This window comes from Cetorhinus maximus, chromosome 2, assembly GCF_964194155.1.
Source record: "Cetorhinus maximus chromosome 2, sCetMax3.hap1.1, whole genome shotgun sequence".
NCBI lineage: Eukaryota > Metazoa > Chordata > Chondrichthyes > Lamniformes > Cetorhinidae > Cetorhinus > Cetorhinus maximus.
Genome location: NC_135880.1, coordinates 138,921,506 through 138,993,594, shown reverse-complemented (window position 1 = coordinate 138,993,594; position 72,089 = coordinate 138,921,506). Strand labels below are relative to the sequence as shown.

The 72,089-nt window shown below is 45.0% G+C and overlaps 1 protein-coding gene across 1 annotated transcript; it reads left to right on the top strand.

Annotated features, from left to right (window-relative positions):
- Positions 1-46,720: 46,720 nt before the first annotated feature.
- Positions 46,721-70,352, top strand: dusp4 (dual specificity phosphatase 4). The gene is made up of 4 exons (XM_078570069.1): positions 46,721-47,178; positions 56,271-56,407; positions 62,570-62,789; positions 66,929-70,352. Exons 1-4 carry the CDS (start codon positions 46,818-46,820, stop codon positions 67,312-67,314), a joined length of 1,104 nt encoding a protein of 367 aa, XP_078426195.1. The 5' UTR covers positions 46,721-46,817; the 3' UTR covers positions 67,315-70,352.
- The last annotated feature ends 1,737 nt before the right edge of the window (positions 70,353-72,089 follow it).

The following is a 72,089-nucleotide window of genomic DNA, read 5'->3' as shown; positions in this document are numbered from 1 at the left end:
GCTGGATGCTGGAGCTAATTTTGCTGTCAGTATTTATAGGCCATTGAACTTGGACCATGAAAAACACAATCTTAAAATTTGCTGATAGCACAAAAGTTGGATGTTTGCCTAACCGTGAGGAGGACTGTAAAGAATTCAGGAAGACATAGGCAGGTTAACAGACCCGGCAGAAAGGTGCCAAATGCATTTTAATGTGGATAAGTATGATAAATACATTCTGAGAGGAAAACACAAGCAATGGGTGTAGACAGTTAATGAAAAGACACTAAAGGGTGGGAATGAATAGAGAGACCTAGGGATTGAAATACATCATTGTCTCTGAAAATGTGAGTACAGGTAGATAAAACCATAGAAAAGGTTAACAGTATTTTCAGTCTTGTACCTAGAGGCAGAATCTTGTACCTAGAGGCGGGCCCTACACGTCAACGCGTAAAATGACACGCGGTGATGTCAGGCGAGAGTCCTGACATCACTGCGCGCTATTGTGATATTTCACGATCACAATGTAGATCGACACACACCCACCATTAATTAACGGGCTAGTTAAGGCCCTTAAATCAGCCATCGACATCGATTTTTAGGCGCCCGTGCAATCTTCGGCTCAGCCCACGGGCGCTACGGGCAGGCGGGTAAGAGACTTTTTAATCAAACTCATCCAAGGGCGGGACAAGAGGGCTCAGTGGGGTTGTCAATCTGGTTTGTGAGTATTTATTGCAGAAAGTTTTTTAAAATTACCTGTGTGATCTGTAGCAGTTCAGAACAAATTCCAGCAGCTTTCTGTGTAATTTGAACCTTCAGCTCAGCATCCTGCGGTCAGTAATATTTACCGGGCCTGCAGCTTTCCGGAGGCCTCCCTTTAGTCTGGGTATGGGTTCTGACATGTCCACTGGAGGAGGAAGGGAGGGATAGAATAAGGAGGAGGCCAGGAGCGCACAATCAGCCTCCGGGGAGCCACCTTTGGGAGGCCAGGCGCAGGCACAAGGGGTGCAGGCTGGGCCAAGGGGTAGTCCAAGGCGGAAGGGGCCGCAGAAGACGCCACTATCCTGCTGCCAGGGTATACAGGCGGTGAAGCAGCTACCTCAATATGACTGAGGTGCAGTGCCGAAGGAGGCTCCGACTATCAAGGGAGACAGTCACCTATATCTGTCAGATGATTGGCCCTGAGATCTCCCCTAACTGTGTGGGTGGACACCCCATGCCAGCGGCTCTGAAGGTCACAATGGCCCTCAACTTCTATGCATCTGGCTCCTTCCAGAGCTTGGTGGGTGATCTTTGCGGTGTCTCCCAATCAGCTGTCCACACTTGTGTCAAGCAGGTTACAGACGCTCATTCAGACGGGCATTGAAATTCATCCACTTCCGCTGCGACCAGGCAAGTCAGGCACAGCGGGCCAGAGGCTTCGCAGCAATTGCTGGCTTCCCCTGCGTCCAGGGTGCTATAGACTGCACACATGTGGCCATCAAGGCGCCAGCAGGTGAGCCCGGTGCCTTCGTCAACAGGAAGGGCTTCCACTCCATGAACGTGCAGATAGTGTGTGATCACAGGATGCAGATTCTACAAGACTGTGCAAGGTACCCAGGCAGCTCCCATGACGTCTACATCCTCAGACACTCCCAGGTGCCGGGGCTCTTCAGTGCTCCAGCCCGGCTGGATGGATGGCTGCTGGGTGACAAGGGCTATCCCCTCAGAAGGTGGCTCATAACGCCTCTCCACCACCCAAGAACAGAAGCTGAGCAGCGGTACAATAGGAGCCGCGGCTCCACAAGGGCTGTGGTGGACAGACCATCGGTCTTCTCAAGATGCGCTTCCAATGCCTGGACCGCTCAGGGGGCGCACTCCAGTACCCCCCCAGATCGTGTCTCTGTGATAGTGGTTGCATGCTGTGCTCTCCACAATCTTGCGCTGGAAAGGGGAGACGCAGTGGACGATGAAGAAGTTGACGCAGTGGATGCGGCTGCACACGATGAGTCCAGCACTGATCCTGAGGATGAGGAAGCACAGGGGAATGATGAGGGGCTAAATGCTGACCCGGGACTACACCAAGGAGGCAGGGACACCCAGGAGACTTTAATCCAATGAACCTTCAGCTAGCTCCACACAAATGGATTAGGAGGACCAGCCTTGCCTGGAGCTTCCATACTCAGCACTTAAGTGCTAAATCTGCCACTTCATCAGCTGCAACTGAGGGCTTTGGACATAAACCTCAATGTCCACTCAAACACTCATGACAATGTATGTAAAACATACAAATGCAGAACAAAGGAGCCACCCTCAGCCATGGTAACACACCTGGTTTTAATTTTCACCATCATAAGGTCGCACAAAATCAAACGAAAAAGTTTTTCCAGCAGAAGCAAATAATAATTCCCTAATCTAGGGCCAACACAAAAGCACCAGTGAGAAACCCGTGGTGTGCCTAAGATGCCTTATGCTTACATTTTACGGGTGCTACGTCTTGGTGCTGCCCCATTGCTCGGAGTGGCATCTGAGACAGCCTGCTGACTCTGCTGTCCTGCTGGCCTCGATGACCTTGGCGGCCGTCCTCTGGCCCATGGAGCCTGTGCTGACCCCGGCTGGGAGGGATCTGCCAGTTCCACAGCTGGCATCTCCCCAGTCATCGCAGCCTCACCAGATGAAGAGGTCACTGGGAGAGGGGCAGAGCAGCTGGTTCCCTCATCCAGAGCGCCCTGAGAGGAGCCCGCAGAGACGACAGGCAGCTGCTCCGCCGATGTGAGGTCACATTGGACCTCCCTGATCACCGTCGATGAATGGTCAATGAGCTGGGAAGCTTGAAGCCCACACCATCTTCCACGTTGGCAATGATCAGCTGTGGCCACTGGCGCTGTGAGGGCTTTGCAGGTCCGAGCGTAACCCCTGGAGGACCTGATTGTTCTCCTGGAGGCCCCTCTCCACGAGAGTCACCATTCTCTCCATGGAGGAAGCATGACGCTCTGCCATGAGGCTCAGTGCATCAGTGATGCTTTGCATGGACTCCTCCACCACGGACACCAAGCGAAGCATAGCCTCACGCAACTCTCCCAGATGCTTCCGCACACCCGGCCACATTTCCTGCAGCTGCAGCGTCGTGGACGACTCCAGAGGCACATCATCAGGCCCCGACTCAGCATGTGCCTGGTCCCCTGCAGTCCTCCGGCTGCTGGCTCCATCGGCACTCTCTGTCTCTGCCAGCCCCTCCAGCGATTGCGGAGTGCCCTCTCCACTGTGCCCCGGGACACTAGCCGATGTTCCAATGCCCACTGAGGTACTGGTATCTGTGCTGGTGCCTACCTGGCAGAGATGGTGTGACGCTGGTGACAGTTGAGGACAGGTGTGAGAGGGGGCATCTGGAATTGCTCCTGGTGGACAGGCTCTGATGATGCTGAAATGAACAACAAGGACAGTGGATCAGTTAGCGTCCACACAGTGACACACTTCATCCCTTTCCCCCTGGCTCATTATGTGCTCAACCTTCCAGAACCTATGGAGGCGAATATTGGTGGTGTAGCAAATAGTCATGTAGATACCCTTACATTACAGGCGGATACAGATGGGCTGGTCAGATGGGCTAAGGAATGCCAAATGGAATGTTATGTGGATAAGTGTGAGGTGATGCACTTGGACAGGAGAAACAAGGTACAGGAATACATGAGGAATGGTAGGACTGTGGAAAGTAAGGAGGATCAGAGGGACCTTGCTGTGCATGTTGACAGGCCTGTTAAGGTAGTGGGACAGGTACATAAGGTGTTTAAGAAGGTAAATACCATAATTGCCTTTATTAGCCGAGGAATAGAATATAGGAACAGGGAGGTCATGTTCCAAGTGCAGAAAACGCTGACTAGGCCACAGCTATAGTTCTGCGTGCAGTTGTGAAATGTGCTTCACAGAAGGGATGTGAATGGAGTAGAGAGAGTGCAGAGGTCGCTGACCAGGATGCTGGCTGGGCTGGAGAGTTTGACTTATGAGGAGACATAGCATAGACTGGGGATATTTCTCCTGGAGCAGAGGAGAGTGAGGGGTGACATTAATGAGCTTTATAACATTGAAGGGCATAGATCGGGTTGACAGAAAGGAACTTTTCCCCTTGGCAGAGGGATCAGTAACCTGGTGGCATTGATTGAAGGTAAGGGGCATGAGGTTGACAGGTGAGGTGATGAGGAGCTTTTGCACACAGTAATGTGGGATGCACTGCCTGAAAAGGTGGTGGACGCAGAAACCCTCCTAACATGTAATAAGTATTTGGATGTGCAGTTGCAATGCCATGGCATACAAGGCCGTGGGGATAGTCCTGGGAAATGAGACAAGGCGACTTTGGAAGGTGCTTGACACGCGCATCTTCGAAGGGCTGAGGGCCGTTTGTCTATGACCCACACGTCTGACTCTATCAGTCTGTGAGTGAGCAATGTTTCTACAATAACAAATCAAACAATCATCAGTGCTATGGATGGTGGGAAGACAGAGCGGATCTCACTGTTGGCCTCAAATTCCTGGCCGTTCCACCCCAGCCTCACCGACACCAGTGGACCTGGGTGCATGGCGCCTCTCAAGCTCCAGGGCCTCCTGCTCAAATCAGCTTAAAATCATCAGCTGGTCCTGACTGCCTCCAGTCTGCGAAAGCTCACAGTCATTATGTGCATTCTTCTCCTGAAAAACAGAGACCATTCATTGCGGCTAATCGCACATGGACTGTGCATGCGCATGCCACACCCTAACCACAGTGACCCATATCAGCCCTCCAGTGCCTCCTCTTCCCACTACTGCTGATCAGTCACACAAACATAGTACGTCTGCTCCCAAACCCCTCCCAACAGCCACCTTGGACACATTCTGCATCCATCACATTAGGAAATACACGGTCTTAGCTCCCATTGCAAGGAGGCACAACTACATGCAGCGTCGAGGGCAGCAGATGGTTCTTGGCCACGACACCGTGAGGCTCCCCTTCCACAATCTCATCACCGTGAATAGGACATGTGGTGGAGTTCTGAGTATGTGCCAAGCTGCATCTCCTGCAGGTTGCCCCCAGACTAGTCATGTGCGACTAAGAGCAACACATGGTGTGGGGGAGAACTCATCTCCTCATGAACCACTCAGGCTGATGTAAGCATGGGCACTATCTGCTTGCCTATCCAGTGTATGAGAAATGCCCAACATGATTCAATGCAGTCACGACAGTAAGACTTGCGGGGGTAGGGGGTTGTGGGGGAGGGGGGGGGTGGTGCTCAAAGGCTAAGGCTACCTACTGGGTTAAAAGCCCAATGCCAACATGGTACTCACCCTTCCAGAGCGCAACAAATTGTTGAAGTGCTTATGGCACTGGATCCAGGTGCACCGCACCACATCTCGGGAGCTCACCACCTCTGCCACCTCCTCCCAGGCACATTTGGTCATGTTGGGGGGCCTCCTCCTCTCATCCTGAGGAACCAACACCTCCTGCCATGCTGCCACCTCCTCGAGGAGGACAGCAAGGCAGACATCTGAAAAGCGAGGGGAACATTGCCCGCCCCCCCCCACCCCCCCCCACCCCCCACCCCCTTGCTGGCCTACCCTGCTCCTGTGGATGACCCTCCAGCCTGCCCTGCTCCTCTGCCCTTCCCTCCAGCCTGCCCTGCTCAGCCAACCCCCTGCTGTGTGACCTGGAAGTGGCCATTGTGAGCAGCCTACAGGGGGCTGCCAGGCAATTCCTTTAAACAGACTGCCGGGTCGCCTTTGAACCTAACGGTCTGTGCATGCCCGCCACAGCCCACACACTCCCGCTATTCACGGGAGTCAGAAATGCGCTGGGTGGGCCTTAATTGGCCTGCCCACGTAAAATGGCGGCACGGACCCAATCGCGGGCGCCAATCAGGTCCGCGCCTGCTCTTGCTCCGCCCGCCCGACAGGCAGTAAATTCTGCTCTAGGGATAGAGGGTACAAGGAAAATAAATGTCATGAAAAGTTTGTACAAGACGATTTTTAACCAGAGTTCAAGTACTGGCCACCTTATTATAGAAAAAACTATAGCCCCAGAGCATTCAGCATAGATTCATCAGGCAAAGGTGGGAAAATATACTCACAATAAGTTTGGGACTACTACCACAGGAGTAGTTAAGGCTAAAAGAAGGTTTCAAAAATTATGATGCTAAATTTAATTACATCCTCTAAATTGGATACGACAACCCTTTACATAAGGCCCAGTACAACAGCTTACCTGCGAACATGTTAAAATGAACTCCTGTGATAAATGCACATGCAAAATAAACAGGATTGATGTGGACATTTTGCAGTTACTTTGGTCAAAGCAAGTTCTGTGCTTGCATTGGGAACAGGCGTTACATAAGGAAGAAGTTAGGAGCCTACCCAGAAAGGAAAAACAGTAAAAACTGAGAAATAAGAATACTGGTCCGAACTGGCCTTGTATACCTTAGAATGGAACACCAGTAAAAACTGGGAAATGTGAGCACTGGTCCGAACTTGTTTTTTCCTTCTGGGGGAGTGGGGGGGGGGGTGCGAGGGATCCAAGTACCTCCAAGATTATGAAGACATGCAGCACGTCCCACAGCTCTGCAACTCCCACGACAGTGTGACCCAACTGTGGAGAAGCAGGAAAGACATGAATGGGACACAAACACTGGCCAAGAAGATTGTACTGAAACACCTGTACAACCAGGAAGGTTACTTTGCCAGGTGCTCATAGAAGAGGCATTTAGCAAAGTATTTCAGTTGCCTCTTAAAGGAACATTGATAGAAATTGGTAAAAGCAAAAGATTGCGGATGCTGAGAAGCTCTGAAGAAGAGTCATGCGGGCTCGAAACATTAACTCCATTTCCCTCTCCACAGATGCTGCCAGACCTGCTGAGTTTTTGCAGCATTTTCTGTTGATAGAAATTGGTGTGCTTTGCGCAGAAATTTTGTGCATAAAATGATGTAATGCTGACCAATGTGACAGTGGGATGGCCAGGCGTAATTTGCACAGTCATTGGTCCCACTGTTAAATTCGTGGGTCCCATTTTTTAGGCATCCTGGACCGACACCTGAAGCATATGTCAAGCTCCTTGAATATGTTAACGAGAGGTCTAATTCCTCTTATGGACCCCTTGGAGAAATGTGTTAATAATGAACGGAGAAGGTGCGGGGCCTTGGGTCTTCAGGAGTTTGCTGTGGCCTAACCAGCAGTTGCCAGCAAATGGGTCAACTTGTTTTTAACTTGTGGAGCTAAGAGGAGCAGTTGGGTCTTTCCAGCTGCACAGTACCTCTGGTACTGTACATGCTGTTTTAACTCTTAAACAATAGCTTGCAGCTGGAGGATCATCAACTCGGTAAAAGACGCTCTATGGTCTGCCTGAAACTTGTTGGCCTTCCAGTGCAGTGTTGTCCTTGACCGATTGTTACAGACTGACACATTCTAAGGCCCAGGACTATGTGCTGAGGGACATACTGAAGCTTGGGGTAGCCACCGCAAAAGTGAAAATGGGGAAAGGTCACTGTCGAAGGCCTTTCAGCCATAGTGCACTGAGGGGCTGGAAACTGTGTGGAACTCCTAGGCTTATATGCCGGACATTGAATGTACATTGCAGATATCAACAATATTGAAACTGTATTGAGGAACGTGCTGTATGGAGAAAATTGTAATTATTGCATTTTACAAACATGTGAACATACATAATAGGAACAGAAGAAGGCCATTCGGCCTCTCGAGCCTGCTCCACCATTAAATAAGATCATGGCTGATCTGTTTGTGTTTTGAATTTCACAGTCCCATCTACCCCCGATAACCTTTGATTTCCTTGCCTAACAAGAATCAATCAACCTCTGCCTTAAAAATATTCAATGACCCCACCTCCACCACCTTATGAGGCAGAGAGTTCCAAAGTCACACAACACTCTGAGAGAGAAAAATTCTCCTCATCTCTGTCTTAAAAGGGAAACCCCTAATTTTAAAACAGTATTCCCTAGTTCTGGACTCACTTACCAGAGGAAACATGCTTTTCTTATGATGTGGCAGGTGAAATGTGCCAGGCGGACCAAATCCACAAGGGAAACTTGGCCACGCTATCACAATTTGTGTTTATTATGAGAAGATTAGTGCACTGAACTCAAAAGTAACGAGTCAACTAACAACTTCAGAGATTTTTAAAAATAAATTAAAACATTTATTAACAAAAGAAAAGAATTAAAACACATACATAAGATTACAGTTACTTGGCATTATAACAAATTCCAAAATTCCTAATTAATCTGACTCCCAATTACACAACCCCTTTAAGGCAACAGTCCAAAACAGATTTTAAATTTAAATAGACAATCCAGCCAGGTTACCACAGCACCCACTCGACAGTGGAATTCCAAAGGCTTTTAACACAAGTTTGGGGGCAGGATTTTTAGTTTGGTGGGCACCCGCGGCTGGCAGGCCTGGGATCGGCCAGGGAATGGACCACCAACCGCGATTGGCCCCCAACTGCGATTTCACGCTGGCTGGCCAATTATTGGCCAGCAGCGTGAAACGCGTGTTGAAAGGCTCAGCGCTGCTGGGGAGGAGGCAGGAGGAGGGCGAGCACTGAAGTCAGCTCAGGCATGGGGGAGCATGGAATGAAAGCTCCTTGAAGGCAGAGAGCATTACACTATTTGAAAAAAGAGCCGGGGGGTGGGGTGGGGGCGGGTGAGGGGGGCCGGGGGGGTGGTGGGGTGCAGTGCAGGTCTCCTGGTGCCTTGACCAACATTCTTCTTCCAGAAAGAGAAAATGATCTTGTCATTCATTTGTTGTTTATGGGATATTGCTATACACTACCAGATTTCTGTGTTGCCTTTATAACAGCAGCTATTAAACTTAAAAAGAAATTAATTGCTTGTAAAATCCTTTGAACACATAATAAGGCTCTACTGAAATAGAAATTCTTTTCCTTTTACCCTCGGTGACTTGCCAGTGGTAGGAGTAGGATAGGTTATACTTGATGTGTGAAAAGACTGAGCATGATTGGATCAGTAGCCATTTTTTTGTTCCATACATTTTTAAAGACTTAAGTCAATTTCAAAACCCAACGCAAAGTGATAGAAAACACAATATTTGTGTCCCAACCTCGCTAAAAGACTGATATCTTGAAATATTTTTGTACAGCTGACTCATTCTTGCAAAAGATCTTTACCTATGCACCATAAAGTGACAAACCAGACCTTATTTGTTTCCTACCAGCTGATCATTAGCCGAAAATCTGGTCCTTTCATGCTAGAGAAATGTATTCTCAGTTAGATTTTGGGGTGGATTGGTGTGTTGAGCTCAGCGGCCTTGTTGCTGAATCTGTTTTTCTACCAAGACAGTGCAGAATTAAAGAAATATTATTAAAGAGTCTGTCCTGTCAGGCAGATGCAAACAATCCCATGGCACATTTCGAAGAAGAGTAAAGGAATCCTCCCCTGTGTCCTGACCAAATATTTATCCATTAACCAATATCGCTATAAAACAGACTGTCAGGATATTGTTTCATTGCTGTTTACGAAAGATGCCATCTTTTCTGCATTACAGTCGTGACTACACTTCAAAAGTACTTAATTGGTTGTAAGGTGCTTTCATGAAGTCATGTAAAGCATTGTATAAATGTCTGTTCTTTAAAGAAATACTATGCATCACAACATTAACTTACCTTGAACTTGAAAGATGCAGTAAGAACTTCCAAGCTGTTTGGTAAGTTTTTGATTTGCTTTTCTCTCACTTACAGGACTCCATTATGTTTGTTCATGTCCAAAATCTTGCCGTTTAACCGTCAAATGAAGTTGCAAGGATGGGGAGGGGATTTCTTCCAACTTATTTAACCCAAAGTCACCCAAGGGTAGTGGCAGATTCCAAAGTGATTTAAAAAGAGCATTCCCTTTGTCCTGTGCATTGGCTCATGCTGCCAAAAAGTGTGTGCAGCCAGTTCCTGGCAAACGATCCAAAGGAATCTCATGTTTAATTAAGGAGGTTTATTGACAGACAACAAGATAGTGTAGTCAATTACAACACCATCCCTTCACTTTGGCATCTTAACTTAAGTTAACCCAAACTTATGGATAGAAGGTCTCTGTACATGGTAGCTCCTTCATTAGGAAGATTTATTCTATCTTATGGGAATTTGATATACACAGATTGTGGAATGATAATAGAGACATTTTAGTAAAAGACTGCAATTCAAAAGCACCCCTTAATTTAACTTGGTATGTCAATGTGGTATATTAAGAATAACACTCCTCAAGTTAATGATATGTTATGTATAAAATCCTCAATTTAATATAGTTTAATGTGGAATATTAAATATATCACCTCTCAATTTACTGTGGTATAGTACATATATCATTCCCCAATTTAATGTGGTATATTAAATATAGAACCCCTCAGTGACATGGTATATTAAAAAATATAACATCCTTAATTTAATATAGTTTAATGTGGCATATTAAATATAATGCCTCTCAATTGCATATGGTATATTAAATATTGTACCACTTAACTTAATATGGTGCATTACATAAAGCACCATGTATTACATATGTCACCCCTGATATGAAACTGCAGTTGATACTGTGCAACAGTAATAAAGCCTCTGTATTAAATCTACATCCAGTACTGCATCTAGATTCTGAACCAAAAGCTCTTTTACAATTCTGTTTTCAACAATGCTATAAATAACCATTCAGGATGTTGCTGTTGTTAGTATATGAAATTGAGTTTATCAACAAACATGAGAAATTCCAGGTATGTGTCTTTAATACAGTTCCCTTCAGCTGCAGCCTGTTCTTGTATGCAAGAAAATAAAAGTAGCATTCCTTGGAGAGGTGTGGGGCACATCAAGAATTTACTTGTCATACTCAATTAGCAATAAGTTTTGACACTCCCTGCAGAACAGCAGTAACTCAAATCCACATAACTCTGCTTGCCTAAACAAGCCCCACACTTGAATAAATGTTATAAGAAATTGTTTCTGTGTCTTCATGTTTCTCTCACCTGAATTTTCAAAAAAATAAAAATCTTTTAAAAGAAAGAAAAAGAAAGTAGTTAATCCACCGCTCTTAGACCTTGGACCAACTGGGTCATTGTGATAACTTCTTCTGGAAGTAAGAAAAAAGAAAGGTTTCGAATGGAGGTGATGGCCATAGGTAACTTCATATACATGTACAAAGGACAGTAAAGGTTGAAGCTCTAACCAATAAGGCCATAAGAAAATGGCAAATATTGGGTCAGATCTGATGCACTTTGACATATATAATTGTCCAGAAGTAAATATAAGAAGCCATGCCCCCAGGAGGATACTATTCTCATAAGGAGTATGGGTCAATATAGCCTAGATTCTCTGACCTGCTGTCTTCTGTTGCCACCTAAAACACTTTCACTCCCAGATGCTCACTTCTGGAAGATGAACAATTATAACACGTTGAATGATAAAGTTGTGTAATACACAAAGGTTTGGCAAATATTCTCAGGACATAATTTGGTGGAGTTAACAGACATGCCAACAAACCTGAAATATTCACTCACGGACATCCAGCTCATGCTGAAAGGTGAACTTCCCCAGGGGGTCTCTCTCCCGCTTGCTTGATGAGCAAGAGAAACTCTACAGAAATTCCCCCCCCCCGACAGATTTCCTGGACTAGCTTTGATCACTTAAGGAGATCAGGAAGGAATTTTCCAATTTGTTTTTCCCTCTATGGCATGGCTTTATCTGTTTCTTTCATCACTTCCAGGAGGAATCAGCCATGTTTACAGGGCACAGTTACCTTCACTCAAAACAAAAGCAAAATATTGTGGATGTTGGAAAACTGAAATAAAAACCAAATAAGCTGGAAATATTGAGTAGGTCAGGCAGATTCTGTGAGAGAAACAGAGTTAACATTTCAGATTGATGACCTTTCATCAGAATTGAAGAAAAATGGAAATGTAATAGGTTTTGAGTGAGTGGAAGAGACGAATGGGCTTGATCCCACTCTGACCTTTCTGTCCTTGGCCTGCTACCTTATTCCAAGCTCAAAGCAAGCTCGAGGAACAGCACCTTAAGTTTCGACTCTGTACCCTACAGCCTTCTGGACTCAACATAGAGTTCAACAATTTTAGGTCAGAATTTCTGCCTTTGTTCTATGCTTTTTTATTGTGTTTTTTTGCTGTTTTGGTCTCGTTCTGTTCTTCATCCTTTCTTGTTGCAGATAGCTGTCATGTAACCATTTACATTTCACCTGGGCATCTTTTTTTTCTTTACTATGCCCATTTCCACTCTCTTTGGTTTGCCATGAAACCTTTGTCATTTAACCAGCCCTTCACCCTACCACAGACCTTCCCTTTTGTTCTTCTTGCCCCATCCTCCCCCACCCCCAGACTTCCACTGGCTCAAAAACTACCACATTTTGATCTTTCTTCAGTTCTGATGAAAGGTCATCAACCTAAACTTTTAAGTCTGCTTCTCGCCACAGGTGCTGTCTGACCTACTGAGCATTTCCAGCATTTTCCATTTTTATGACCTTCACTCAAAAGCCAGTCATAAAACTCATCATCCTTCAGCTGCATCTTGTGACATCTCCATTTCTAGCCTAAACAAAAAAACTACTGCGGATGCTGGAAATCCAAAACAAAAACAGAATTACCTGGAAAAACTCAGCAGGTCTGGCAGCATCGGCGGAGAAGAAAAGAGTTGACGTTTCGAGTCCTCATGACCTCATGATCTGTTCTGCTGAAGGGTCATGAGGACTCGAAACGTCAACTCTTTTCTTCTCCGCCGATGCTGCCAGACCTGCTGAGTTTTTCCAGGTAATTCTGTTTTTGTTTTCTATTTCTAGCCTGTTGATTTTAACATTTGAAAATTGTCTAGCTAGGATGCTGCTCCTGCCACTCTAGGAGTGAACTTCAGCCAAAAATCATGAGCTGGATCTTTGGGGTTTCCATGAAAATGCCAAGACAAGACCTCATGAATAAACCCAAGAGAATAATTTGAGGGACAATCAGACAAGGGGTGGTAGGTATGTAGTGGGTTCGAATGACCTTTTACTTCCAGGACTTGGGTTCAGACCAGTGAGAGTCTTCTCTTATCTCCTGGTTACATGGTTCCTCTATGAAGTGTGCTTGACCAATCTCAATACAGTTACTAATCTCAGACTGATGCAGCCGATGGAGTGCGTTTCTGAGGTTCAGGGGATGGCGCAATGTTTAAAGGGGAATTTTATTCTGCACTTCAAAATGATACCAGGCTGAAGGGGTTAAATTATGAAGACAGGTTGCAAAGAGTTGACTCAGCTTCCCTTGAGTATAGAAGATTGAGGTGTGATCTGAAGAAGATGTTTAAAATGTCAAAAGGGTTTGAAAGGTAGACAAAGAGAAACTAATTCCTCTGGTGGAGGAGTCAAGAAGGAGGGGACAAAACTTTAAAATTAGAGTCAGGCCATTTGGAGTGAAATCAGGAGGCACTTTTTCACATAAAACATTGTAGAATTCTGGTATTCTTTCCTCCCAAAAGAGTGTGGATGCTGGAAGAATTGGATCGTTTAAGACTGAGGTTGATAGAATAACTATATCAAAAAATATAGACCAAAGATGAGTGAATGGAGTTGGAGTATAGATCAGCCTTGATCTAATTAAATGGTGGAGCAGGCTTGAGGGGTTAAATTGTCTACTGCTGTTCCTATTGTTCCTATCTAACTGTGCTGTATCAGGTCTAGGAGAGCTTGTGGCTGACACTGTGTATCCACAATGGAAAGAACTCACTTTGATGACCCAGGACTCACTTTGATGAGGAAAAAAATATATGAAAATATAACCTAAAAAAGGACTGTTATGTTAAATTGACTGAATAATCTGTGCATAATCATAAAAGGTATCTAAAATAAATCAATAGCACTGTTAATATAAAAGGAAAATATTGCAGATGCTGAGAATCTGAAATAAAAACAGAAAATGCAGGCAAATCTCAGCAGGTCTGGCAGCATCTGTGGGGAGGGAAACAGAGTTAAAATTTTGAGTCTATTATGAGTCTTCTTCAGAACTGAGGCAACTCTGAAGACGAGCCATACAGACTCGAAAAGTTGACCCTGTTTCTCTCTCCACAGATGCTGCCAGACCTGCTGAGGTTTGCCAGCATTTTCCGTTCCTAATAACATTGGATGAAGTTTTTTATGCCCGCTGGCGTCAGGCATGTTTGGCGGCATGAGCAGACAATATGGCGAGAAGGCCAAAAATCGACGTCACAACGTCGTGAAACCAATCTGCAAATCGTCCTCTCTGCCCGTCAATGGCGGACCGCATTTCCCGCCATTGGACGTCGGGAACCTCATTTTAATACACCTGCATATCATTACAAGCGCAGCTTGCCGGAATCATCCCCTCAAGCTGCATCATCACAGCACATTGGCGTGCAAAGTGACATGCACCTGGCGAGCTGCACTTCGCTCGGGACTTCAAGGTTTGTTTACCTACCTTGCTTCGGGCAGCACTTGCAGTCATCAGCGCCAGGCTTCACAGACAGCACCACATCACTTTTAGGGGGGCTCATGGGTAGGTCTCTACCTACCAGATCAGCCATAAAGCAGGAGGTGGCTTTTCAATAGCTGCAGCTCTAGGGCTTGCTTGGGGAAGGGGGATAAGTGGCCTCAGGCAAGGGAAGTGGCTGCAGGATGTGGGCTGTACTGGGGAAGAGGGGTATCCCAGGGTGTGTGTGGGGGCAAATGTTGCTCTGTGCAAGTTGCCTCAAGATGGTGAGGGCTGAGGAGGCAGCCTCCAGAGGAGATGAGGCCAGATGGACATGTGAGGGTGTGTGTGTGAGAATGGGTGGTGATGTCCCTTGAGCTGGCATTGGTTAGTGAGGTGCCAGTGAATGTGTGGTGGGCTTGACTGTGTGAGTTTAGAGTGATGAGATGGTTGCCATATACTGGCTGCATGGATGAGATCATTCATCCTCTATCTGCATTGGATGGCCAACCTCTTCTGTGCAGCATTGGCAATGATCACCACTGCCATCGCCTACCAATGGGGAGTGGTAATGTTGCTGCCCCTCCTGCTGCCAGAGCGGGGGCAGAGGACATCACAGCAAGTCTGCATGGTGTCCAAAACTTCAAGGGATGTGTCACTAAACCGGGCAGGGGGTGGGGGGGGCGGTGTGTGTGGGGGGGTGTGGGGGGAAGTGGGGGGGTTGGTGGGGTGGTGCGGGGGGGGCGTTGCTGCAGACTTCTTGCCTTTCGGGGCCATGTCTTATTTGCAGTAATCCTGGGCTGGAAGCACTGAGAGGTGTGCGTGTGGATGGACTTTAAATGTTGCGCCCTGAAGCGGCGAGGTGATGGTGCAGCAGGCGAATAAGAGCCTGCCCTCCATGGAAATGGCATGTCTCCCGGGAATGCATGATTAACGAGGAAGGATTGGGACAAAGAAATAAAAGCAAAAAACTGTGGATGCTGGAAATCCAAAACAAAAACAAAAATAACTGAAAAAACTCAGCAAGTCTGGCAGCATCTACGGAGAGAAGCACAGTTAACGTTTCGAGTCCGTATGACCCTTCAACAGAACTAAGTAAAAATAAAAGAGAGGTGAAATATAAACTGGTTTAAGGGGGGGTGGGACAAGTAGAGCTGGATAGAGGGCCAGTGATAGGTGGAGATAACCAAAAGATGTCACAGACAAAAGGACAAAGAGGTGTTGAAGGTGGTGATATTGTCTAAGGAATGTGCTAATTAAGGGTAGAAAGCAGGACAAGCAAAGTACAGATAGCCCTAGTGGGGGGTGGGGTGGGGTGTAGGAATCGAAATAGGCTAAAAGGTAGAGATAAAACAATGAATGGAAATACATTTAAAAATAATGGAAATAGGTGGGAAAAGAAAAATCTATATAAATTATTGGAATAAAAAGGGGGGGCATCGGAAAGGGGGTGGGGATGGAGGAGAGAGTTCATGATCTAAAATTGTTGAACTCAATATTCGGTCCGGAAGGCTGTAAAGTGCCTAGTCGGAAGATGAGGTGCTGTTCCTCCAGTTTGCGTTGAGCTTCACTGGAACAATGCAGCAGGCCAAGGACAGACATGTGGGCAGGAGAGCAGGGTGGAGTGTTGAAATGGCAAGTGACAGGGAGGTCTGGGTAATGCTTGTGGACAGATCAAAGGTGTTCTGCAAAGCGGTCATCCAGTCTGCGTTTGGTCTCTCCAATGTAGAGGAAGCCGCATTGGGAGCAACGAATGCAGTGGACTAAATTGAGGGAAGTGCAAGTGAAATGCTGCTTCACTTGAAAGGAGTGTTTGGGCCCTTGGACGGTGATGCTGCCAGACCTGCTGAGTTTTTCCAGGTATTTTTGTTTTTGTTTTGGATTTCCAGCATCTGCAGTTTTTTGCTTTTATCTGGAGTGTTGAAATGGTCTGTCTTCAGTCTGTCCGCAAGCATGACCCAGACCTCCCTGTCGCTTGCCATTTCAACACTCCACCCTGCTCTCATGCCCACATGTCTGTCCTTGGCCTGCTGCATTGTTCCAGTGAAGCTCAACGCAAACTGGAGGAACAGCACCTCATCTTCCGACTAGGCACTTTACAGCCTACCGGACTGAATATTGAGTTCAACAATTTTAGATCATGAACTCTCTCCTCCATCCCCACCCCCTTTCCAATCCACCCCTTTTTTTTTCCAATAATTTATATAGATTTTTCTTTTCCCACCTATTTTCATTATATTTAAATGTATTTCCATCCATTGTTTTATCTCTACCTTTTAGCCTATTTCAATCCCTTCGCTTCACCCCACCCCACCCCCACTAGGGCTATCTGTAAATTGCTTGTCCTGCTTTTGACCCTTAATTAGCACATTCCTTAGATAATATCACCACCTTCAACACCTCATTGTCCTTTTTGTCTGTGACATCTTTTGGTTATCTTCACCTATCACGGGCCCTCTATCCAGCCCTACCCTCCCCCCTCCTTAAACCAGCTTATATTTCACCTCTTTTCTATTTTTACTTAGTTCTGTTGAAGAGTCATACGGACTCGAAATGTTAACTGTGTCCCTCTCCGCAGATGCTGCCAGACCTGCTGAGTTTTTCCAGGTATTTTTATTTTTGTTTTGCAGTTAGCGCAAATCAGGGATGATTCTGCCTATTGTTGGACTGTGGCCACTAAAATTATGGAAGGCAATTCAAACTCAGTAAGTGTTGTTATTGGTTACTCAGCAGTGATAACAGAGTTCAAACTACCTGAGACATTGAGCTTCGGTTAATCAGGCCATAGTGTTTGCCCTTGAGACTCCATTGGGAATATACTGCTGCCTCCATGCTGATTCATGTCCTTCCTGTTTTTCTCCAGTGATTTGCTGTTGGCTGTTTAAAGCAGCGCCTGTGCTTGAGGCATTTGTGTAATTGGTGAAGAGGATGTGTGTCTGTGAAGATATTACATTACTGAAACTCATTTAAAGCTAGGCTGAAAAACATTAATTAATATTATAAAAATTGTCGTGTAAAATTGTACAGAGGCAACTTTTTTAGCCTTTACAACCCCACGATTCCGCCTCTGACACCAAGTCATAAATTTACCCTTCAGATATCTAAAGAGGTTAAGTAACAGAATCGAGCTGAAGGTGTGGAGAAGAGTGAGTGTAAAGTAGCAGCTAATAGTCAAAGGCCAATCAGTATCTAACATGTCAAAAAAATGAGTAGCACTAAAGCAATGTATGAAGTGGCACTGCTCCAGGGACATACCTGGATGTGTCCAACACGTTTCAATAAGGCGGGGGTGAGTAGGGTGTCATCTTCTTCCATTGAAATTCCTAAAAGGATCCTCCCTTTGCCCTGGAGCTTCCAGGAGACCTTGCCTTTATATGGTAACTTTCACAGCCTTAAGATGGTGGATTTCAAACCAATAGATTTTTTATCTTGTGCCATCACTGTCGTAGGCAAATACAGCAGCCAATTTGTCCACAGTAACATTGCACAAAAGCAAATCAAATGAGCAGTTATTCTGGGCAGAATTTGCCGGTCCTGCCAGCGGTGGGTTTCTCGGCGGATGGGGGCGGAAAATTCGGAGAGAGGCCAAATGTTGGATTTCCGCCAGCGGGAAAACAAGTCGGAATTTTCCCCTCACCACTTTCATGGCAGGTGGGTCGGATTTCCCACTGACCCATGTTAGGAACCCCATCTGCATGAACATGTAATGAATGATCATTGAAAATGCTGGTCGCCGGAATCACGTTCGCCCTCCCAGTGAGAAATTAGACCGGTCTAAATCATGACCGGACATAAGTATCCACCCTCACTTCGCTCGTTGCGCTTCTTGTGGAGGAGAGCACTCATGACGTGCTTTGGACTCAGGCAGGACTGCACTCTAAACCAGAGACCAGCATGGCGACAGGGGCAGGGGTATGTGAGGGTGAAGGGTGCAGGGGAGGGTGGGTCTTGGTTGGGTCGGGGGTGGGGTTGCGTTGGGGAATGATGGCATGCGGAGGGAACATTGGGGATGTGAAAGCTGAAGCTCAACGAGAACGCAGACACAGAAGGTGGGTGGGTTGGATTTGTTTGTCAGGAATGAGAGGGGATGAACGTGGACTCTAGAGTAGGAAAGGGGGAGGGCAGGTTAGAGTGGGACAGGAGAAAAGGGTTGCATTGAGACTCATGAGTGGGGTGGGGGGGAGGATTGCACAAGAGGGGCGGGTTGCACAGAGACTCATGGAGATGGTCGAGGGAGACAGTGTTGTGGTCAGTCCTGAAGGAACCGTGGAACTGAGTGACAGACAGTCATAGGCCACAGCTGGAGCACTGTGTGCAGTTCTGGTCGCCACATTATAGGAAGGATGTGATTGCACTGGAGAGGGTGCAGAGGAGATTCACCAGGATGTTGCCTGGGCTGGAACATTTCAGCTATGAAGAGAGGCTGGATAGGCTAGAGTTGTTTTCCTTAAGCAGAGAAGGCTGAGGGTGGGCCTGATAGAAGTATACAAAATTATGAGGTGCAGAGATAGGGTAAATAGGAAGAAACTTTTCCCCTTAGTGGAGGTGTCAATAACCAGGGGGCATAGATTTAAGGTAAGTGGCAGGAGGTTTAGAGAGGATTTGAGGAAATTTTTTCACCCAGTGGTGGTTGGAATCTGGAACACACTGCCTGAGGGGATAGTAGAGGCAGGAACCCTCACAACATTTAAGAAGTATTTAGATGAGCACTTGAAACACCATAGCACACAGGGCTACAGGCCAAGTGCTGGAAAATGGGATTAGAATAGATAGGGGCTTGATGGCCAGCCGAAGGGCCTGTTTCTGTGCTGTAAAACTCTTTGACCCTCTGACTCTATAGTCTAGGGACTGAGGCCAAAAGGCCGGGGTGAGAATTAAAGGCAGCCTTTGGGATCTGTGGATCACATAGTCAGATTGAGAGATTAAAGGGAGTCCTGGGGCTTTGCAGGCCATGCTACAGGACCAAGCATGACATACACATTGGGGTCCTACTCGAGGGAGGGGAAAGTCCAGTGTGGTCAAAGGGGGTAAGGGCCAGCTTGGTGTGCAGGGCGGTGTCATTGTCTCACATTCTGTGGTGATGGGGCTGTCTGGCTCGGTATTGGGCTGCAGATGGAATGGTCATAGTCAGGGAAGGCATCTGCAGCCTGTAAATGGGGTAAAAGCAATAAAGTCGGTGGGGTGGGGGGGAATCTAAGCTCTCTTGGGAGAGTCACCTCTGTATATCACCATGTACACAGCCTCAGTATGGGGTGGGGTGAGGTCCGCAAGGGGCATGGGGACATACAAACATGCAAAATAGGAGCAGAAGTAGGTTCAATAAGACCATGACTGATCTGTTTGTGTTTTGAATTCCACATTCCCATCAACCGCCAATAAACTTTTATACCCTTGCCTAACAAGAATCTATCAATCTCTGCCTTAAAAATATTCAATGGCCCCACCTCCACCACCTCCTGAGGCAGAGAGTTCCAAAGTCACACAACCCTCTGAGAGAAAAAATTTCTCCTCGTCTCTGTCCTAAAAGGGGCACCCCTAATTTTAAAACAGTGCCCCCTAGTTCTGGACTCACCCACAAGAGGAAACATCCTTTCCACGTTCACCTTGTCAGGACCATTCAGGATCTTATTTACTTCAATCAAATCACCCCTCGCCCTTCTAGACTCCAGTGGAAACAAGCCCAGTCTGTCCAAACTTTCCTCATAAGACAACCCGCTCATTCCAGGTGTCAATCTAGTAAACAAAAACAAAAATAAAAATACCTGGAAAAACTCAGCTGGTCTGACAGCATCTACGGAGAGGAATACAGTTAACGTTTCGAGTCCATATGACTCTTCAACAGAACTAAGGAAAAATAGAAAAGAGGTGAAATATAAGCTTGTTTAATGGGACAAGTAGAGCTGGATAGAGGGCCAGTGATAGGTGGAGATAACCAAAAGATGTCATAGACAAAAGGACAAAGAGGTGTTGAAGGTGGTGATATTATCTAAGAAAGTGCTAATAGGTGACATTAAGGGTAGAAAGCAGGACGAGCAAGGTACAGATTGCCCTAGTGGGGGTGGGGTGGAGGGAAGGGCTCGAAATAGGCTAAAAGGTAGAGATAAAACAATGGATGGAAATACATTTAAAAATAATGGAAATAGGTGGGAAAAGAAAAATCTATATAAATTATTAGAAAAAAGAAGGATCGGAAAGGGGGTGGGGATGGAGGAGAGAGTTCATGATCTAAAGTTGTTGAACTCAACATTCAGTCCGGAAGGCTGTAAAGTAGTAAATCAATCTAGTAAACCTCCTCTGAACTGCATCCAACACATTTACATCCTTCCTTAAATGAGGAGACCAAAACTGCACACAGTATTCGAGATGTGGGATGGAATCGTCCCAGATTTGCACTAAGTGTGGTAGCGGGTGGGTAAAACGACGTTTTACCTGTTGGCTGCAATGGCGCTTCTCACGCCGTTTCATCCTAAATCTGCCGCATTAATTGTGCATTCCTGGGAAACGCACTGTTTCCGTGGCAGGTGGGCTCCGATTCGCCCGCCACGCCATCACCTCGTCGCTTCATCACGCCAGGCGCCACATTTAAAATGCAGCTGTGCGCACACCTCTCAGTGCTTCCAGCCCAGGACTGCTGCAAATAAGACATGGCCCCAAAAGACCCCAAGTTTAGTGACGTGTCCCTCAAGTGCCTTTTGGATGCTGTGCAGGCCCACCGTGTCCCCTACACCCGCTCTGGCTGCAGGAGGGACAACAACATTACCACTCCAACTTGGTAGGAGATGGCAGTGGTGGTCAATGCCAATGCTGCACAGAAGAGGTTGGCCATCCAGTGCAGAAAGAGGATGAATGATCTTATCCAAGCCGCCAGGGTGAGGCAACCATCTCATCACTCTAAACTCACACACTCATAAGCCCATCACGCATTCACTGGCATCACACTCACTGCCAACTCAAGGGACATCACCACTCACTCTCTCACACACACAGACACACATCCTCACATCTCCATCTGGCCTAATTTCCTCTGCAGACTGCCTCCTCAGTCCTCACCATCTTGAGGCCACTTGCATATATCAACTTGTGCGGGCTGGGATAACCCCCCTTCCGCTGTATGGCTCTCGCCCTGCAGCCTCTTTCCTTGCCTGAGGCCACTTCTCCCCCTTCCCCAAGCAAGCCCTAGCCCTGCAGCCGTACAAAGCCACCCACCCCCCACCCATGGCTGATTTGTAATTAGAGACCCACCCGTGAGCCCCCCTTAAAGTGATGTGGTGCTGCCTGTGAATCCTGGCGCTGGTGACCACAAATGCTGCCCGAAGCAAGGTAGGCAAACAAACCTCAAAGTCCCAAGCGAAGTGCAGCTCGCCAGGTGCACATCACTTATGTGCAGCTGTGAAACACATCAGGATCCAGTGGAAGGGGATGATTCCGGTGGGCTAGCCTTATAATGATATGCAGATGTATTACAATGAGGTTCCCGACGTCCGATGGCGGGAAACGCAGCCTTCTCACCATGTTGTCAGCTCTCACCGCTGAGCACACCCAACACCAGCGGGCACCAATGCCCTGTATAACTGAAGCATAACTTCCTTACTTTTATGTTCAATTCCTCTCGTAATAAAGGATAACATTCCATTAGCCTTCTTAATTACTTGCTGTACCTGCATACTAACTTTTTGTGACTCATGCACAAGAACACCTAGATCCCTCTACACCTCAGAATTCTGCAGTCGTTCTTCGTTTAAATAATACTCTGCTTTTTTATTCTTCCTGCCAAAGTGAACAACTTCACATTTTCCTACATTATACTCCATCTGCCAGATTTTTGCCCACTCACCCCACCTATAGCCATCTGCAACCTCCTTATGTCCTCTTCAGTACATACTTTCATACCTATCTTTGTGTTATCAACAGTAATGGGCTCAGGGAGGAGGGCAGAAATGTCCACCACAATAACTGTGATGTCAAGGGTTACTGGTGGAAGCTGCAGAATAGCCAGAGAGAGGTCTACCTGCACATCATGGGGTTCCAGGGTGACCAGGGGGACACGGACGGTAACAGGAGGAGGGTCAAAATGGGTCTCGAGGTAGAAATACAGCAACACCATCCTGACATCCCAAAGTAATGACACAGTTTAAAATGGAAACTGGAAAACATTCTCCGTGAGAGGGGCCTGAGGCAGTGTGGGAGGAGCCCACAGCTGGACTCAGGGGTCCTTGCAGAGGGCACCCTCATGCTCCTTAGATTCCCAACATGGAGATGACGTCTCACCCGATAGAACTCATGAACACTTTATTGAGAAGGTAGATTTGGGACCATTGGCATCTGACGTGCTTTAACACGAGACTGCAAGAGTCATTGGGATCACATTTAAGGTGATCAATGTGAACATTTAAAGAGAGGAATGTGAGAAGGGAAGATGCAGCCAACCATTAATGGAGCACAGCTGCTGGATATCTGCAAGATGAACACTGAAACCCTGGAAAGTGCATTGTCCAATTGGCATGTTTCACAGGCCAAAAGGCATCCACTCATTCCAAAGGTGAAGTTTGGCATCATCAGTATGTCAACTCAGGCATCGTGTGAGTGCCTTCAGTAAAGGTGAACATAGCATGACTGTGCGCAAGCCTTTCCAACCCCAATGGGATTAAGATGTGTAGTTGCTGGGGTGGCTCCTTAGGCACCTAGATCTGTGAGGTAGCACCTCAGCTCCAAGGCTGGAACAAGGAAAGGCAAGTAGTGCAGACACATCACTAGGGCTTGACAGTGGATTTCTGGTTGAGAGTGGGAGACCTACTATAGTTGGGCATTTCTCATTAATTAGTTGGATCTCAGTGTACACAGGAAGAAGGGGAATTGCAGGATGGAAGCTGCGTTCAGTATTGCTTTCCTGATGGCAGTGTTCCAATTGAGGAGAACAAGGGCCTGGCAATGCTTGGCTCAGCTTCGAGAGGAGCCCCAGGCTAAGGTTCTTGGTGTAAGGGAGTCCCAAGAAAAACTAGAGGATGAGGAAGTCAGGTGTATCCCATGGATTAGAGTGGCACGACCAAGGGTCTACCAAAGACACCTTTCCTAATTGGGGATGAGCAAGAGACAGTGCCGCACACTCTATGCTTGTAAAGGAATGTGCTGGCTCATATCTGCCAAATTCCGCAAGAGGATCTAATGCCACATGGACTGGGAGGCCATCCTCTGCCAGTGGCCCTGAAGGTCACCGCCGCACTCAATTTGTTTGCAAGTGGCTCCTTCCAGGGATCCACAGGGAACCCATGTGGCATCTCTCAGTCCTGAACACATAAATGTATCAAGGTGGTGATGGATGCCCTCTACAGCAAGGCTCATCATTATGTGAAGTTCACAATGGATGATGCTAGCTGGGTTGCTAGATTTTTTAGATTCACGGCTATCTCTGACTTCCCTAGAGTACAGGGTGCGATCGATTGCACACGTGTCACTTTAAGAGCTCCATGGCAGCAGCCCCTGATGTTTATTAACAGGAAAAGGTTCCACGCCCTGAATGTTCAGCTGGTGTGTGATCATCAGAGACACATCATGTACGTTTGTACCAGGTACCCTGTGAGTTCACATGACTCATACATCCTGAGTCACTCTCAGATGCCTCAGATATTCAAAGGGCTGCAGCGTTTACAGAGTTGGCTGCAGGGCGATAAGGGGTACCCGCTGAAACGATGGGTTATGACACCTGTGCATTGTCTTCAAAGTGCCTCGGAGGAGCAATACAACATGGCGCAATGTGCAACAAGACCCATCATCGAGCAGACCATTGGCGTCCTGAAGATGCGCTTCCACTATTTGGATCGCTGAGGTGGGGCTCTGCAGTAATCCCCACAGAGGGTGTCCTGAATCATCGTGGTCTGTTGCACATTCAAAACCTGGCAATTCAAAGGGGGTCCCTTGCCAGAGGAAGAAATGGAGGACTGAGGACTCCTCGGACGATGAGGATCTGGAAGAGCAGGAATCTGAAGAGGCTGATGAGGGTCACCTTCCATGAGAGGATGCCCTCAAAGCAGCACAACACGGAAGGTGTGCCAGTGACACACTCATAACCACAAGGTTCCAGCAGGAGTAAGACTTAGGCAAGGGGAACCAAGCGTATATCTCCTGCCCCTTAGTGCCATATCAGTGCTCGGAAAGGCCTTTACAAGCAGTGACATCGAGAGCAAGGCCTGCATTTGGCCTTGGACCTGCAACCCCCATGTATCACCGCCCCTTATCTTTGGAAAGGTCAGCAGCCAAAGCTGTATGTAGCCGCTCTGGGAAGCGGAAGGCAGCACTCCAGCTCTCCAGCAAAAAGTCTGCGTCCACTGGGCTTGATGCAGTCATGGCCACCTGAATGAGACACTTCTTGCAGCGATAGAGATGTGCACGTGGTTGAAGACACCATCAAGCGGGTCTTGCGCTTTGGCACAAAGAATTATGATGCCTCATTGTCAATGAGACACCATTACTGGTAACACTCAAAGGCGCGTAAGGATGTATAACCCCATGTTGTCCTGTGAGGAATAAAAGTTCCCCATTCAAAGTACAGACACTTGCAGGACACAGCTCCCTGTCATCACACAAGGAGCAAGTAGCCAACATGAGCCTGCTAAACATCACATGAATCTGAGGCTCACAAAGGCAGCCAATCACAGAGCGGGAGCTTGGGTCACCCGCGCAATAAGAGGACCCATAGTGGCATATGCACAACACATTCAAAAGATGAGACCATTGTTATGAGCAGCAAATGTATCTACAAAGATGCACTACACACACAGCGAATGAACACCCATGCTCCTTTAGTGAGATCAATGTTTCTTAATTTTTCTAACCCTACTGCTATGTCTAGCTCCATCCGCCACATCCACAGCAGACATGGAGGCAGCCGGCTGACTGCTATGCCATACTGTCTGTGATGACCTAGACGGGTGTCCTCTGGAGGGCTGAAACCTGGAGGGCCCTGGCCTGCTTTGTGTCTTCTGCTGTGAGGTAGGTGCACTCTCCTCAGTCTCTGGAGCTGGAGGCGATGGGGTCACAGGCAGAGGGGATTGGGATTGTCTGGATACCCTTGGAGTCACCTGGGTAGATGGCCCCAGTGTGTCCAGTTGATGGTCCTCCTCCCTATGGGTGCCTGAGGTCCCTTGCCTGACTCCTTGAGAAGGAAGGGCACTGGGAGTGAGATGATGTGCCCAGCCCCCCTCTCACCTAGCCACTGACGGATGCCACCTATGCCTAGAGTGATGGAGTGCAGGTCCGAGCGCAAATCTAGCAGAACCTGCTGGACAAAGTCTCCAAGACAGCCACCACCCTTCCCAAGGAGCCACGACATAAGACAAAACACGGATGAATTCCTCCATCCTTTTTTAAAAATTCATTCATGGGATGTGGGCTTCGCTGGCTGGGCCCTAGTTGCCATTAAGAAGGTGGTGGTGAGCTGCCTTCATGAACTGCTGCAGTCTATGTGGTGTAGGTACACCCACAGTGCTGTTATTTGGCTTACTACGCCATTTAAGAGTCAGCCACATTACTGTGGGTCTGGAGTCACATGTAGGTCAGACCAGGTAAGGATGGCAGGTTTCCTTCCCCTAAAGGACATTAGTGAACCAGAGGGGTTTTTACAACAATGACTCCATGGTCATCACAATTCCAGATTTTTATTGAATTCAAATTCTACCACCTGCCTTGGCAGGATTCAAACCCCGTCCCCTGAGTATTACCCTGGGTCTCTGGATTACTAGTCCAGCGATAATACCACTACACCATTGCCTCCCCATTGCCTTCCCCCTTTGAGGAAGTAGTTGTGTGGCGGCGAGGTGGTCCAGTGGTATTGTCACTGGACTAGTAATCCAGAGACCTAGGGTAATGGTCTGTGGACCTGGGTTCAAATCCCACCACAGCTGATAGTGAAATTTGAATTCAATAAATGTCTGGAATTAAAAGTCTCATGATGACCATGAAGCCATTGTCAATTCCTGTAAAAAAAAAAACCACCTCATTCACTAATATCCCTTAGGGAAGGAAATCTGCTATCCTTACCTGGTCTGTCCAGATCCACAGGAAATGTGGTTGGCTCTTAAATGCCTGTGAAATGGCCCATCAAGCCATCAAAAAGGAATGAAACTGGATGGACCACCTGGCATCAACCTCGGTGCTGGAAATGACAATGGCAAACTCAACCCTGTGTCCTGTCCATGAGACAGGAAGGAAAGTATATATATATAGAAAATTTAATTTTATAAAGTAGCCAGGCTGACGTAGATATATGTATTCATAAAATTATACTTTCTGTTCTTCAAAATAGATAATTGCTGGGCTAATAAAAATTGCTGCAGCTGATCACATGCTGGTTTTTGGAAGATTCTAAGCTGTTCCAATCGACAAAGGCTTCCGCATCATCCTGGGATGTGACTTGTATAAACATTCCAGCCAAGCCAATACAAACGACTCGTAGACGATAAGTCTGCACCAGCCAGTGACTCCTAATCTCCAATGTTGTGCTAATGGCCCCACCATTATCTGCTCCAAAACACAATGGGTTTCAACCAGGTACCTCGTTAGCTGAATAGCTCGACCTGAAACCACCCTGTCACATGACCGAGACTTGAGCTGTTTGAATTCCTTTAATTATACAGCTTTTGAATTTTATTTTCAGTCCCTCAGAAGAGAAGCAGGACTCCAGGCAAATAGCCTGCCTCTGTCTACCATTTTACCATCAAACAGGTAGCAGCAGAAAGAGTTCTTTCCAGATCAATGGCCTGGCTCTTATCTACACTGTGAACTACTGGAACATTGGAACTTCTGTAACTGTGCCTTCAAGACTAATTCATCTCCATGTGCCTTCTTCCACTGTGGAAGTTCTTGCTTCTCGAAAATCGGAACACCCTGCAACAGTTCAGCATGATCACCTCTGAAGGAATACGCCAGTGGACTTTTGATTCTGGACTCCGGACCTATGTGAAAATATAACTTTTATTTTTATCTTGGTCTTGCCCTGTACCCCTTTCTTTCCCTTCTCCCTCTTTTATTGTGTGAATGCAAAAAGGGGCGGATGTTGCAAAACCCCTTTCCCGCATTCTGTGTGCATGTAAAATAAACCGACCCTTTTATTTTACTTATCTCGAATTTGCTGTGGGGTTATTAATAGAGGACTGGATCACCCCAAAAGTGAAGAGTTGGGGAAAATACACCATCACTAATAGGGGGAAATAAAAAATCAAAAACACCTTCCTGTTTACGGATGGGTAGTGAAAGGAGAAACCAGGACTTTTAAAACTAATCCCCCTCCAGTCCATAACACCTGCAAAGTCCTCCTTACTAACATCTGGAGGCTAGTGCCAAAATTTGGAGAGATGTCTCACAGATTGGTTAATCAACAGCCTGACATAGTCATACTAATGGAATCATAACATATGGGCAATGTCCCAGACGCCAATATCACCATCCCTGGGTATGTCCTGTCCCACCAGCAGGACAGACCCAGAAGAGGAGGTGCACAGTGGTAGACAGTCAGGACGGAGTTAACCTGAGAGTCCTCAACGTCGACTCTGGACCCTATGAAATCTCATGGCATCAAGCCAAACACGGGCAAGGAAACCTCCTGCTAATTACCATGTACTGCCCTTCCTCAGCTGGTGAATCAGTGCTCCTCCATGTTGAACATCACTTGGAGGTAGCACTGAAAGTGGCAAGTGTGCAGAATGTACTTTGGTTGGGGACTTCAATGTCTATCACCAAGAGTGGCTCGGTAGCATCAGTACAGACCGAGCTGGCCGAGTCCTAAAGGACATAACTGCTAGACTGGGTCTGTGGCAGGCGGTGAGGGAACCAACAAGGGGGAAAAACATACTTGACCTCATTCTCGCCAACCTGCCTGCCGCAGATGCATTGGTCTATGACAGTATTGGTCAGAGTGACCACCGCGCAGTCCTTGTGGAGACGAAGTCCCGTCTTCACATTGAGGACTCCTCCAACATATTGTGTGGCACCACCACTGTGCTAAATGGGATAGATTTCGAACATATCTAGCAACTAAAGACTGGGCACCCATGAGGTGCTGTGGGCCATCAGCAGCAGTGGAACTGTACTCAACCATATGTCTGTAATCTCTTGGCCCAGCATATCCCCCACTCTACCATTACCACCAAGCCAGGGGATCAACCCTGGCTCAATGAAGAGTGCAGGAGGGCATGCCAGGAGCAGCACCAGGCATAGCTGAAAATGGGGTGTCAACCTGGTGAAGCGACAACACAGGATTATTTGCGTGCCAAACTGCATAAGCAGCAAGTGATAAACAGAGCTAAGCGATTCTACAACCAACGGATCAGATTTAAGCTCTGCAGTCCTGCCACATCCAGCCATGAATGGTAGTGGACAATTAAACAACTCACTGGAGGAGGAGGCTCCTCAAATATCCCCATCCTCAGGAATGGGGGAACCCAGCACATCAGTGCAAAAGATAAGGCTGAAGCATTTGCAACAATCTTCAGCCGGAAGTGCCGAGTGGATGATCCATCTCGGCCTGCTCTGGAGGTCCCCAGCATCACAGGTGCCAGTCTTCAGCCAATTCGATTCACTCCGCATGATATCAAGAAACGGCTGAAGGCACTGGATACTGCAAAGGCTATGGGCCCTGACAACATTCTAGCAATAGTACTGAAGATTTGTGCTCCAGAACTTGCCACCCCCAGAGCCAAGCTGTTCCAGCACAGCTATAACACTGGCATCTGCCCAGATATGTGGAAAATTGCCCAGGTATGTCCTGTACACAAAAAGCAGGACAGGACCAACCCAGCCAGTTATGGCCACATCAGTCTTCTCTCTAATCATCAGTAAAGTAATGGAAGGGGTCGTCATCAACAGTGCTATCAAACGGCACTTGCTTAGCAATAACCCACTCACTGATGCCCAGTTTGGGTTCCTCCTGGGTCACTCAGCTCCAAACCTCAATACAGCTTTGCTTCAAACATGGACAAAAAAGCTGAACTCCGGAGGTGAGGTGAGAGTGACTGCCCTTGATATCAAGGCAGCATTTGACCGAGTGTGGCATCAGGGAGCCCTAACAAAAGTGGAGTCAATGAGAATCAGGGGAAAACTCTCCGCTGGTTGGAGTCATACCTAGCACAAAGGAAGATGGTTGTGTTTGTTGGATGTCAGTCATCTGAGCTCCAGGACATCACTGCAGGAGTTCCTCAGGGTAGTGTCCTAGGCCCAACCATCTTCAGCTGCTTCATCAATGACCTCCCTTCCATGATAAGGTCAGAATTGGGGATGTTCGTCAATGATTGCACACTGTTCAGCACCATTTGCGACTCCTCAGATAGTGAAACAGTCCATGTCCAAATGCAGCAAGACCTGGACACTATCCAGACTTGGGTTGACAAGTGACAAGTAACATTCGTGCCACACAAGTGTCAGGCAATGACCATCTCCAACAAGAGAGAATCTAACTATCGCCCCTTGACATTCAATGGCATTACCACCATTGAAACCCCCACTATCAACATCATGGGGGTTATCATTGACCAGAAACTGAACTGGACTAACTATGTAATTACTATGGCTACAAGAGCAGGTCAGAGGCTCAGAACCCTGCGGCGAGTAACACACCTCCTGACTCCCCAAAGCCTGTCCATGTACAAGGCACAAGTCAGGAGTGTGATGGAATACTCCCCACTTGCTTGAATGAACAGCTCCCACAACACTTGGGAACACACTGGGGAGCTTGGCGCAGTCTGGGACAAAGCAGCCCACTTGATTGGCACCCCATCCACAAACATTTACTCCCTCCACCACTGACACACAGTGGCAGCAGTGTGTACCATCTACAAGATGCACTGCAGGAATTCACCAAGGGCCCTTAGACAACACCTTCAAAATCCATGACCACTACGATCTATATGGACAAGGGCTTGGAAATATATCATTGTTCCTTTACCGTCGCTGGGTCAAAATCCTGGCACTCCCTCCCTAACAGCACTGTGGGTATACCTACACCACACGGACTGCAGCGGTTCAAGAAGGCATCTTACCACCACCTTCTCGAGGACAATTAGGGATGGGCAATAAATGCTGGTTTAGCCAGCAATACCCACATCCCATGAATGAAAAAAAAATCCTTTGTGCTAGTTGGTTGACTTCCTCTCACAACTCTGCCTGATGTTCCACATGTCTTTGCATCTCCCGCATGTTTGTGATGGTCATTTCCAGAGGCTCATCATCTGACTTGCACTCAGCGGGTGCCTTTTCTCCAGCAGCCCTCAGAGTGCCAGAGACCTGGGCTGTCATATTTCTGTTTCTGTTTTTGTTTTGGATTTCCAGCATCCGCAGTTTTTTGTTTTTATCTCTGTCATTGCCTCCGACTACTGCGGAGATGTGTCAGTGAGGTGTTGCCCAGAATGTGACCCTGGGCCTAATCCAGATTTGTGACCACCAGGGTGCATGTCTCTGCGCTGGTGGAGGGTGCAGGTGAACACAGTGACGGGTATTCTTCAAATGGATCCTCATCCTCCTCCTCTGAGGTAGCTTGGGGACGGGGGCTTATGTTGGATGTGCTGGTCTGTCTTGACCTCCTGCTGGCTGTAAGAGATAAAAGATAGATTTAGTACATGAACAATAAATATATAAATAAATAAAAATATATAAAAATAACGACAATAATAAAATAATTAAAATAAATACCTAAAACATATACCTGTGCAATTAAGTAACGTATAACTTTTAGTTGTAGGTGGCACTAGCGTTTAATAAGCACAGTAAATTGTAGAACAAAAACAGAATTACCTGGAAAAACTCAGCAGGTCTGGCAGCATCGGTGGAGAAGAAATCAGTTAACGTTTCGAGTCTTCATGACCCTTTCGCAGTAGCTTTTAGCTTTTTGTTTTTATCACAGTAAATTGTAGTATACATAGGAATTATTCTAAGCTAATTAAGAAAGTAAATACAGTAAATTAACTAAATAACATAAAAGACAGGTGTTATGTTGCAGCTGTGGAATGTGTAGTCTTCTGGACGTCATGGCAATCCAGGGCAAACACACCTGCAGAAAGTGTAAGCAGCTAGAGGAATTCCGGATCAGAATTATTGATTCGGAAGCCGAACTATAGACACTGAGCAACATAAGGGAGGGGGAGAAATACCAGGAGGGTGTGACCATGAATGAGGCAGGTAAAGGGACTGCACAGACAGTTTTGGAGGAGCCTCAGGCTTTGCAATTGTCAAACAGGCACAAGGTGCTTGCTACCTGTGTGGACGAAAGCAAGGTCTGCAGACTGGATGAGCAGACTGGCCATGACACCATGGTACAGGAAGCCGTTCAAGTGGGTAGATAATAAGAAATGGTGGATGAAATGAACAAATATTTTGCTTCTGTTTTCATTATAGAAGATGCAAAAAAAAAAAATTCCAGTAATAGTTGTAAATCAGGAGGTGTAAGGGAGAGAGGAACTTGGTGCAATTACAATCATTAGGGAAGCGGTACTGGGCAAACTGATGGAGCTGCGGGCTGACGAGTCTCTAGGTACAAATGGACTTCATCCTCAGGTCTTAAAAGAGGTGGCTAATGAGGTAGTAGATGCATTGGTGTTAATTTTGCAAAATTCGCTAGATTCTGGAAAGGTTCCATCAAACTGGAAAGTAGCAAATATAACCCCTCTATTCAAGAAGGTGGGGAGGGAGAAAACAGGAAACTATAGGCCAGTTAGCTTGACATCTGTTGTGGGGAAGGTGTTAGAATCGATCATTAAGGAGGTTATAGTTGGGCACTTAGAAAAACTCAAGGCAATTGGGAAGAGTCAGCATGGTTTTGTGAAAGGGAAATCATGTTTAACCAATTTATTGGAGTTCTTTGAAGGAGTAACATGCGCTGTCCATAAAGGGGACTCTATAGACGTACTGTGCTTGGATTTCCAGAAGGTATTTGATAAGGTGCCATATCAAAGGTTATTGCAGAAAATAAAAGCTCATGGTGTAGGGTATAACATATAGCAGGGATAGAAAATTGGCCGCCTGGCAGAAAACAGAGAGTATGCATAAATGGGTCTTTTTCTGATTGGCAGGATGTGACAAGTAGAGTACCACAGGGGTCTGTACTGGGGCCTCAACTTTTTACAATTTATATCAATGACTTAGATGACTTAAATGAGGGGAGCGAAGGCATGTTATCTAAATTTGCAGATGACACAAAGATAGGTAGGAAAGTGGATTGTGAAGAGGACATAATGAGGTTGCAGACAGATGTAGATAGGTTGAACGAGCGGGCAAAAATCTGGCAAGAAGTATAATGTGGGAAAATATGAAGTTGTTCACTTTGGCAGGAAAAATAAAAAAGCAGAGTATTACTCTTTATTACATAAAGGATGTTTCCTCTTGTGGGTGAGTCCAGAACTAACGGGCACTGTTTTAAAATTAGGGGTTGCCCTTTTGGGACAGAGATGAGCAGAAATATTTTCTCTCAGAGGATTGTGCGACTTTGGAACTCTCTGCCTCGGAAGGTGGTGGATGCAGGGTCATTGAATATTTTTAAGGCAGAGGTAGATAGGTTCTTGTTAGGCAAGGGAATCAAAGGTTATCGGGGGTAGATGGGAATGTGGAATTTGATACACAAACAGATCAGCCAGGATCTTATTGAATGGCGAAGCAGGCTTGAGGGGCTGAATGGCTTACTCATGCTCCTATTTTGTATGTATGTGTGTAGGTTAAATACAACATTGCATGCCACTCACTGTGAATCAGAACGTGAGCAACTCCTGGAGGGCTCAGCCATACTGGTTTGTGGGAAAGGCTGATCTCACCTTCACCACAGCAGCAAACTCTGTCCACCCTGAGTGGCTTGCTATGCCATTTCAGAGGGCATTTAAGAGTCAACCACATTGCTGTGGGGCTGAAGTCACATGTAAGCCAGCCCAGGTAAGGACGGCAGATTTCCTTCTCTACAGGGCATTAGTGAACCAGATGAGTTTTTACGACAATTGACAAGTCTGGGATCTCTTCCTCTTGTTGTGGGCAAGCACCCCCCTTGGGGCCATTTCAGGAACTTCTGGCCACACAGCTGGGCTGCAGAGAGTAATGCGTGTGTTTGGGTGACATTTAAATATGGCACCAGGAACTTCAACCCCATGAGGTGACGGTGGGCGGACGAATCAGTGCCCGCCGTGCTATGTGATTCATCGAGCAGCTCGCCTATACATAATTAATGAGGTTTCAAGTGCAAGATCGGACATGAGAACCCAACCCACCAATCAGCAGGAAGCTCGCCACTGATCGCCAGTCTCCAGAGCGGAAAATTCCCTCTGTTTTTGACTGAGGGAAGAATATTGGCCAAGAGATCCTTGAACTGCGCCAGAACAGCCAAAGGTTGTCTTCGTTTAACATATCACTCAAAAGAAAGGAGGTGGAACTGTGGGAATGTGGCACACAAGCACTAAAAGTCATGAGAACTAACCTACCATTCTGTTTCTGCTTACCTCGTGCCTGCCATCATTTTAGAAGGGGCATCCAAGGGTCCATCAGATTACCCATTCTGATGTAGGGATCATTCCATGTGCCAAGCTTGCACTGGTCTGGCCAAATGAACCAATTTTAAGCTATTGGATCGTATCCACTGATGTTCTTGACTCCATTCTGTTCTACATACGGTACCTATGCAGTAATACGGAGACACATATCAGTTAAAACACATGCATAATAATAATTCATAATTCAGATTAAAAACTGCAAGCTTTGTTTATTATTGTTCTCTCTCATGTCCTGTTATATTTGTCTCCAAAAGGCTGTTTAAGATTTTGGAAAAAAAAATCCAAAACTTCAATTATTCCTTTTGTGTCACATATTCCTGGAATACTTATAAGCTTCTTCATTTTAAAAAAAATTTACAATACAAACTCATGAACATGCATAATATATGAACATGTAGTTGAGCTTCTAAAACCATCTCAACCTTCAAGGGAGAATTGAGTTGCCTTTCCTCTGCACTGTCAAACTTCTATCATTGACACATGATGCCTCTCAAAGCACGCAATCTTTTATTTTCATTCTTGGGATATGGGCATTGCCAGCATTTATTGCCCATCCCTCAATGACTTTGAGAAAGTGATGATGGGTTGCCTTCTTGAGCACTGCACTCCTAGTGGTGATCTGCTTCACTCCTCATTGTTTCCAGAAGTGGGGCATGTATATATTGGATCCAATAACACAATCTATCAAATAAAAAACAGGCAGAGCTCCAGTCAACAATAATTCATTTTACAGGCTGCTATATTTCATTTGCATAAAGGTTTTGTCTGCTATGTTTGGACCTTAGAGGTTGAATATGCTGAATAATTATGAGCATGCTGCAAATGACGCACCATTAGAAGAAGCATTCCAATGCTGGTGAGGCCAAGGATTAATTGATTCACAGAATCGAGACATCGCAGGCAAGGTGAGAATTTATTGCCCATGGTGAATTGGAAAGATGGTGCTGAGCTGCCTTCTTGAATCGCTGCAGCCTGTGTGGTGAAGGTTCAACTGCTGTTAGATCAGAAGTTCAAGAGCTTTGATGGAGGATGAAGGAATAGTGATACTTGTCCAAGTCAGGATATTGTGTAACTTGGAGTGGAAATTGGAGGTGCTCATGTTCCCAAGTGTCGGCTGATCCTGCCCTTTTCAGTGCTCGATCACAGATTTTAGAGGTGCTGTCGAAGAAGCCCTGGGAAGTTGCTGCATCTTGGAGATGGTGCACACTGCAGCCATGCTGCGCTGGTGGTGGAGGAAATGAGTCTTTGGTGAGTGGTGGTGAATGGGTGCCAACTGAGTGACTGCTTTTGCCCTGGATGCTGTCGCCCTTTTGAGTATTGTTGGAGCTGCAATTATCCAGACAAATGGTGAGTATTCCATCACACATCTGACTTATGCCTCATGGGTAATGGAAAGGCTTTGGGGAAGTCTGCACAATACCCAACCTCTCTGCTGCTCTTGTAGCCACAATATTTATTTGGCTGGTCCAATAAAGTTTCTGGTTGGTGACCACCAGGATATTTATGTTGGAGGATTTGATGATGGTAATGCCATTGAGTGTCAAAGAAAGGCGGTTACACTCTCTTATTGGAGATGGTCATTGCCATCACCCCTTAACCATCTAAATTCCAGGAATACAACACTAATATGCATAATCTCTCTTCATAATTTAAGTCTTAGAGAGTCAATTGTGAACAGCACCACTTCTGACCTTATGATGGAGGGTCATCAATGATTGCTTTGGTGCTGCTTCATGCTCTCATCTGGACCTGGAAAAATTTATTGATTTTGCTTCCAATTTCCACCCCTTCATTATTTTCACATGGTCCATCTCTGACACTTCCCTTCCCTTCCTTGACCTCTCTGTCTCAATTTCTGGTGGTTGACAGGGGCCTCAACCGTGTCCGGCCCGTCTCCCGCGCATCCGCCCTCACACCTTCCTCTCCCTCCCAGAACCATGATAGGGTCCCCCTTGTCCTCACTCATCACCCCAGCAGCCTCCGCATTCAAAGGATCAGCCTCCACCATTTCCGCCAACTCCAACATGATGCCACCACCAAACACATTTTCCCTTCACCCCCCGGCGGCATTCCGCAGGGATCGTTCCCTCCGGGACACCCTGGTCCACTCCTCCGTCACCCCCTACACCTCAACCCCCTCCCACGGCACCTTCCCATGCAACCGCAGAAGGTGTAACACATGCCCCTTTACTTCCCCTCTCCTCACCGTCCAAGGGCCGAAACACTCCTTTCAAGTGAAGCAGCATTTCACTTGCACTTCCCTCAATTTAGTCTACTGCGTTCGCTGCTCCCAATGCGGTTTCCTCTACATTGGAGAGACCAAGCGCAGACTGGGTGACCGCTTTGCGGAACACCTTCGGTCTGTCTGCAAGAATGACCCAGACCTCCCTGTCACTTGCCATTTCAACACTCCACCCTGCTCTCATGCCCATATGTCCATCCTTGGCCTGCTGCATTGTTCCAGTGAAGCTCAACACAAACTGGAGGAACAGCACCTCATCTTCCGACTAGGCACTTTATAGCCTTCCGGACTGAATATTGAGTTCAACAATTTTAAATCATGAACTCTCTCCTCCATCCCCACCCCCTTTCCGATCCCCCGTTTTTCAAAATATTTATATAGAATTTTCTTTTCCCAACTATTTCCATTATTTTTAAATGTATTTCCATCCATTGTTTTATCTCTGCCTTTTAGCCTATTTCGATCCTTTCCCCCCACCCCACCCCTACTAGTGCTATCTGTACCTTTATTATCACATTCCTTAGATAATATCACCAGCTTCAACACCTCTTTGTCCTTTTGTCTATGACATCTTTTGGTTATCTCCACCTATCACTGGCCCTCTACCCAGCTCTACATGTCCCACCCGACCTTAAACCAGCTTATATTTCACCTCTTCTGTATTTTTCCTTTGTTCTGTTGAAGAGTCATATGGACTCGAAATGTTAACTGTGTTCCTCTCCGCAGATGCTGTCAGACCAGCTGAGTTTTTCCAGGTATTTTTGTTTTTGTTATGGAAGAGCACTGATTCATCAGCTGTGGGAGATGGTAATCAGCAGGAGATAACCTCATCAACTTTTGATTTATGCCATGAGACTTCATGGGGTCCAACCTGAATGTTGAGGATCACATCTGGGAATATTATTATTCAAGCCCTTTGAATTACTAATCTAGTCACAAAACTTCTTGTAGGGTGGGAGGAGGTTACAGAAATCGGGAGGGGCAAAGCATGGAGAAATTTGAACAAAAGGATAAGAATTTTAAAAACAAGGTCTTGTGGGACCTGGATTCAAAGCAGATGAGCAAGTACAGGGGTGATCATGTGTTAACAGGCCTATCCAGTAGAAATGTTTCATCTCATCTCTACCTCATGGATTAAAGAATTATTGTTGTTGAGATGATTAGTTTTCCAAGTTCTTGTCTAGTTATCGTACAATGCGAGTTTGAACTTCAAGCAAATTCAGAGCTTTTAATAATTAACATCTAATCTGACTTGGATGTAGCTACTGGCATGTTCATTAATGGGAAAAGCAAAATCCTCTTCACTATTAGAAAAAGGGCCACACATTCTTCATTTGAAAGGTCATCATTGAGAAACTAATTGTGTAAAAGAACTAATGAGAGCAGATTCCGTTCATAAACTCGCCTTTTTTGCATTGCTGTCCATGAGTCATTTATACCACAAATCTCTAAACCACACATCCCTGCTGGCTCTTTGACACCTGAAGCAATCTTTGGTGCCTATGCAGAATGGGCCAGCAAATGGGTTGACAGTTCTCATTACACATGGCAAACAGAGGAAATCATTGACATGATCTCTTCACCCAGGTGTCGGAGATGAAGTGGGAGAAGGTGCTGGCTAGGGTTCTCTCTTATTGATCTTGCCTTTATTTATCCTGTGTGTGAAGGTGTAATTGATATATAAAAAACCAGAAAGGTTTCCATTTAATGGAACTTAATTAGCATGTAGATGTCAACCCAACTAATGTCAAAACTAGGAGCCAGATGTGAAGTAAATTCAGGCAGTGATAACATCAGACAGACAGTATGGTCTGTATGTGTAATAATGTCTGACACCTTCTTGTTTGTTTGCACCACCAACGACTAAAGCTTTCCTGTGCAACATGTCCTGGGATCTCCTGCTGGGCTTCGATCAGCAGGCGGAGCAGAGCTTGACCTGATGCAGTTTGATGGCTCCTGAAGTGAGGATGCAGGCAGTCTCCTTCCTCCTGCTTCTCCAGACTTGATGCTAACGATCCCCCTGAGGATGCTGGCCTGTTCCTGAGCGTTTGGTTATGCTGAGAGCTCTCGGCAAAAGCAGCTCCTCTCTAAACTTAACAGCGGTGAACAAAGGGAAAAGAAATACAAACTAGAAATCAGTTGGGTTTATGTCTGGTGGATTACTGGAGACAAAGACAAATTAGCACACAAAAAACAAAGGTTTTGGAATCTTGTTCAAATTCAGCAAAGATAATGATTTAGGACAGGGGGTATTAATGATATAGGGCAAGGGGTATCGCTGGGGATAATGATATGGGACAGGGGGTATCACTGGGGATAATGCTATAGGGCAGGGGGTATTACTGGGGGTATTAATATAGGGCAAGGGGTATTAACAGGGATAATGATATAGGGCAGGGGATGTTACTGGGGATAATGACATAGGGTAGGGGGTATTACCAGGGATAACGATATAGTGCAGGGGGTATTACCAGGGATAATGATGTAGGGCAGGGGTTATTATTGGGGGTACTGATCAAGGACAGGGGGTATTACTGGGGGTAATGATATAGGAAAGGGGAAACCTTTGATCTCTAAAGCCTACGTCATCTGGTAGGGTGCATGGATTTTGAACTTGTACCACGAAAATATTTAACTCAAAATGTTGAACACAGTCATGTGAAATATCTTTTGGTATTTTAACAGAATGTTAGTCTGTTTAGAGGCAAATAATGAAATAATGAATAAGCGGCTTTTCATTCACTGCTTGGACACTCTAACACAAATCTTCCCAGATAAAGGATTGATTGACATAGAAATTTGGTCATGCAGTGCCCGTTTTCACATGCTAACTCTGCCCCTAAGCCTCTAATGTGGCGGAGAGAGCTGCCCTTTGAATGTCTCTTCCAAACCACTTCTCCTTATTGCCTCACGCCCCATATTCAATAACCTCCCAAAGCTTGTCCCTTGATCCAGCTGCCTTTTTAAATTGCTTTGCTCCCTGCTAAGTCCATCCTTCTCAGGTGTCATCCTTGACTCAGTAGCACTCTCACCTCTGAGCCAAAAGTTGTGGCTTTTAGTCCCATACCAGAGACTTGAGCTCATAATCTGGGGTGACGCACCAGTGCAGTACTGTGGGAATGCTCAGTAAAACCAGGACTCTGTCTGCCCTCTCAGGTGGACTATATAAAGAGCAGGGAAGTTCTCCCCACTACCCTGGCCAATATATCTCCCTGAAGCAACATCAGCATAACTAAATTATCTGCTCATTATCACATTGCTGTGTGTGGGATCCTGCTGTGCACAGATTGATTGCTATGTTTCCTACATTGCAACAATGATTACCCACCCAGTGTTCTGGAGTATTTCATTGGTTGCAAAGTGCTTTGGGCATCCTAAAGTCATCAAAGACAATGTATAAATGCAAGTCTTTCTTTGCTTCTCAGGTCATGCTCTGAGGGGGATTTAGATGATCTTTCCATCATTGTGAACATACACAAAGAGAAGGGGTCAAAAATCAGCAGGAGTGACTTGCTGCTGCTGCCTGGTGCTGAGACTATTTCATTTTCACACAGTCAAGCCTGAGGGTCGGAGCCACATTTACTAAAGGCCAAAACTATAGGAAACGGCAGGGAAAGGTGTAAATTCTAGGGAACTTTTTGACAGAAATTGTGCAGATATAAAGAGGGGGAAGTACCTTTCAGAACAGTTACTCATTCAGTCAGATCCCACAGAGACAATTAATTGATTGTATCCAGTGTAGCCGTAAAAACAGAACACTGTATACCAACTCCCAGCACCGAACGTTAAGAGGACCAGACCTTGAGAATCACACATCTTTCTAGCTTGACCATTTGCCCCAGGCGATATCTGGGAGCCTGCATATCTATAAATGCATCTATAACTGTGGCTGTGTATGTCTGATTGTGATCTGGCTGTAAGCTAATATGTATACCTACATTTCTTCCACTGAATCTGCGAATTTGTGTGTGTTTCTCTGTGTGTGCATTTGTCCCGATGTGTGTGTGTGTTAGTGTGTGTGTGTGTGTGTGTGTGTGTGTACTTAAGTGTGTGTGTATCACTATACAAAAACAAAATACTGTGGGCGCTTAAAATCTAAAATAAAATCAGAAAAATGCTGGAAATAGTCAGCAGGTCTGGTAGCATCTGTGGAAAGAGAAACAGAGTTAAGTGGCAAAATTCTACAATCTAGGGGAGGATGGCAGTCCCTTCTGTTCAAGCGTTAGATCAGGTGTTGGGTACTGGGGACATATAGGTATTGTATTAAATTTATAGCTTAACTAGTTAAACTACTTAATATAACTACAGATAACTGTTGAGTGATATTTCTAAACTTCTAATTAGTTAAAGAAAATACAATAAAGATGGCAGGGCAGTAATGTGTGGCAGCTGTATGGACAGGTGAACAGCAGTGTGATCCATGGCAACCACATCTGCATTAAGTGTCTGCAGCCCATGGAACTTTGGCTCAGAGTTGATGAACTAGTGTCTGAGCTTTGGACACTGCGATGTATCAGGGAGGGGCAAAAGTATCTGAACAGTTTAGGTGGTTTCAATAGGAGGCAGTCACATCTCTTAGGCTAGTTATGTCAGATTTGGGCCATGGTCAGGGACAGGAGCGTGTGACTGTGAATGAGGTATGCATGAGGATCCAGAAGGTAGAAATGGAGGAGCCTCAGCCCCTGCAATTATCCATCAGTTTTAAAGTTCTTGCAGTTTGTGCAGATGGGAGCAGGGACTGTAGGGAGGGTGACCATGGCACTGTGGTGCTGGGGGCCATTCAAGTGGAGGGAGTAAAAAGAATGTAGTTGTAGGAGGGGGCAGCATAGTTAGGGCAATAGATACTGTTGTCTGCAGTCTAGAGAGGGTTGTGTTGCCTGCTCGATGCCAGGGTTAAGGACATCTGAAGAGAAACCCTTGCACCATTTTCCTTACTGTCTGTAATCAGTATAGTTTTGGAGAGGAAGATGCATGTGTTTCTTAGCCCCTGGAGTGGTCAATTTAAATAACAGCTGCAAGCTTTCAATGGGTTTAAAGAAAGAGGGTTATTTATTCACACATTCACCCCGAAAGTCTAAATGTTACATCACTCATACGCAGACACACACGAGAAAGATAGTTCAAGAGAATAGTGTACTTTTACAACTTGAAACAAAAGAATAGTTCATGTGTTTGGATTGTCCTAGGAAAAACAGGCCCGGTGAAGGCAACATTTTCACTATGAACAGGTAGTTTAGGTGGTTTCAATAACTATAGTCGTATATCAAGGATTATTGTAGGATTCCCTTGAAGAGATGGATGTTCAGCATGTCGTGGTCAGTCACTTGTAGTTTCTTCTTACCAGGAGATCAAGTTTCTTTACAGATAGGTTTGGAATAGGAATCAGCCTGGGAGACATTTTATGTAACAGTCTCCAGGTTTAAAAACACATGGGTCTACTGCCTTTTCTGCTGCTGATATCTTATAAACTGGTGGTCTGTGTAGACTGGCTAGTTTCCCTCTGGTTCTTGGAGTAATAAAGGACATGGTATCAGAAGCTAGTTTTGGTCACATGATTGCAATTTCAGTGTCTTTCATTGTTCACATAATGGGTTGGAGCCAAGGTGATTAATACACAATGGGAGACATTTGATAACCCATCAACAAACCACTGGAAGATCTTATTTGATATTTCATCCTCACGGCCCTGACACATCTGGCATTGTTTGTTAGATCTCTTCCATTGAGCTGGTAAGGATGATCCCTTTGCACTTGAGAAACCTATTTGCATTTGAGAACTTTCCAGAGGTATTTTCAGACATGAGTTAATCCTTTGTGCAGAAATTGAAAAAGTCACCTCACCATTGGTAGCCATCTTGTATCTGTCCATTTTCAAATAAAAGACAGTTCTATAAAATTATATGCTGGGTGCACATTTAAAGTTATGAATAGGACATGCCTTCACTGGGCATGACATGTGCATTGGAGGCAGTACAGTGAAGGTTAACTAGATTGGTCACTGGGATGAGTGGGTTTTCCTATGATGAGAGGCTGAGTAAATTGGGTCTATATTCTCTGAAGTTTAGAAGAATGAGAGGTGATCTTACTGAAACATGAAGGGACTTGACAGGGTAAATACTAATGTTATTTCCACTAGCTGGGAAATCCAAAACAAGGGACACAGTTTCAGGATAAGGGGCCAATCATTTAGCACTGAGATGAGGAGACATTACTTCACTCAAAAGATTGTGAATCTTCAGAATTCTCTGTCCCAGAGGAATGTGGATGTGCCATCATCGAATAGATTTATGGCTGAGATAGACAGATTTTTGGTCTTTCATGGAATCAAGGGATATGGGGAGCAGGCGGGATATTAGAGTTGAAGCCCAAGATCAGCCATGATCGTATTGAATGGTGGAGCAGCCTTGACGGGCCATATGGTCTACTCCTGCTCCTATTTCTTATGTTCTTAAGTTAGTTATACATTGACTTGCCTTTTGCAAATCAATGCTGACTCTCCTTGATTATCCCATGCCTTTCCAAATGAAAGTCAATTTTGTACCTGATATTGGTTTTCAATAATGTCCCCATCATCAATGTTAGGTTGTGTGGCCTGTGCTTTCCTCTGTATCCCTCCCCTTTCCTTGAACAGTGGTATAAAATTAGCAACCCTCCAGTCCTTCAGCGCTACTTCTGTATCTAAAAAGCATTAAATTATTATGCCCCTGCCATTTCTATCTTTGCTTCTTTCAGCAAACTGGATCATGTTTTATCCGGACAGGTGATTTACTAACTTTCAGTAAAGCTAATCTCTTTAGTACCTTTTCTTCATCAATCATTATCCTGTCCATAACTTCCCCCTCCTCTTTTAGTGTAACCTTCACATTATCTACTTGCTTTGTGAAGACAGATGCAAAGCACTAGTTTAACACTTCTGTCATAAGAATATAGAAGTTAGGAGCAGCAGTGGGCCATTCAGCCCTCCAAGCCTGTACCACCATTCAAGAAGATCATGGTTGATCTGGTCATGTCTCCTGCCCCTCCATGAAGATTTCACTTTGGGTTCTTAACAGGTCCAATCTTTTCCCAAGCAAACCTCTTACACTTTACACATTTATAAAATATTTTAGTGCTCAATTTAATGTTATCTTCTAATCTTCTCCTATATGCTCTCGTTGCAGTTGTTTGTATCCATATATGTGTATCTATACATCCTCTCTTTGCCTCCTGTAGCTTCCATAATCTTCCTGAATTTTGCTCCTGATGTATTTTAAAAGCCTCCATTTTCTGTTTTATTGGAACCTTTATTTCCCATCTCATCCAGAGCACATTAGCTTTGGATGCTCTACCTTTTACTTCAAAGGAATATGCCTAATTTAACCTGAACTATCTCTTCACTGAAAGCCTTCCATTGCTCCATTACTGTTACACCCTGTGATCACCTTTTCCAATCTACCAGTGCTATGTTCCTTCTTAAATGACTGAAATTAGTTCTTCCACAGTTGAACATTTTTATCTTCTATATTTTCTCATCTTTTTCCATAATTGCCTCAAACCTAATTATATTGTGATCACTGTTCATTTGATAATCTCCAACAGTAACACATTCCATTTGCCCTACGTCACTTCCCAGAACCAGATCCAAGCCTGCTCCCTTCCTTGTTTGATTGGAGACTTATTAGAAACAGAAAGTTTACAACACAGAAGGGTGCCATTTGACACATTATGTCTATGCTGTCCAATATAAGATAACCAGCCAAATCCTACTTTCCAGCTCTTAGTCTGCAGCTCTGTTGGGATAGAATATAAGAGCAGGGAGGTTATGTTAGGACTGTATAAACTACTAGTTAGACCACAGCTAGAGTACTGTGTACAGTTCCGGTCTCTGCATTATTGGAAGGATGTGATTACTCTAGAGGGGGTACAGAGAAGATTTGTAAGGATGTTGCCAGGAATGGAAAATTTTAGCTATAAGGAAAGATTGGATAAGGTGGGATTGTTTTTTGGGGCATAGGAGGCTGAGAGGAGATTTCATCAATTCCGATGAAAGACCAGAGACCTGAAACATTAACTCTGTTTCTCTCTCCACATATGCTGCCAGACCAGCCAAGTATTTCCAGAATTTTCTGTTTTTATTGCAGAATTCCAGCATCCACAGCACTTTGCTCTTGATTAATCTGTGCCTTTCCAAATGAACCTTTATACCATCCCTCAGAACTTTTGCCAATAATTTACCCACCACATAATTTGGGAGACTGGCTTTTAAATACTCAGCCTATCACTTCCTCCCATTTCGAACAACTGTACAATGTTAGGAGTCCTCCAGCAACGCACATCTAGTCAGGGTTGGATAATGATGGTCACAGCCTTTATTATTTCCTCTCTTGTCTTTCTTAGGAGTCTGTGAGATAGTTCATCTGGGCCTGGTTATTTATCCATTTTCAAAGATGCTATGTTTGTATCATCCAATATTTCACACTCCTCCTCCTCAACTACAATGTCTGCATTGCTTTCCTCTTTTCTGAAGACAGACACAAAGCACTCATTGAGAACCACAGCCACATCTTCAGCTTTCACTCACAGGTTTCCTATTTCACTTCTAATTGACCATGTCCTTTCCTTAGTTAGCGTCTTGCTCTTTATGTATTTATGAAACATTTTCCTTAAGTTTACTTGCTTATATTTTTGCATGTCCTACATTTGCTTTCCTAATTTCAATTTCAATCTTATCTTTGTACTTTCTACACTCTGCTAGGCATTGAGCTCTCGATATCTGACATAAGCTTCCCTTTTGTTAGCTTATCCAATTCCATATGCTCTTTGGCATCCAGGGGGTCTAGATTTGGGAGTTTGACTTTTTTTCTTAATGGGAACATATTTGTTCTCAATTTCCTCCTTCAATACCTCTCATATTTCTCTCTCTCACTAATTTACCTTCAGTTTGCTATTTCCAGTCCATTTTTGCCAATTTACATCTTGGTTTAGGAAAATTGACTTTTCTCCAATTTAATTATTTTACTCCTGCTCTATCCTTGTCCTTTTCCATAACTACTCTAAATCTAACTGAATTATGAGCACTCCCAATGATACTCTTCCACCTATCCAGCTTCATTTCCTCAAATTAAATCCAGAACTGCCCCCTTTCATGTTGGATTTGCTATGTAGCAGCTAGAGAAGTTCTCCCGAATGCATTTTAAGAATTCTACAACCCCCACCACCCCATATTTTTTACACTGATTTTATCCAGTTACTACCAGGGGAGCTGAAATCCCCTACTATTACCGTCCTATTGTTTCTGCACTTCTCAGTGATCTGCCTACATATCTCTCCCTCTGAACATTTGGGAGTCCGCACAACTGTGTGATTGTCCTTTTTTTCCCCTCAGTTCAACCCATATCGCCTCCTTTGATGATAAATTGAGCATATAATCTCTCCTCGTGGCTGTTGTTGTTTCATTAACCAATATTCTGAACCCTTAATTTTATCCTCTTCTCTCTTCTGTGGGAAAAGCCCATCATGAAGAGTTCAGGACTGCTGTTCCCGCCATTCCTTAAGGCATGTTTCAGCAATAGATATTACATCAAACTTCCAAGTGGAAATTTCCAAGCTGGAAATCTGCAATAAAAGCAGAAAATGCCGGAAATACTCGGCTGGTCTGGCAGCATCTGTGGAGAAAGAAACAGAGTTAACATATCAGGTCTCTGGTCTTTCATCGGAATTGATTAAATCTCCTCTCAGCCTCCTTGGCTCAAAAAAAACAATCCCAAACTTCCAAGTGTCTATCCATGCCCTCCACTCACCTGCCTTATTCACTAGACTCCGTATACACTGTTAATCACTGAAGAGCTCCTTTGTTGTCTATTTTCTGGTCTTTGTCTTTGCCGTCTTCCCCACTTGTTTAGTAATTTTTTGCCTTTCCATTTCCAGTTTTGCTTCTCTCCCTCCTGAACCTGTGTTCAGGTCCCCATCCCCCTGCCAAATTATATTGATCAAAAAAGTTCTCCTGTACACATATCAGATTTTTTTCTCCTTACCTGCCCTTTGCACTATGTTTTCCTCTGTCTATATAATGAGAATTAATCTTCAAATATTGCAACTCCGTTTTTTGTCAGACACCTCTGCAATTTGACAACAAATTTGCCCATCTCTCTCCTCCTCAATGTTTGAACCTCTAGAAAAACGAAACTCCCAACAAGGTCACAGCCCCCTGCCTCCTCTCTATTCCCCAACACAAAGCCAAATAGAATCAGTCCTGGAAACACCTAGCGCATCCTTGCTACTCAGGACGGTAGCATTATCCTTGAATCAATACTGCCGCTTTTTCCTTCTCAAAATCTATATTATGTAGTAATCCTAGTGCCACACAGACCCGAGCGTGTATCTGCATCTCTGTGTATGTGTGTACATAGCTGAGGGTGTATCTCAGTGTTTATACATAACTGGGTGTAAGTGAATTAGAGTGACTGTTGAGCCTGCCGGCATGGATCTACCCCGTGATGAACACGTCATTATCCATAAATGGCGATGGAGCCCCTGTTCCATTCATAAGATGGGTGCATAAAAAGGAAGGAGTGGCCAGCGTCCTCCTGGGCACTCATAGCAGTGCTGGACTCCGGGATCCGGCCGCTGGCAGTGTTTTCTTTCTTTCCAAAGCCAAAGCTTGCAGCCAGATGCGGCTTGCGGGCTCCCAGTGAAGATGGAGGTGTCGGATGTTGAGTGCAGCCAGGTGAAGCGGTTCGTGAGGCAAGGCGGGCGCAAGTGCCTCATCTTGGACTGCAGGTCGTTCTTGGCGTACAGTGCCTGTCACATCAGCGGCTCACTCAATGTCCGCTGCAACACCATCGTCAAACGCAGAGCCAAAGGCTCCGTCAGCCTGCAGCACATCATCCCGGCCGAGGAGCCCCGCAGCCGGCTCCAAGCGGGCTTCTACTCGGCCCTCGTCCTGTACGACGAGAGGAGCCAACGATTTGACCTGGTCAGACACGACAGCACCGTTAACACGGTGCTCAACGCACTACTGGGAGCCTCCTACCCAACTCAGATCTACTTCCTCAAGGGTAAGGGCATCAACCAGTTCCCCATTCAGTTACCTGCAATTGGACAACTTCCACCATTCATGCCGCTTTGTCTCCTGTGTGGTAGAGTTCACTACCCGGCTGGATCTGAATGGAGGAAATTGACCTGAGGTTGTACAATCCTTCGGTAAAGGACATCCCGCTGCGAGAGCAATTTCTTTTCTCAGTTGGCGATATTTAACATTAGAATTTTACACGTTGACGTTATCCGGTTTGATATGAGTGTGGGATTGACCTCTGTAATATTCGGGTAATAATAGTGTTGGTAATCATCTGTAATAGTAATTAGCGCTAATAATGTGGTTATTGTTAATATTGGTAATTATAGGTAACAATGGTGTCTTTCAGAATGGATTGGTATTAGTAATCGCAGACAATGGTGATTTACGGTAATAATATTGGGTGTTGATGGGATTTATTGGTAATGTTAACATTTTACCGATGATGATGTGTAATATTCGGTAACGCTGTTACCTGTTCAGGTTGGTGACGGCTGCATTTACACTGAAACCTGCTTCGCTCTCGCTCTCCATTTCTCTGGTTACCGAATGTTGTCACTATAGTTGAGATTTTTGTTGGTTGAAGTGAAGTTGTGCAAGGGACTGTCGAGCCTGCCGAGCTCCCAGTGTGTGTGAGGTGTTCCTCCCTTTCCCTTACAACATCAGACGTAATCGTTTCCTTTTCATCATCTGCTGGGAGGGTTGGTTGGGGAATGAGAGAGTAAACGCTCCTGGCAGAGAGGGACTGTGAATGTTGGCATCCAAAAGCGTCCTGGTTATCACTTCATGACGTCCTCTTTCTACGGAGTTACAGGCTGGAGAATGCACGGGGGAGATGTGAGTTGTGGATGTGAGGAGTTGTTTGATGTGTGAGGGTGGACGCGGTGCTGTGGGTCTGCTGCAGTGTTTTGGGGGGGCACATGGACAAACGGCGGCGCTCACAGCTGGAGGCTTCAGCCTCTGGGGACGGGGGCATCTCCCACTCTCTTCATTCACAACTGTAGACATCCCTCCCCCTCCCCTTTCTCCCGCTCGACTGCTGCTGTCCCATTGCAGCCCCAGCCCTGCCTAACGGGACTTTGGTGGCATCTCAACATCGGGCGCGAAAATGCATGAAGCGAAACAATTATTGTACCAAAAAAAATACACGCGCCCCGTGAAATGAAACGATTGTTAGGGACGGTACAACTAACTGACCAGGGGACGTGTCAGCCTGGCCGCATTGCCCGTTTACTTCATCGGCCCTACTCTATCACTGAGCCCCATCTCCAGTTTCACCCAGTGTTTAATATCCCAGAGGCTTCTCCATGAACCCCTGCTGCTGTCACATCCCTCCTTTATGCGCTAAAACTTAATTATTTGCAACCAAATGGTTGGTCGAAAAACATAGTGACATGATGTTGTTAATTAACGACATGGTGAGAATGTTTCTTCTGGTCAGCGGTGTCTGTGGCTTCTTATTGAACTATCTAACAGTGGCGCCGCTTAGTTTAGGCTTAATCTAAATTCTGTTTGGTTGCTGACTGTTCAAATGTTTACAATCCTGATATGTATCCCTGTCCTGGACTCCGAAGTTTGCATTTGTGTATACATCTGTGTTTTCTCTCCAGTGTTCGGGACGGCGCGGTGACGGGGGGTCACTCGCGTTCACTTTTTATCTGCCCATGTGTAAGAAGCTACATGCTGTCCGGACTGGCAGCCTATCCTGGTGACAGGCCGTTAGCCCAACATCGATTCGTGTTTGTGTATTGGCAGTTCGTCCACTTCATCGAGTGTATCCGGGTCCCGATTACTGCGAAAAGAAATTAAAGATCATTCCCAGAACAGAGACTGACCGTTCACCCACCTGCTCTGTGCCCGTGTTTGTGCCCCGACTCCTCTCACTCCAAGTGCAACCGTTGGCTGTGCCCCTGTATACCCCTGTTCTCCCCCGCTGTATGCATCAAGCCTTAAATACACCAATGCTATCTGCATTTGGTTCCACCTTCCCAATTCTCTGGCTTGGGTGGAGGGCAGTAAAAATAGGAAGGAGGACTTATTCTTATAACCTTTAGAATGATTGACCTAAACAGAGCTGGTGTATTTGGTGACCGCTTTGGTGCCTTCGGAGACAGCGTGTTTGGCCAGCTCTCCTGGCAGCATGAGGCGGATGGTGCTCAGATTGAGATGGTGTGGCGCTTGTTGTAGTGAATGAGGTGCGAAGCCTCGGAGGAGATGAGCTCAAATGTTGATAACAAAGGAATTCATAACACTCATGGCCTTTGACGAGTTACTGGTGGGAGGGTGGACCTGGGTCAGCACCCTGTACGTGTAAGTGGAATAGCTCTGCTTACGGGGTTTCCTCCGTTTCTTGGTGACTTTAGTCAGCGACTGTTTCGATGCCTTGTGCTGCCCTTACACCACCCTTAGCCGCAGCCGCCAGTGGCACCTTTCATGGCCTTAAGACCATCCAAAGCACTTTACAATCAATGAAGTCTTTTTTGAAGTATAGTCACTTTTATAGAGAGATCTTGCGGTGCAGTGGGTAGCGTCCTTACTCTAGGCCAGAAGCCCTGGGTTCAAGTCCCACTTCAGAACTTGATGACCGTGGAAGGTGTGTTCATGACGTGGCCAAACAGGTTTATTATCAGCCTGTAAACCCTTCCATTGTGCCAATGGCAGTGGTAAGGGCGGGAGAGTTTCCTGGTCAGCCATACTGCAAAAGGCAACAGCAAATTACTGCAGCACTTTGCCAAGCATAATTCTCCATAATCATGGAGAAGCTCATGGTCGCCAATGCCCCCTTAGAGTATGGTACGAGGAGGAGAAGGAGTCATTGTTATAATGTGGTAAGCACAGCAGCCAATTTACACAGCAAGGTCCCACAAAGAAACAATGTGATAATGACCAGAGCAAACTTGAACAGGGAAATTGTGTGTCGTCGATAGAATCCACACCATTTTCCTTCCAAGGCAGACTCCATTCCCCGATTTTCATCTCTGCATTCCAGCCATATGATACTTTATACCCAGCTGGTGCAGAGAGACTACCCTAGTGAGTTTTGTAATAAACAGGACTGTCATATAGATCTTTAACGCAATAGCTTTTCACCCCACCCTCTTTCCCTTGCAGCCTTCTGCATTTTTTCTTATCTATCCACCCCTGAGATGGGATGAGTTACAAGTTCTGATTTCCTCAGGATGTTTACATTGTAATTGTATAACATAACTTTAACTCTTCAAAAAATTTGTTTTTTTAAATGAAGTTCTTCCCAATTTTCATTTGATTCAGAATCTTAATACGCAGAATCTAAATATCCAAATTCAGCAATCACACTCCCCTAAAGTTTCATCTCTACAGAATAAACAAATACTACTGATCCTCTGAGTGAGTAGCTCGATTGTCTAAACACCGGAATCATCCTGTCAATCTTTTTTATATTTCTTTCAATCCCACTTTGGACTTATGGACAGAGATATTCAAAGTCCTGGGTGTTAAGGCTGTTCAAACAGTTTTTCAACATTAACTCTATCGAACAACTTGCATTCATATAGCACCTCTGCATATTAAGATTCTGGATCAAGTGAAATTTTACTGCAGTAAAACATCTTGACGCATTTCTGAAAAGGATAATCAGACATAAAAAAAGGATACTGAGCATATACATTATTTATTAACAAGACATTGATGTTGAATGTTGTGATTAGGGCATCTTAACTTACCACCAGCAGTTAGTCAAAACTTCATACTACTAGAGATTATTATTAATCTTAGAAATGGTATATTTATATATATTTATTTATTATAAATAAATAATATTAGAAATGGTCAGTGAACAAAATGGAAATTAGCTCCTGACTTTGATTCAGTGATTCCATGATTCCCAAGATACATTCCCTGGATAGTGGAATTAACCTTCCTACTCATACTAGCACAGGTAACTGGAAAATGATGGCTGAAGGGGAAATCTACTCAATCAAGTTTCAGTGAGTTGGCCATGCACCTCGGAAAGGCAGCAGTGATAAAAATGAATGATTCTGAGACTCCAGGCTTGGGAAAATCAGCAACCTGTCAGCTCCCAGAATGGGGCATCTGTCATCTCCTGAATATAGCTGAACACAATAGAGGGCTTTAAATTTAAAAAGTGGGGGGAACAGATCATGAGAGGAGATGTAGTAAATCAAAGGGTAATAAGGAAGTACTAAAGCAGGGTAGTGATTTGGGTAAAGATAACCAGAGTGTGGCAGGGAGGAACAGAGTACAAACTTAAAAGTGCACCAGCAGATAAGGTCAGAGAGTGCAAAAACAGTAAAAAGACAGAATTAAAGGCTCTATATCGGAATGCGCAGAGCATTCATAACAAAATGGATGAATTGTTAGCACAGACAGAAATAAATATATATGACCTGATAGCCATCACAGAGACATGGTAGCAGAGTGCCCAAGGCTGGGACCTGAATATTGAAGGGTATTTGACATTTCAAAAAGACAGGAAGCTAGGCAAAAGTGGTGGGTAGCTCTGTTAATTAAGGATGTCATTAGTGTGGTAGTGACAGATGACCTTAGCTTGAAAGAGTAGCATGTAGAATCAGTTTGGGTAGAGATAGAAAAGGTAAGAGGTCACTTGTGGGAATGATTTATAGGCCCCCACTGTACGATGGAGTATATAGGAAGAAATAAATGGAGTGTGTAAGAAAGGTACTGCAATAATCATGGGTGATTTTATCTACATGTAGATTGGGCAAATCAGATTGGCAAAGGTAGCCTGGAAAATAGAGTGTATATGGGACAATTTCTTAGAACAGTACGTTCTAGAGCCAGCCAGGGAGGAGGCCATTCTAGACCTGGTAATGAGCAATGAGACAGGATTAATAAATAACCTCATGGTAAAGGAGCCTTTGGATGACAGCGATCATAACATGATAGAATTTCATGTTTAGTTTGAAGGGGTGAAGAAGTGTGGATCTAAGACTAGTGTTTTAAACCTGAATAAAGATAATTATAAGTGTATGAAAGCAGAGCCAAAGTGAACTGGGAAACTAGTTTAAAAGGTAGGACAGTAGAAATGCAATGGCAGACTTTTAAGAAGATATTTAATAACTCTCAGCAAAGATTTTCCCCAGTATGAAAGAAAGGCTTTTGAGAAGGATGCATCATCTGTGGCTAAATAAAGTTAAGGATTATATCAAATTGAAATAAACACTGTACAAATCTGCAGATTGGTGGTAGGTCAGAAGATTGTTCAGATTTTGAGAACCAAGAAAAATTGATGAAAAGAATAATAGAGGGAGAAAGTTGAGTATGAGAGAAAGCCAGTTAGTAATATTAAACAGATAGTAAGAGTTTTATAAGTATTAAAATAGGAAAAGAATAACTAAAGCTAGTGTTGGTCCTCTAGAGAGTGAGTCTGGGGAATTGATAATGATAAACAAGGAAATAGAGATGTTGAACAGATATTTCTTGTCTGTCTTCACTGTATAAGACTTGGAAAACTTAGAAAGCTACTTGAAAATCAAAAGGTGAACAGGAGGGAGGAAACTAAAACAACCACCATCACTAGGGAAAAGGTGCTGGGAAAACTTAAGACCTAAAGACTGACAAGTCCCCTGGACCAAATGGCCTGCATCCTGGGGTTTTGCAGATACAGTAGATGAATTAGTTATCATCTTCCAAAATTCCTTAGATTCTGGAAGGGTTCCAGTGGATTGGAAAAAGCTAATCTAACACCTTTATACAAGAAAGGATGGAGACAGAGGAGGAAGCTATGGTAAGTTAGCCTAACACCTGTCATTGGGAAATTGCTAGAATCCATTATTAAAAGAGGTTATAGCAGGATACTTAGAAAATCATAACATGATCAGGCAGAGTCAACATGGCTTTGTGAAAGGGACATTGTGTTTGGCTGAGTTATTAGTTTTTTTGAGGAAGTAACAAGCAAGTTGGATAAAGGGAAACCTGTAGAGGTGGTGCCCTTGGATTTCCAGAAGGCATTTGATAAGGTGCCACATCAAATCTTAACACAAGATAAGATAACTTGGTGTAAGGGATAACATATTAGCATGGATAAATGATTGGTTAGCTAACAGGAAGCAGAGAGTAGGGATAAATGGATCTTTTTCAGGTTGGGAAGCTGTAACTAGTGGAGCGCCGTAGGGATCAATAATGGGGATTCAACTATTTACAATCAACATCAATGATTTGGATGAAGGGATTAAATGTATAATAGCTAAATTTGCCAATGATACCAAGATAGGTAGAAAAGTAAGTTGTCAAGAGGAAGCAGAGAGTCTGCAAAGGGAGATATGCTAGAACCAATGACACTATTTTTTGAAGGAGAGGGGGAATTATGCCTGGTGTCCTGATCAATATTTACCCCTCAATCAACATCCCAATACAGATTATCTGGTCATTATCACATTGCTGTTTGTGGGAGTTTGCTGTGTGTAAATTGGTTGCTGCATTTCCTACATTGCAACAGTAACTATACTGCAAATGTACTTAATCAGCTGTAATGCACCTTAGGACATCTGGTGGTCAAAAAGGCACTACATAAAGGTAAATCTTTTTTGTTTTGTCGCCCTTGCCCTTACCCATTTCTTCCAGCCCTACAACCTTCCAAGGTATCTGCACTTGTTCACTTCTGGCCTCCTGAGGATCCCAAATTTTAATCACTTGGTGTCTATGCTTTCAGCTGCAAAGCCATAAAGTCTAGAATTACCTCCTTAAAACTCTCCACCTCATTCCCCCTTTAAAACGCTTCTTAACCAAGTCTTTGGTCATCTTCCTGACTATCCCCTTATATGACTCAGTGTCAAATTTTGTTTGATAACATTTCCATGAAGTGCCTTCAGACATTTTGCTACATTAAAAGTGCTATATAAAGACAAGCTGTTGGTGTTTTTAGTTTCTATCAAGCTGGGTCTTTCACTTGCCAGTTACTTTCCTAGATTGCTCTGTCCTGTTTCACCTAGCTTTACTTATTGTGCCTAAGATTCTCTGGGGGAGAAATTCACTAAGGTCTATTTTCAGGTGCATAACTGACAGTGTATTTGAACCAGGACACCCAAAGTTTGTGATAAATTTGGCCTTGGGCCTTTTATAATAGGGGGAAAGGTGAAGGCACCTCCAGAGGCAGCTAGCTAATTGCACCAACCAATTTGGGCTTCCTCATCTGCAACACTCCTCGGGTAAATTCCAGAGTGGATGGGAGAGGAGGATAGCAGGTAGGAGATTGTGCCTTGGCAGTGGCCCTCAAGAGCATCTTGGGGTTGGGGACCTGGCTTGGGCTTCCATTTAGGTCCTCCCAAGGAATTCTGCGACAAGCATTAGACCCCTCATTTACCTGTGCGAGGGGCCTAAATCCTGTTTCAGACAGGCACTGTGGTTATCCAGACAACTGCCAATACCAATCCAGCGGTGCCTGTATCTCTGGAGCAGTTTACGGGTGTGGCCTTGTGCCCTGAAATTAGTCTTGTTTCACATCCTCGAAATAGGTGCAACAAGGCCCAATTTCTACCCCACTGCATTTGAGGTTTTCTCACACTAGTCTTATCACTCTTACTGCTATATGCCATGCACCTCTCAAGATCCTGACTTGCATTTAAATCCTGCTTTTGTAGCTTTTCCTATTTCTGTCCACATTATTTCAAAATAATAAGTTACCCATGATTAGCAGACTCTCCTTCTGAGAAATCCTCTTAATCTAGTCAAACAATTTCACGTTGATTTAATAAAATTTGGAATGCCTTGGTATTAATTTCCTACACTTCCTGTCACTGATTCCGTGTATATTGACTCAGAAAGCTTCCTCCTTGAGGATATATTTGGCCTTTGATGAAGTGTCAGGCTTTTCTTGGACCCCTCCCCAACTTGTTCCATTCACTCTACATTCTATGCACTCTGTTGCCACTCTATAGCAAGTTAGGTAAAACTCATATACCTATTCCCGATTTCCCGATATGCACTTCCAGCTTGGGAAGCTATCCTCCTGTGTCTCTGTTCATGGTTTCATTCTGCTCTTAGTTTTGAAGCTTATTCCACCTCAGTGACAGATGGATTATAGTGTAGATAAATACAAGGTAATGCCCATCAAATTAGGAAGCAGTATAGATGTGCACAATGAAGGGCGTTTATCAATAAAGTGGGATTATTAATCATTCACTGAATGCTTTGGGCAATGTGAAGCTGTTATCAATAATGCTAATTAAATACGAGGACATGCCTTGAAGCATTTGGATTTCAGTTGAAACAGGTTATTCTAATCTTCTATGGATCACTTTTTAGGCCAAGTATAAAAAAAAATTAGGTGCAGTTTTGGGAACCCTATCTGGCAAGTGATATTGACATATTACAGGGCTCTGAGTTGAAAATAGAGATGATTTTGCAACTCTAAGTTACGAGAAGGGATTCACAGAACTCCACAGAAGTGGTAGATACATCCTGAGAAAATAAAATGCTTCTTAAGACACAATGGGGGTGAAATTGGTTTTCTGATGTAGTACGGAAATGGCCAATAGCGAACACCATAGGGAAAATAAAATTGTGATTCACTATTGCTCATTTTATCCTACTGCTAAGGACCAGTTTTGACCTCCTTAGTTCCAGTGCTGTTGGGGCAGGTTGCTTTGGAGCCAGCAAGCCAAATGGAGATGTGCAAATGGAGAGACGGTCTGATAAGTGTCAAGCACTTATGCAGAACTTACCCCGAAGCGATGAAGTAGGTGAGATATAGTTCATGATCAGGTGGAATGCGCAAGACCTATGAATGAATTGAACTTCATGGGTCAAGTAACTATTTCTTTGAACCTTGTTCAAGGGCTTTGGGGGTGAAATTGGTCTTACTGGTCAGTAGCAGAAAACAACAGCCTGTTTTACACCTCATCTGATTTCCGTTTGTATTGAGGTCAAAGGAATAGAAGATTGGGTGGGGTAAAAGGGCTTCTACCACAAACTTGACACTAATACCAAAAATATATCTCACCCGCTTAAGTTTTTGGCATTGTAATGAGTACCGTCACCCCTGTAAAGCACACTGGCCTCCGAAAACCACATAGAACTAGCTGTGCATAATGATACAATGCTTCTTTACTGATGCAGGAGGATACGAGAGATTTTCTTCCGAATATCCTGAGTTTTGCATTAAGGCAAAAAGCCCATCTGGAATCCTGCCACCAGCCAACATTGAGTCACCTGGAACAAGTCTGAGTGCCTGCGGGACTCCACTCCATGACCAGGTAGCTATCGGCCTCTCTGTACCAATTGTCTTTCATTTCATTCCTCTCTTTCCAGTTTGCAGTGGTAAAATGGGGGTGAACTCTCATAATATCAGATTTTCTAGCTTATTCATATCTTGAAATAAAAACAGAAAATGCTGGAAATCTCAGCAGGTCTGGCAGCATATGTGGAGAGAGAAATGATTCAGGTCTGTGAACTTTCATCAGAATTTTTTTTATCCAGCTTGTGATTTTGCCTCCCTAACTGAGAAGAAGAAATTGCAATTACAGTCAACTCCCGATGTTCACACGAATCTCGTGAAGGGTGAAATCACAAACACTGAATTTGTGCATGTGCAGAGATGGCACATGCGCAGTGCGTGCTTTCTTTGTGGGAAAGATGTGGGAAAGGAGAGAGCTTAACATTCTAAATCACGAATGAGTGAAGTTTTGGGGCCGCGAATTGGTGTACATACACATTCATGCGGGTAAACAAATTCACAATACAGGGGGTCACGAATGACAGGAGTTGACCTGTATATAGCACCTTTCTCAACCTCAGGGCATCCCAAAGTTCTTCACAGCCATCCAAATACTTTAGCCTTGTGGTCACTGCTGTGATGTACAGAAACAGCGCAGTCAAAAATGTGTACAGCAAGGCCCCATAAGTAACAACATGTAACAACCGAGGATCTGCTTTAGTGATGATGGTTGAGGGATAGACATTGGCCAGGACACCAGGGAAAACTCACAAGTTCTTCTTTTCAAATAGTGCCATAGGATATTTAATGCCAACCTGAGAGGGTAGAGAGAACCTTGGTTTATAATCAGAATGAAGGCAGCTTGAACAGTGCAGCACTTAAATGTCAACATAGATAATGTGTTAAAGTCTCCAGAGTGACTTGCACCCACAACCTTCTGATTCAGAAGTGAGAGTACTGTCACTGAGCCTAACCTGATGCCTGGGTTATGGACTGGGCAGTTTTAATCTAGCTGTAAATGCATTCCAGTATACTATGTACACAAGATAACCAAAGGTATTCTTCCCTACTGATTTTGAAATGCGTTTTGTAGAAATAGTAATGTAAATATGAACAGAGATTCCTGCTAAGCGATAGTGAGGGAACGGCTTTGCCCTGTTCTCCCTCAATCCTTTGTAGTGGCGGCCCCAGGTGCAGTAAGTGTTCAAATTTTTTTTTGACTTAAGTTCTGATAAACTAATATGATGTAAAGAATGCACAAGTAGCCAGGTGGAAGTTAAGAGGTGTTGAGCAGAGCCTTGTCTCAGAGAATGTAGCCAGAATTGTCCATTAATGTGATGCATTTAATATGATATGAACCAGGGTTAATGTAGGCATAAGAGGATATGGAGGAATGTGGCTTTACCAGGTCCACTGTTCTCTTCCAGTTTAATGCCTTTACCTTAAATAAACTCCTTTTCCTCAAATCTTTTGACAAACTGTAAGGTGCCAACCAGGACCTGAGCTAGATAATGTTTCCAAGACTGATGTTGCCATAATCCCTGGTATCATAGGGAAGTGATATCATAGAAATATGATGCCATCAACTACTGTTATCATAGCCTCATAGAATACCAGTGTCAAAGAGTTATTGTTGTGCAGTACCACTACATTCTTCATATACCTGGCAGGGTAAAGGAACAGGATGAAGGTACAACCTGAAAACCAGTCCCTTTGTCACCTCCTCCCACTTGCTATTTGCTTGCAGTACACAGTCCTCCAGAGATCAGGCAGCCCAAATTCACTCTGTATATATTCCACAGTTTCCAATATAGCACATGACTCAAATTGAATGGTTAACATTGAAGAGCTTCACAGCCACCCCTCTCTACCAACTGACCCCTGAGCAAGGTACATGTCTGACCAGGTGTGATCAATAACGTTCTTAAATTTTCTTTTTAAAAGAAGTGTTAGTTGCGCTCTCCAGTTTTTCATTATACCTTAGAGGATCTGGATTCTTTGCTGCAGTCTCCCCTCCCTCTGAGACCTCATCTCATTGATCTTCTCAAGGAGTAAGTTACCAAACTGCAATCAAAGGAATATCAGAGAGAGACAAGGATGAGACAAAGCCATTTCCATTTTCAAGAAAGCATGGGTAAAGAAACTGAACAGGGTTTCTAAGAGTCTACTGGGACCTGGAATGAAGAGAGCATTAGAACATTGGAAGAGGCATAGGTCATTCAGGTCCTGGAGCTTGTTCTATTATTCAATTAGATTCTGTCCAACTGTACCTCAATTCCACCTTTGCCACATATCCCTTGACAGCCTTACCTAATTAAAATCTGTCAATCCCAGTCTTGAAAGTTTCAAGACAGCACCCAGTCTTCTGGGGGACGAGAGTTCAAGATCAGATGGTTTAGAAATGGTCTAGGTAATGAGGCATAATTTCAATACTGTAGTTCTATAGATAGGGCCTTATATCGTGTTAGAAGAACACTTGGTGATGAAGTGTCACATACAGAAACATTCTGCTGATCACCTCATTAACTAGGCCTGTTTGAGGCCCATGGATTATGAAGTCAGACCAACCTGGATCTTTCTTTCTTATACATGGAACCACTGCTGCCTATGTTGTTCCATGGGTGTTATATTAGTGTTATATATTGTGATAAGATATGGTAACACCTCATTTACATGCCATTTACATTGGGAGCATTGCTTGTTAGCGTGCATAACAAGAAATTGAGGCCCACAGCAGAAAGTCAACGCTATAGGCAGCTCTGAAGAAGAGTCATACGGACTCAAAACATCGGGCAGAATTTTATGGATGACGTGCGGTTGGCGGGCCCTGCGCGTTAGCGCTTAAAATGTCGCGCGCTGACATCGAGCGAGCGTCCCAACGTCACTGTGCGCACCATCGCGATATTTAGCTGGGCGGGCACGCGATGAAGCGCGACGCATGCCCGCCATTAATTAAAGGCCTTGTTACAGCCCTTAACTCGGCAATCAGTGCCGATTTTGAGGAGCCCGTGTGATCTTCGGTTCGGTGCACGGACCCAACGGGCAGGCGGGTAACTGATTTTTTAACAAACCCCATCCAGGGGTGGGATATGTGGGCTCAGAGGGGCTGTTAATGTTTTATCTGAAGTATTTATTGCAGAAAGTGTTTTAAACTTGCCCATGTGATTGTTACCAGTTCAGATCGATTTCCAATAGCTCTGTCCTGAGGTTCATGCCATCACTGACACTCTGCCTGGGCTCCTCCACCACAGAGACCAAGTGAAGCACACCCTCATGCAACCCTGCCAGATGCTCCCTCGCACCCTGCCGCTTGTCCTGCAGCTGCTGCATGGCTGACATCTCCAGAGGCACATCATCACTTCCGGACTCAGCATGTGCCTGGTCCCCTGCAGTCCTCCGGCTGCTGGTGCCATCGGCAATCTCAGTCCATGCCATCTCCTCCAGCGATTGTGAAGTGCCGTCTCCACTGTGCCCTGGGACACTAGCTGACATTATAATCCCCACCAGGCTGCGCTGGTGCCTGGCTCACTGAAATGATGTGACGCAAGTTGTAAGTGTTGGCCCTCAGGTGTGGAGTGGGGGCTCTGGACTTGTTCCTGGCGGCCATGCGGTGGTGATGCTGAAATTAACAACAAGTACAGTGCATCAGTTAGCGTTCAGTCAATAACACCTTTCATCCCTTTCCCCCCTGCCAGTCTCATAATGTGCTCAACCTTCAAGAACCTAAGGAGACAAACATTAGTTGGGTGGTAAATAGTCAAGAGGAGGCCCAAACATTACACGCGCATACAGACAGGCTGGTCAGATGGCCTAAGGAATGCCACATGGAATGTTATGTGGATAAGTGTGAGGTTAAACACTTGGGCAGGACAAGCAAGATACGGGAATACAGGAGAAATGGTAGGACCATGGGAAGTCCTTGCTGGGCAGACCCATTAAGGTAGCAGAACAGGAACATAAGGGGTTTAACAAGGTCAAAGCCAGACTTGCCTTTATTAGCCGAGGAATAGAATGTAGGAAAAGGGAGGTCATGTTGCAAGTGCAGAAAACGTTGTCAAGGCCACATCTACACTTCTGTGTTCACTTGTGACCTGCGCTTCATGGGAGGGATGGCATTGGAGTGGGGAGAGTGCAGAGGTTCCTGACCTGGATGCATGCTGGCCTGGAGAGTTGGAGTTATGAGGAACCATTGCAAAAACTTGTGACATTTGCCATGGAGGACAGGAGATTGACAGGTCACATTATTGACCTTCATACCGTTATGAGGGGCATAGACCGGGTGGACAGAAGGCAACATTTCCTGTTGGCGCAGGGATGACTAACATGATGGCATTTATTTAAGTTGAGTGCCATGAGGTTGACAGGTGAGGTGCTGAGGACCTTTTGGACAGAGTAATGTGGGACGCACTGGCTGAAAGGGCGGTGGAGGTACAAACCCTCCTACGATGCAATAAGTATTTGGATGTGCAGCAGCGATGCCATGGCATGTTAGGCCATGGGGATAGTGGTCACAAATGGGATAAGGCGACTGTGGAAGGTTCTAGAGACGCGCATCCTCAAGGGGCCGAGGGACCTTTGTGTATGACCCACACATCAGAGTGTCTCAGTCTGTGAATGAGCAGTGTTGTTGCATTAACGATTGCAGCAATCATCAGTGCTTTGGATGGTGGGGAGACAGAGTGGATGGGACTGTGACTCTCAAATACCTGGCCGCTGCATCCCAGCCTCGCCGACACCTGCCGACCTGGCCGCCTGCCTCCTCCCCAGCTCCATGGCCTGCTCTTCATACGTGGTGAGTTGCAGCAGCACGGTGTGCCCACCACCAGTCAGCTGCCACTCCCACATACTGCTCTCAGCTTTTGCCTGCAGAACAGGGAAGAGCATTTATTGGGGCTGATCGCTTATGTACTCTGCACGCGCACGCCGCACCCCAACCACAGTGGCCCATCTGAGGCCTTCAGTGGCTCCTGTCCACACTACTGATGATCAGTCCCCAGAAGATAGTACGGCTGCTCCCAACCCCCTCCCACAACGGACACCTTGGGCACATTCGGCGTCCATCACTTTGAATAGCACACGGGCCTTAGCGCCCATGGCAAGGAGGCGCAACTAGGTGCGGCACCGAGGCCAGCAGATGGCTCTTGGCCATGACACCTTGAGGCTCCCCTTCCACCATCTCATCACCATCAATATGACATGTGTTGGGGTTCTCAGTATGTGTCTAGCTGCCTCCCCTGCAGGTTGCCCCCAGACTATTCAAATGCGACAAACACCAACATATGCTGCGGGGAGAACCCATCTTCTCCTCAACCACTAAGGCTAATGTAAGCATGGTCACTATCTGTTTGCCCACCCAGCGTGCGCCAAATGCCCAATGCAGTAACGACACTAAGACGTGGGGGTGGGGGGGCCTCAAAGGCTAAGGCTACCTGCTGGGTAAAATGGCCAAGGCCGACATGGTGCTCACCCTTCCAGAGCGCAACAAATCATTGAAGCGCTTGTGGCACAGTGTTTCTGTGCCCCACACAGCATCTTGAGAGCTTACAGCCTCCGCCACCTCCTGCCACACTTGCCTGGTCACGTGGGGGGCCCTCCTCCTCCCATTCTCCAGAAACAACACCTCCCGATGGTTTGACACCTCTTCCAGGAGGACAGCAAGGCAGGCATTGGAGAACCGAAGGGCACAGTGGCCCCCCACTAGCCTACCCTGCAGCCTGCCCCCCTCCTCCTCCTCTGCCCTCAGCTCCTCTGGAGCCTGGTTGCTGGCCATGGTGAACAGCCTAAAGGAGGCTGCCTGGCCTTTCTTTATACAGACTGTTGGTTCCCTATTGGAACCTGCGGTCTGAACATGCCTGCTGCAGATTTGAATTTCCCGCTGAACACGAGAGTCCGAAACGCGCTGGGTGGGCCTTAATTGGTCGGCGCGGCCTGTTTTGCCAGCGGCGATCGGCTCCGCGCCCATCGTTGATTGGGTCGGGCCCGTCCGCCCGACAAACACAAAATTCAGCCCATTAACTGTTTCTCCCTCTACAGATGCTGCCAGACGTGCTGAGTTTTTTGGCATTTTCTGTTTTTAGTTCCGATTTCCAGCATCCGCAGTATTTTGCTTTTATATTTATGTATAGGCAGTGTGTTTGTCACTGCTGCAGTCTTTGTTATGGCAGCTACTGTTATATATCATAATCCATGTATTTGATTATAGGGCGGCCCAGTGGAAATTCTTCCTTTTCTCTACCTTGGAAGTGCGTATCATGCATCTAAAAAGGACACTCTCGATGCCATGGGGATTACGGCTCTCCTGAACGTCTCCTCCAATTGTCCGAACCACTTTGAGGACCATTATCAATATAAATGCATTCCAGTGGAGGACAATCAGAAAACAGACATCAGTTTCTGGTTCATGGAAGCAATAGAGTACATTGGTAGGACATTTATTTCTAATTTCTTTCTAATTTATTTCATATTCCTCACTGTTTATCATCTGGCTTCTTTGTTTCTTTTCCATTTGATTTCATTCAATTGTTAGTGATTAGGTGTTTGGCGGATTATTTCTGTATTAGTCTTTTGTTCCTCTACAATATACGGAAGGTTGCATTTTTAAACATTCTGGATGCAGACCTCTGGCATGCCATCTGGAAAATTAAAGGAAAACCACATGGAGCACATTGTCATCCTCACCCAAATTTATTAAAAAGTACTCTGAGTATATAAACTGCTGAGTCACAAGCAGTAATTTATATTTACTGTGGCTCAATCTTCTATGGAATTCCTGGGGGAGGAGATTTTCCTGTCCTTAATGTTCCATTTACATCTCAAAACAGGGCTGTAGTGGGACTAAAATCATGAGAGACACAGAACCATTGACTTACCCCCAACCTTAATCCAATGGCCTGAACTTAAGGATATGCTAACTGGGGATCAACTGATGTGGTTTTGACTGGATGCCATTTTCATCACTACTGGCACATTGCTGCCAGTTCTTGGTTCCACCCACCATAAATAGACAGTACAAGTTGGGTGGTGACCATTTTTGACTGTCGTTTTTTAAGTGTCAGCTAAGGGGATCCTCAATGGCAATAAGGAATAGTGGATGCCATTTTGGCATTTTTTTATGCCAGATATATGTAGGCTTTAAGGTTTAAAAGCTTCCACATTTAAAGTTCCCCCTGCTGTGGGTATTGCAAAAATGTTGGCAACTACTCCAAAGTGCTGCTTCCCTTCAATTGAGGCTCATACACATCATCCCTCTTAAACTGCTGCCCTTCAAGTTCAGAGACGCCACTGTTTTTCACACTAACCAGACTGTCGAGCTGCCAACCATCCTTTGGGAGAGGCACAATGTACAATCTGTCCACCTGCTGATATGCACCCCAATTCAAAATCGAGCCCCTATTAATCTAGGTTTTACATGTGGATGGCAAGGGTTAAAGATTGAGGCACTCTCTGAATTGAGGACATTGTATAATTTAAACCAATGTTATATTTCCTGATCACACTATTGGTCACAATAATTATTCTGTGATGTATTTAAATCTTTGAGAATTTACTTCTTGCCAACAATGAATGTGAAGTATCATGAGGGAATTGGGAGTGAATGGGGTCAACCTGCTGCACAATATATTGGTCGGTTACCCACTGTGGCAGCAGAGGCCCTGTTGATTCTGAGGCTCTGACTTCATTTAAATCAGGCAAGCAAGCTGCAGACTGCTAAACAAGCGACTAGATTGAGACATCGTAATTAGTCTGGAACAGTGGCTAGAAAAGTGGGCTGGAGAGGGATCACGATCATGGGTGGTGGCAGTCCCCAAGTGACAGCAGCCCAGATCAATTTTATGAGCCTTGGAGGACAATAATTCAACATTATTTTTAGCGAGCACCTTTGGTCCCATTGTGCATGCATTTTGGACACCCATTGTTAGGCCTCTTGCAAAAAGGAGCCAGCTACATTACCAAATTACCAGTTTTAGGACAAGTGACCAAAAGCTTGGTCAAAGAGTCTTTCAGAACTGCTTTAAAGGAGGAGAGAGAGCTAAAGAGACAGAGATTTAGCGAGGAAATTTCAGAGCTTAAGGCCTTTGGCAGCTGAGGTTACAGAGATGGAAGTGCTGAGGCTATGGAGGGATTTAAAGACAAGGATAAGAATTTTAAAATTGAGCCATTGCCAGACTGAGTGTCAACATAAGTCAGTGAGCAAGGGTGGTGACTGAATGAGATTTGGTGTGGATAAGAGCAACAGAGTTTTGGATGAACTCAAGTTTACAGAGTATGCAAGATGGGAGGACGGCCAGGAGAGCATTTCAGTATTTGAGTCTAGATGTAACAAAGGCGTGGATAGGATTTTCAGTAGCAGATGAACTGAAGCAGTGGCAGAAACAGGCAATATTGTGGAGATGGAAATAGGCACTCTTGATAATGGAAAGGGTGTGGGTCGGATGCTCAGGTTAGGGTTAAATAGGATGCCATGGTTGTAAACAGCCTCAGGTACTGGCAAGGGAGGGTGAGAGAGTGATAAGTCGGTGGATAGAGAAGAGAGTTTGTGGAGAGACCATAGACAAAATGGCTTTGGTTTTCACAGTATTCTGGAGTGATTTGAATTTAAATCCAATCAGCTACTGACTGAGCACATCACTGGCAATGTTTTACAGCGGCTCTCTTATTTATTTCCTCTGGGTTTTCAAGTTGGCCTTCCATATCGATACTGCATTAGTGTTGTGATATCTCACCTGAAAACCATTCAACTACTTCCTGTTCCTTTTAATGGGAACAATTTGCTGATCGGTTTTTTAAAAATGTTGGCCAATCAATGTTTATGTTTAAATTGTGAAACATTAATGTGAAGCAGAAAAATTAGCATTAAGGACAAAAATAGACGATTCAGCCCCTTGGACCTGCTCTGCCATTAAATTAGATCTTGGACCTCCACTCCATTTACTCACATTTGCTCCCTATCCCTTAATACCTTTTCCCAACAAAAATCTTATTTCAAAGGTCTACAAGCTTCTGGAAAGAGAAATCTCCTTCATGCATAACTTTACATCTATGTTTAAGTAACTTACGCTCAGAGTTCCTGAAGTTGCTATCACATAGCCTAAAACTACGAAAGTTAACTGCTGTGTGCGATACTCAGTCTACAGATAAACATTAACAACATTTCTTATAATTCCCATATGTGTTTTCTCTATTAGGCTAACCAATCAGTAATCATCAGCTTGTTCCTTTTATTATTATTTGGATAATTGGAATTATGTACAGTATACTCCTCCATGAATATTTGAATATTATTCCAGTAACCACAAGATCCCAAAATATCTTCCAGACTAATTTCCATTCACACCTCCCAGAGAGTGCTAGATGTAACCCATCTGGCTCAGGCAGCTTGTCAAGCTTTAATCCTTCATGATTCTGCACGACACAAGCCATGGAACAGAAATGATTAAAAGAGGGAAGGATTCCTTGCTGCTACATGTTAACATTGGGACTGCAATATAAAGATTGTGTCATTTCATCACCATCCATTGCACAGCTTGAGGCCCCAGGAAGAATTATGAAATGAACTGTGTGAAGAAGTGAGGTTTATTGTGGTCCTGACTGCAGATCTGACAGACTGTGGAGGATGGGGGTAAAAAGTGACCCCTGTACAAAACTGTGAATGATTGGGAGATATTTTACATCTGACATACTTTTGAAAGTGGATTGCTTAGTTTTTTTTTAGATAAAGAAAGGTAAAATCAAATTGTTGAAGGGACTGATTACTTGAGGTGTGGGTGTGTGTGTGTGTGTGCATGTGTGCGGTGTGTGTGGCGTGGGGGGGGGCGGCAGTGTGGTTTGGCTGTGGTAAGGGGTTACATCTGCTAAGAGTGGAAATGTAGATGAGTTCAATTTAGGGTGGAGGTGGGTTTATGCGGGAGCGTGGGCGGGGAGTGGGTTTGTGCCGGGAGGTGGGTTTGTGCGGGAGCGTGGGCGGGGAGTGGGTTTGTGCCGGGAGGTGGGTTTGTGCGGGAGCGTGGGCGGGGAGTGGGTTTGTGCTGGGAGGTGGGTTTGTGCGGGAGCGTGGGTGGGGAGTGGGTTTATGCCGGGAGGTGGGTTTGTGCGGGAGCATGGGGAGTGGGTTTGTGCCGGGAGGTGGGTTTGTGCGGGAGCGTGGGCGGGGAGTGGGTTTGTGCAGGGAGGTAGGTTTGTGTGGGAGCGTGGGGAGTGGGTTTGTGCTGGGAGGTAGGTTTGTGCAGGAGCGTGGGCAGGGAGTGGGTTTGTGCTGGGAGGTGGGTTTGTGCGCGAGGGTGGGAGTGGGTTTGTGTTGAGAGGTGGGTTTGTGCGTGTGGGTGGGGAGTGGGTTTGTGCTGGGGGTGGGTTTGTGCGGGAGCATGGGTAGGGAGTGGGTTTGTGTTGGGATGGTTTTGTGCTGTGGGTGGGAGATTGTTTGTTTATGCTGGAGTAACGTGTATTGATTACATTAACGTATAATAAATTGGAATGTGAATTCATTAGGCTCCTGGCTCAATTTGCACCACTGCTTGTTTTAAACCTTCTTTTCCTCACTGTCTGCTGTTCTTTCTCTTTTCAGATTCTGTCAAAAAAGTTGATGGCCGAATACTAGTTCATTGCCAAGCTGGCATCTCACGATCCGCCACCATCTGCCTTGCTTATTTAATGATGACTAAACGCGTGCGGCTGGAGGAGGCCTTCGAGTTTGTCAAGCAGAGACGGAGCATAATCTCTCCCAACTTCAGCTTCATGGGACAGTTGCTGCAGTTTGAAACTCAGATCCTGGCGCCTTCATGCTCTGTAAAAGCTGCCAGTCCTTCAGGGGCCCTCAGGGAGCAGAGTAAACCTTCATCGACCCCATCATCTCAGTTTGTCTTCAGCTTCCCCGTGTCTGTTGGTGTTCATTCAACTCCAAATGGTCTCAGTTACTTACCCAACCCCATCACAACATCACCAACTTACTAATGGATGACAGTTTAAAAACTCAACCAAATGTCCATAACTTCTGTCTAATAGAGCATCCAGTCAAGTAGTTTGTTAAATGGTCTGAACCTCTTATTTTAAAGAGGCAGGAAAAGATTGGCATTCAATTTTGACAATAATTAACTTAGAAAAAACTGGCTACTTTTACACCTCATTTCTTCAGTGTCAAGACTAGGAACTTTCTTTTGCAATAAGTCACTTTTGAATAAACACGAAGTTTTGTTTTGACTTTCTAATTAAATGCATTTGCCTCAGTATTTATATCGCAACCATCAATTCATGCAAGCTTCCTCTCTATGAGCAAGCTGCCAGTGTGCCCCCACCACCATGTTAAACCTCTAGTAGGCACCAAGTTAATATCTCTGCACCTGTGTGTAAATCACATCTGGACCTTCTTCTGGTGTTACCATCAGTGCCAGACTCTAAAACGGACAAAATGAATAACAAGGGTCACACTTGGAGTGAAGAGTGACCTGACTCTCTTCACTGGTGGCAGGCCCATCAATGAAGTGTTCCAATCTCCCTGTCACATAGGTGACCAGTTGGGCCACTGGATGAGACATTCAGGAAATCTCCATCTCCCTCTTTCTTGCTGCATCTTAACTTGGGACTTTTGGAGATTTTACCCAAAGAAAGAGTTTGGGACCTGTTTTCGGCTTTCTGAACTGGAGGGGGTGAGGGGGTGCGGGGTGGGGAGGGTGTTGGAATGGAGCAGGCATAAATGGGGAAAGAAAACATCCAAATACAAATGGCAAAACACTTCAGTACTTGATGATCTGTTTGTGGAAAAAATAATCCCCAACAACAGTAATATCGTATAAGACTGGAAAACTCTCCTCTCTAGTGCTGAGACACAAACAGCCTACACACGCTGTGAAAACTCAAAGTTTAAGAACAGCTCAGATTTCCCACTTAGACAGAAAATAAATTCTCATCTGCAAGCCAGGTTATCCTTATTGATGGAAGGGATGGACAGGTCATTTTGGAGTGTGGGACATTTCATGAATGGATCCACAGTGCTGTGGTATCTGCAAATAATCCTGTGCTCTTTGGAGGAGCTAGACTGCTTCCTTGTCATTTGATTGGATTTCACATCCAAAATACTGCAGCTGGAAATACTAGCAGACAATAGCAACTCATTTGAAAGATGAAATCTAATTGGCTGAGGGGTGTTGCCCAGAGTGAAGCCAGCTCTCTTATAGATTCCCGCGTTGGCATTTGACATTACACAATCATTCACAGGTAGGGCGAGGTGTTGGGGGCCAGCACAGCACCACGTCAGAGAAACACTGTACCTTTTAAAATGCAAAAACAACATAGAGTTGAAAGCACAATTTTTTTTAAAAAAATGTGTGGTTCAAGAGTATGACTGAAACCTATTGCACTGTGCAGCCACGATGAAGACAGGCTGGACAGTGAATGACTGACCTTCAATTTCCAACACTGCGCTTTGCTATTACTGTTTCATTCTGTACTGACCACAGATCTGTTTTAAGCTGTAATCTGCTTTCAGTTGAGCTCTCTACCAACACTCTGGACCTTTTTGGAAACTGTTTCTGGTGGGCTGGCTTGAAGATCAGAAATGAACCTAAACTTCACTGAACGAAACCGTGCAGATTCTTTGATGCTCAGTGATCTTATTATCTTTGAAAACCTCTTTTCCAAAGTCAGTTATTCCTGCTGTCCCTACACAGTACAGACTGGCTGGTACAGGATCCTTTAAAAGCACAACCTTGGCCTTATATTTTTGACGGCAGTCTTATTAAATCATCGGGAGGAGTGTTGTGGTTAGCTTTTGAGTGTGCAATATTGAAATTTAGATGACTGGCCAGGCATGCTGGAGGGCAAGGCTCCCCAGCTGTGGCGCAATGCTCAGAAAACTAACCGAGTGTCTCAGGTGCACCCATTCAAGTTCGGTGTTTTTTTTCTCCACTTGTCAATATCATGTCCCAGAATCTGATGGGAAAGTAACAGCAAGTTTAATGTGCCCATCATTACTAATGCAGCAATTTGTAGTGAGGAAGAGACACACCATGAATTGTGAATCACCACAAGTTGCTGGACGATTTGTGCCATTCTGCCGTCAGAGAGCTCACCCTCAAACTCCTTGTGAGCGTTCAGGACTTGTTGGATTTATGCTGTCAATATGAATTAAACTCACCGCACACAGTTCGTGGTGCTACTTCAAAGTAAAAGGACACTGCTAATGATTTGATTTGTGCTCCTGATAGGCCATTTAACCTTGGAGACCCAGAAAGGGAATAATTGAAACCATGGAAACGCACTCCTCTAGGTTAGTAAATTGTTCTTAGAGGATGCTTCATTTTCCTTTTATCCTTAGTGCCCCTTTCAGTCTCTTTTATTTTCTCTCATCCAATCATTCTTTCTCTCTTTATTTCTTTCTGTATTTAATTTCACTCCAGTTCAACCTATTCCCTTCGCTTTGTTTGTTCTGTTTATCTCTTTATCCTTAAATTTCACCCCATAGATCACCAAGGCCCCACATGCCCTTTTGACCATTATCAATTCACTTGCAAGATGCTCCACTCCAGCAAGTTCTGGGCCAATAAGAATTATTGTTCATTTAGAGTTTTCAGAAACATTGATGAGATTGTTTAAGAACTTGGTGGCTGACCATCCAGGATTGGAGCCTCACCTGAATGGAGATCACGGCACAGAATTGATGTTCTACTGCTAGAGCCCTGTCTGCAACCCACAATCCCACCAAGTGAGGTTTCACACTGATTCAGAGCATCAGAAAAATACCCTTAATGCAACATACCTAAATGAACGTTTTGATATTTGCACATGTTTTGTCCTATCTATTTATGAATAAGGAGCAGTAAATGTATTTCAGAAATTGCTTGAGAAAAATGTACAACAAGCAGCATATGAATGTGTTGTGGTATTTTATACTTTATATATAATTCATTTCATTTGTCACTCTGAAGGTCAGAACCTCTTTCTGATTTATTTATTGCTCAAGCAGCTGTTTGTAAAATAAAAAAAATAAAATGAAACCTTTTCAACTTTTATTTGCTGCTATAGGGTGTGTTAATACTTTTTTCACTGCATTTCCGTCAATATTGTCAGCTCAGAATAGATCACCATCAGGGAATGCAGGGACTGTTCATTGGTATCCCTGGACCTGGAGTGCAGTTTCTGTTGTTTGCTGCAGCATAGACATGACTCGCATTTATATAGCGCTGTTCACAACAAGCAGACATGTCAAAGTGCTTTACAACCAATGAAGTACATTTGAAGTGTAGTCACTGTTGTAATGTAGGAAGTGTGGCAGCCAATATGTGCAAACTCTCACAAACAGCACTGCAATAATGACCAGGTAACCTTTTTTTTAGTGTGATGTTTGTTGAGGAATAAATCTTGGTCAGGACACCAGGGATAATTCTCCTGCTTTTCTTCAAAATAGTGCCATGCGTTCTTCTACATCCACCTGAGCAGGCATTTAGGGCCTCAGTTTGACATCTCATCTGAAAGACAGCACCTCTGACAATGCAGCACCCCCTCAGTACTGCACTGGAGTGTCAGCCTTCATTTTTGTGCTCAAGTCCTGGAGAGGTACTTGAACCATTGCTGTAATACTGTAAATTTACTGCTGCGTATATGATTTGACTCACCAGAGATAAAAGTATTCCACATCTAACTGACACCAGAACAAACCTCAATCTAATTGTTTATTTATCTATTCTTAAATGTGGAATCCATAGTTGCTGTGAGAAGATATGCAGCCCCCTTCAAATGGCATTAAAAATCAAGAACATGTTGTGGGTCCAGGGTCATGTGTGAGCCAAACCAGATAAAGTTTGGCAAGTTTCTTCCTGTAAAGTACAAAAGTGAACCAATCTGTAGTCATTTTTCTTCCAGGCGCCACTCCACAGAGTAATAGATTTATTGAAGTAATCTTCATAGCTTTCACACGATTTGTACTCACAGAATCTGGGTTGCTGATCCTGTACTAAAGCCATTAGACTACTCTGCTGCTTTTACCAACTGTTATCCAAAACTTGCTTAAGGTGCGATTAACTTTGTTCTTTACTCCTCAAACCTCTTGTTCTCAGTTATTTACATTTGCCCTACATCCCACAGTGGATTTACAGGTGGTAAATTTCCAGGGAGGGGAGAGGTTTCTTTCCCTCTTAGATACTGTAGCTACATCAAAATGGCCACTGAAATCCCTAATAATTGACATAAAGCACTGAAGTAAGAGGATGCGAGTGGGAGACTCCCTCTAGAAATGTCACTCCACAGTGTCCCCTTAGGGTACAAGTACTTCCTTTGTTTTATTTTCGTTTTGCATATTCTAACTTCCTCAAATTCTTTTCTCTAGTTACAGTTGTAATTTCTCTACCTGACTTGTCCTTGCTGGAGCTGTTGTCAATTGGTACCACACAGGTAGATTTGCCTCACTGTCCAGACTCCACGGACTAGACCCTGGACAAGTTGTCATTCATCATGGTCAGGCTGGTCAGCTGATACTGAGCACAATGTCTGAAAAGCACCTTATGGCCATCCCTCACTGTGACCAGCAGAAATATCAGTCCACTCAACAATGAAAGTAACTCACCCTAAACAGCCCAACGCTCAGCAGCTGTTCTCCCATCAGCCTGTGCTCACTGTGCTGACCTCCCATCAGACATTCATGTCCCATGCACAACATCCTCTTTCTAAGAAAGAACTGCCTAGAAATTCACTCAAACCTGAAAATAGGCGCATAATGGATCGGCGCCTGCTGCAAG

Excerpts from the sequence above, each read along its gene's own strand:
- dusp4 (XM_078570069.1), top strand. The coding sequence starts at position 46,818 with ATGGAGGTGTCGGATGTTGAGTGCAGCCAGGTGAAGCGGTTCGTGAGG. Across the intron at positions 56,408-62,569 it reads GGACTCCACTCCATGACCAG|GGCGGCCCAGTGGAAATTCT; the intron begins GTAGCTATCGGC and ends ATTTGATTATAG. Across the intron at positions 62,790-66,928 it reads GGAAGCAATAGAGTACATTG|ATTCTGTCAAAAAAGTTGAT; the intron begins GTAGGACATTTA and ends TTCTCTTTTCAG.